Source organism: Mixophyes fleayi, chromosome 9 (assembly GCF_038048845.1).
Source record: "Mixophyes fleayi isolate aMixFle1 chromosome 9, aMixFle1.hap1, whole genome shotgun sequence".
NCBI lineage: Eukaryota > Metazoa > Chordata > Amphibia > Anura > Limnodynastidae > Mixophyes > Mixophyes fleayi.
This window is the reverse complement of record NC_134410.1, coordinates 38,734,736-38,806,824: the sequence shown is the minus strand read 5'-3', so window position 1 is coordinate 38,806,824 and position 72,089 is coordinate 38,734,736. Positions and strand designations below refer to the sequence as shown.

General features: G+C 38.4%; 1 protein-coding gene across 1 annotated transcript; it reads left to right on the top strand.

Annotated features, from left to right (window-relative positions):
• Nucleotides 1-34,071: 34,071 nt before the first annotated feature.
• Nucleotides 34,072-35,700, top strand: SOX3 (SRY-box transcription factor 3). Its single transcript, XM_075186007.1, has one exon. It carries the CDS (start codon nucleotides 34,205-34,207, stop codon nucleotides 35,123-35,125), a length of 921 nt encoding a protein of 306 aa, XP_075042108.1. The 5' UTR covers nucleotides 34,072-34,204; the 3' UTR covers nucleotides 35,126-35,700.
• The last annotated feature ends 36,389 nt before the right edge of the window (nucleotides 35,701-72,089 follow it).

Genomic DNA, 72,089 nt, shown 5'->3' with positions numbered 1-72,089 from the left:
GCTTTGGTGTCTGGGCTTTAAAAGCACTATGACTACATCCCATCAGCAATGAATTAAATTAATGTATTTTCTGCTTTGTCACAGACGCAGTGGAAAGAGAACAATTCTCTTTACATTTAAAGCTTTTTTACTACTGCGTCTACTGCTACTAGTTAGTGCATACTTGCCAACTCTCCCGGAATGTCCGGGAGACTCCCGCATTTCGAGTGCGTCTCCCGGACTCCCGGGAGAGTGTGGCAATCTCCCGCTTCTACCCGCATTAGGGCCAAAACGCAGCGATTCTCCGCGAATTGTCAAATGACGCGTTTTGCGTCATTACGTTGCGGGGGCGGGGCCAAAATGACGCGATTTCGGAGCCCCGCCCCCCCCCCCCACGTGCCCACCTGCAACAGAGAGTCTCCCGGACACCAACTGGAAAAAGTTGGTAAGTATGAGTTAGTGTGTGACTTGGCCTATCTGATTTCCCTCTCACTTTGGTAGTCACTGATTGTAGCCATATTGGTTAGGACTATAGCTATGTGCACAAGATATGAGACAACTGAGTACACGTGAACACATTAAGTTCTATAAGAAAGGGGGTTGCTAAATGTAAAGACCATGACAGCTTTAATTTCTGACCTACTGGTATCACTGGTGACATTTTAGTATCATACTACAACAGAGTATCACAATAGTCTTTAGCTTTTGCATAAAAAATAGTAAATAAAAATGAACTAATACTACTACTACTTCTACTTGTTGAGATTGGAAGAAATATTACATTTAAATATCTGTTTTACTTACTTTAGCAATGTTGTTTTTTTAACTCTTTATTGAATAGTCATTTTTTGCTTTTTTATTAAGACCAAATATGATGACGCTGTATTGCAGGCACTTTGTGTCATCAGCCGTTTGTGGCTTATCTAGAAAAAGATGCGCATTGTGCCATTTTTATGAGCCAGATTTCTAAGGTTAATATATTTTATTCATCAAAAACAAAGGGAATGCACATAAACTTCTAAATAACAATAAAATAGAATTTACATAAAATAACATGACTGCTGTTTAAAACACAGCAATATCCATAACCTGATCATAACACATGCTCACCCACGGTTTAAATAAAAAAAAATATATACTGCAGTACTTCTATACATAATTTATGTAATTTCTGCTTCATATAACAATGGATCATTTACATTATACTGCTAGAAATATTGCATGCCATGCAAATAATGTATGTGCATTTGTGATTAGAGATTTGCTTAAATCTCTTAATATTATGCCTTGTTCAAATATTTCATCAGTGTTTTTCTTTTTAAAATCCAGACTCCAGTTCAGCTTCTATCCTCACCAAGTTTTCCTGCTGGCCTTATTGTCTATTCTGTTGAGCTATTTAAAAAATGTTGAATATCAACAATGGCTTTCACTAGTGTATTGTCAACTTTTGTATGAAGCAATCTTAGCTCAATGAGAAGGTCCCAGAGCTTATGGTTGTATCTACTGTGCAGCACAGGATCCTGCTTGAATGTGTGTGACTGATAATGGGGCAACTTTCTATCTCTCTCATTAGAATACAGCTACAGCATTGACTGGCCAAACCTCCCAGGACATATATTAACCACAACATGACATATAGGTAAGTGCACCTTTAAGAAATTGAACCTGCAGCATTTTATCATCCTAATGATGGTTTGAGGATTCTTCATTTATTTTGACATTAAATGTTGCCTTTGTTGCTGGTACACCTATTACATATATTTTAGTTGCCATAAAATATTGACGTACAAACGTATTTATTTCTATTTCTAAAATCTATTATATGTTTTATTTTATGTCATATAATAAAAGTGACAATATTATTTAATATAAACATTAGATAGAATAATACATCAAGCTGTTAGAGAGTTTCATTAAAATAAACATTACTGTTTATTTTTTATGAACATAAATAAAATAGAAATTGTGACATGTGTATGTTTCTTTAAAAAGAGATACATTTTTTGTTGCCAGTTTTCAGTGCTGTCAGTCTGTTTCCACCTTGTGTATGCTAAATATTGTGACGCACAAACATATTATTCATGGTAAACAAGAGACTTAATTTTCATTTTTAGGAAATTGAAATCATTATACTTCATTTGAACACTTTTATATCAACCTTTCAAACATAGCAATCTAACTTTAAGAAAAACAATTATTTTTATAGGTAAACTAAAATGAAGCAGCTGATTAAAATCTATTTATCACTGATCATATTGAAAATACAATAACACAAAGTGAACGTAATTAACATTTTTACTATTTTCATTTTAATTGCATCCTGATAGAGATTATGAACATTTGGTGATATGACATTCACCATTCAGAAATGTAATTATTTGCAGCACTGTAAAAACCACTTAGATTTGGCTAGTAGAATGTCTAAAGATGTCTCAGTGTCCATACAAACAACATTTTTACTAATATAATTTGATAGTTGGAATAAAGCTAGGGAATGTGAAAGTGAAATGGGCAAAACGTATATATGGGTAAGCAGGAGTCAAGAATGAAGAAGAATTATGTATTCAATAAATTAGATACTATAATGCAAAAATATGAAATTGTATTTTTTTTATTTATTTTTTATTTTTTAATAGAACACATTGACATGTAAGCCAAAGGGTGTGTTATTGAACAATGTAAAAATGTAACCAAGGTTACAGTAGGACTTATATCAATTTTCCTGCCAATGCTCTTATATAGTAACTTTAGTTTTCTTGCTAAAGAGGGGGAAAATGTTTAATTAAATCATTTTTAACGTGAACCTAATTATTTTTGACAGAACTTAATTAATGTTTCATCACTACCTTGTGTAATTAAGGTTCTTTCAGTAAGACCTTTGGTGAAGTGGAAATATATGACCTTTATCTTCCATATCATACCTTCCACGACACAGAGATTTGTCATTGTCAACAAAAGGTATCATTTGATTAACTAGAACAGCCTACTAAATTAATTGAAGAAATTAGACTTGTTTGTTATTTTTTCTTCTTTTACCTAATAAGTTCGTTGGTTTAATTAGGCTACACAGCAATACATACCCACGGCGCTGTTATGCTTTTAATTTGCTAAAAAGGTTTCTTTGTATATTAATTTTGGTGACAGATATAGATAACCACTTCTTTCTATTAATCACGTTGAAGGGCTCCGCCATTTTTTATTGCTAACATAAAAACTGAAAAAGTTGTTTAAAGCAAGTAAAAGTTTCTCAGTGTAAGCAGTTTATTACAATACAACAGACAATAAATATAACTCCAAAGGCATACCAAGCAATACACAGGACCAGGTTGGGCAAGGTGGCACCTAGGGAGTTGTCCAATTGACCCCAGGTGAATCAGGGTTTCAATACTTTTAGCCTGAATTCAGAATACTTTCCACCATGGTTTAGCCAATAGCTGCCGGTGCTATTGTAGAGAGCAGCTGACGACCATATTTGGTTTTATTTATTTGTTCTCTAAAAATATGTTTATATAGCAAGGGTTCACAAATCTGCTGCCCAATATTACTCAGCGACTGAAAAGAGACAACTTTTACATATATGTCCTTTGCATATACATATATATATCTTCTTAAGTTAATTATTGAGTCATTAGTTTCTGCTACAGTGTTACATTGTTGTCAGTTGGACTTTCTTTACTGTTCTGAACAACTGCTTATACACTGTGTATGAAGAGATGAATGGATGGATGGTTAGGATTTCACCGCCTGTGAATCCGTTTGTTGTCGCGCTGAAAAGTGTTTTGGAATTCACACAGAAATTGGCTTTTAAAATGCTGTTTATCAACAACAGATATTCTGAGAAACTAAAGTAAAAGAAACAAACTGAATAAGTTGTATAACCTTAAAACATTATTTTAAATATGTTTTTTTAATGCAAATCTATATAAAAATAGGACTATAGGCCAAATATCGTGAAGATGTCTTGAGTCTGATCTCCGATATTCTTTCAGAAGGTGCAAGTAAGACTAAAGACTAAATGGAGTTTGTGTGTGAGAGTGTTTTCCCTGGTTATGATGAGAGACTGTATACAGTTATAACGTACACAAGCCATGATCTATTCAAATAACGGTGTCATTCATTACAGGCTGTGGATGATAATTGAGTAGATAAGTGTAACCAAATTACATTGAGGCTCCCCATAACCTTAAGAACTAAAGGTTCCCTGGAAATGTAGAGTCCCAACTAATTCAGATTTGGAAATTATATATATGCCCATGTAATTTTGTTAAAGGGTATTTAGAATAGTGCACTATCAATACAAACGTTAAAAGAGCACACTGTGAAAAAGTATGTGTGCTACAGCATATGTCAGAAACTGCACCACTGCCTGACTCTTCTATAGAGCAGTTGTTGTAGAACTACCGGTACCAACAATCCTTGTCAACCATTGGCTGTCAGAACTTGTGATGTGTAGTTCCAAAATGTTTGGAGAGCCACAGGTTCCCTAAGCCTGCTCTAGGGATCAGAGGATTAATCAAACCTTTACCGAACCACACTTAAGAGTTTATATAAAACTTGATTACTTTATATACTAAATTATTATTGTCACTGAATAGTTGGTATATTTATGGCATATACTAATATGTGTTGCTTTTAATTAAAGTTTGAAGTTATGTTTTTCAAATGGCGAATTAAACCTAATTTAAAGTGAATTACATGGTCATGACTCAAGTGCTCCTTACAGGACAAGGTTAAAGAGATTACATTGGGTTCATGTCAGCAGCATCTGCTGGTAAATGCTTTGAATGCTGATTTAATGTGAAATGTTGTGCCTAGTCTGTTGGAAAGACTGCTGTTTTTGGCAAGTGCTAGAGAAATGTTATTAATTTGAATCACAGCGAGGAATGCAGTTAGCAAATTGTTATCAGATACATTTTAAATGGTAATCAATACTGAAATTTGTGGCAAAAAGTTAATAGTGAAATAGAAATTTTACTGATCTAACAGAAAAGGTCTTTTTTTTTGCACACACAAACGTCAACATTATCCAGATTATCTGGCACTAACAAGATAAGTAGTTACACCTGCAGGTGCACAGCAAGAATGCTAATTGCAATGAAACCATATAACATGTGTATTTCATATGCAGCCAGTACTACATTAAGCCAGTACTACCTTAATCACTTAGCAGCTTTATCTGCTACATCCCAAAATTTTGCATTCCACCCAGGGCACATTGCTCTACTCAATTTTTTTAACTAATTTATTTTGTTAACATCATAATTAATACTGCTAAGTAGGAAAATTACACTAAGCTCTTTGTAAATTGGACCAGGTTGACAGATATGTTATTCACATACATATGTGTTCATTTTTTAATTAAGGTAGGTAGTCGGAAACCTGGATAATACAGACGTTCCAGGAGGACTATCAATCATTAAACATTCTAAGGAACTTTTGAGAAATATTTTACATTTGTCACACAAAAGCAGGAAGGTGTTAGATCTGGAATATGTTAGGGCTGTGTTGGGTGTGGGATATTTTATTTTGTCTTATCTGTAAAACCTCAAAAACCCCGAAAAATACTAGCTCATAGGTTAAAACTCTCACTTAAAATTATTATCAAATACAGCAAAAGATTTTCAAGGCCAGTTCAGATTCACAGGGGCCGCAACATTTTTCGCATTGTACTGGGGAACAACCAGCACGGAAAGTTATTGGTGGTGGGTATTTGAAACCCCAGTGACATCAGGAAAATTAAGTGATGACACAATTAGTGCCTGATTCACTAAGTAAATGCAGATACGTGCCTTATGTTGCGTAGAGTCGCTCTGTGCGTGCCCAGAACCAGACCATACGTCAGTGAAGGCAAGAACATCCCAATTCATCTTTGAGCGCAAAGGACCCTTACTAACTCCTCATGGGTGGAACAGGGAGGGAGTGAGCGTATGCTCATAGTCAGTGTACAGTAAGGGTGTGCCAAGCTCGCGCACACCCAGCAAAGTCCGATTCAGGCTTTGGGCATCTCAAAGGTACGTGTTTTTCAGTTGTATCACTTGCACCAGCTACAGGTTGGGTGTAAGTGCCAATTACTAATAACAACAGTCATGTGTGCATGCTAGAACATGTATTTGCAATCACATTTTTTGTCGTTAATGACTATGGGCCTGATTCATTAAGGATCTTAACTTGAGAAACTTCTTATTTCAGTCTCCTGGACAAAACCATGTTACAATGTAAGGGGTGCAAATTAGTATTCTGTTTTGCACATAATTTAAATACTGGCTGTTTTTTCATGTAGCACTAGCATTCTACATATGTATAGATCATATCCTGCAGTGTATAGTCTGTTAGACCAGAATGTAGCTAGACCTGTATTCAACACCAGACTTATCTTCAGACCCACTCCCTGTTAAATATAGACGTTCGTATTCCCGAATTACGTTTCTTTCCCATGCCTTAATGAATAAGGCACATACTGTATATCCAGTCCAAATGTATTTACCTAGAACCCTAATGTAAACTGAGAGGAGAAAGAGGGTTAGATACACTCTGCTAGAGAGACCATGTAACCAAGATTAACACTATGTAGGTTTTTTTTTATATATAAATGGCATCTTTTTTTTTTAATAGAAAAATTAATGTAAATAAAAATAATTAATGTCACTACTACCATGCTTGCGATACCTTCAGACTGCTACTGCTAATGCTGTATTCCCAGAGCTCATGCACTATAGCCTAGGGCTTTCATAAAAAATCTTGGGAGCCATTACAACCAGATAATCAGGACCCTTGGATGCTTCTTTATTCTGGTGACTCTTTGTGGCTGGTTTATAAAGCAAATCCCATTTTGAGGGTAACTCTACAAAACCCAGGCAATTATTTTGGCTAATATACAAAGCAAAGTTAATTTTAGTACTGTTTGCTCTATACAAAGCCCTTTCTTGTGGTTATTATACAAAGCAATCCTCCACTCTGATGGTTTGTGTTTAAAACAGAACTCCAATCTTGTGACTACATTATAATAGTTCTTCCTTCTGGTGCCAGTTGTATAGCAGTCCTTCTCTCTAGTTTTCCCCACCACACTAATGTACCTACCGCCCTTCAAGGACCATGCTCAGTATGGCTGTTTCCAAGAGGAGGAACTGCTGGGGACAGTTAGTTACATCTAGCAGCCGGCTTCCTTTACTCTGACAATAGTGACAGATAGAAAGCTACCTGTAACTGCCCTCTTTTCCTTTCTCTGGCACAAACTATTTCCCAGGTCATAGATAAGTATCTGCAACCCCCCCCCCTCTAGGCCAAAAAGCTGTTTAAAGTATTGATAAAAAAAAGATTAATTGAATAGCAGTTTAAAAGTCATTACAACATAGTAAAATGCCTCCTGAACTCCATGCAGTGAGCCTTTGTATTTTGCAATAAACAGCATTAGCATATTCACAAGTGAATTGTAATATCAACAAGCTCTTATCCCCAAGAGTTATCTTTTGTCATGGTCATACTTGCAATATTGAGTTTAAATGGAGGCCTACAAACCCAAAAACTCCAATTTTAATCTTCCATATTAAAAAGTTTTTAAAAGTATATATGTGGCACTGTACACCAACAAATCCATGACATCATGACAGGTTTTAATTGTGAAGACCCGGGGTATAAGAGCCTAAGTTCACAGGGTGTACCCTGGGACTTCTGGGTCAAGTCACGCAGACAGGATACCGAGAAAAATACAACACTATCTTTATTAGAGATATGACGAATACAAGTTCCATAAATCAGAAAGAGGATAAAAATATTTGACTATAAACCAGACTAAAAGGTCCAAATAAACCAGTTTACCACTAAACTTCCCAGAACTTCCCCACACTGTCCATGATTAATGTCCATCCGATCCAGATGCAATATAACTGAGTAGGACCACAGGAGTCTGATGGAGCTACTGTTTAGCAGAACCATTATGTCTGCAAGTTCAATAAAACCTTGTAATCCAGTTGCCACAATACTCCCAGGCACAATCCCAGCACACTGGCAGAATCCGTGAATCCAACGCCAGTAGCTTTCAGAAGCAATGATACACACTCCTGGAGCTCCCTTGGATCCTCTTGTTATGTTACATCCTGCCTGCTTTCAGTATATTTTGTATCTACAAGATCATCTAGAAGGCATGGGCATAACCACCAAGGTAACAGAGATAACTTCTGCTACAGAGACCGGCTGCTAATGGGCTACTACCTGAGCTACTACCTGAGCTTGGCTCTTCTCCCCTCTGCTCTGAGTGATGCAAATAGCATGGTGTCCGTGGTCAGCAGGAAGTTAAGTAACTATCAAACCATTTGAACCATCAGGATTGATGGAAACTCTGAATTGCCTTTTTCTCTCTGAGCAGGAAGGGCAGAGCGGGGTGTATAAAAGCAGAGGTGGACAGCCAGCCTGGCAAAGTAAGTGAGGGGAGGCCGCTCCCTAGAAATTTTGTGGCCCCTTCAACAATTTGATATGGGACCCATAATTTTACATCCCTGGTAGAAGGACCATAAATCTAGTATGTTTGTATTGTAAAATAGGGTTATATTTATCATTGATTTTGTTTTGTACCATTTTAACAACATGATTAAATAAAATATAATAGTAATCTTTTGTAATAGTAAAATATGGGAGAGATATGAGGGGGGCTACAAGATATATGAGAGAGAGATATGAGGGAGCAATGAGAGAGATATGAGGTGGGTAATGAGAGAGATATGAGGGGATAATAAGAGAGATATGAGAGGGGAAATGAGAGAGATGAGGGAGTAATGAGAGGGAAATAAGGAGGACAATAGGAGAGATATTGGTCAATGAGAGATATGAGTAGGGCAATGAGCAATATGAGGAGGGCAATAAATGATATATGAGGAGGGTATTGAACTATATATGAGGAGGGCAATGAGAGATATTTGGAGGACAATGAGAGAGACATAAGGAGGGCAATGAGAGATGTGGGAAGAGCAATGCAGATGTGGGGCGAGCGAGAGAGATTTGAGGACGGCAATAACAGAGATATGGGGAAGGCAGTGGGAGTAATATGAGGAGAGTAATGAGAGAAGATTTGAGGGGGGAAATGAGAGAGATATTAGGACAACAAAGAGAGAGAGAATAGGGTGACAATGGGAGCAATAGGAGGAGGACATTGAGATGAGAGTGGAAAAGAGAAAGATGTTATGCGGTAAGGAGAGAAATATTATGGTGGAAAAGAGAAATATGGGGATGATAATAGGAAAGATACAAGGGTGGCAATGTGAGAGATAGGAGGAAGGCAATGAGAGATATTAGTGTAACATAGGGAGAGATATTAGTAAAAAAATGGGAAAGATATAAGGGTGTTAATGGGAGAGATATGAGGGTGGCATTGAGAGCGATACAAAGGGGCAATTGGAGAAATAAGAGGAGGGCAATGCTTGTATAGGTGCGTATGTGTAGTAGAGTATAGTGTATATTAGTGCACTTGTAATTCCGTTGGGTTGTACTTGTTAGTACCTGTTTGTGGCTCTTGAAAAATTCCAGTGAGTACCACTGAATTAAGGAAAATAGGTTTATTGCCAGATTTAGTTAAATAGATTATAATTCGATACTTCAGGAATATTATTTAGCTTAGTAACACATTGGTTTTCATATATCAATGTAAAAAAAATCTTTTTACTTGTATATATCTGAAAAGCTGAACATGTCTCCTGGAAAGCCATTCATATAGAATTATGTAAGAATTACTGACACCATATAACTGTTTAAAACAAAGCCTTGTCCATCTGACATCACACAGTTAGGCAGGTGGTTTTTGACAGAGGTCATGATTAAGTCTCCCAACAAAGAAATTGGGACTTCCCGTGATATGCAGTTGCAACCACAGGCAGGTGGGAGCTGTGGTCCTGGATATTACCAGTGCTTTGGTTCCCAGAATTCCAATTATCCCATTTAGAGGGTGGTGCGTACCCTTAATTTGCTTCCTACAGCTCACTAAAGAATTAATTTTCAAGCTTTGAAATGTTGTATGTTATTTTTGACATCTAATTGGCAATGATGAAGCAGCGTAATAAATCCTGTTATTACCATTTCATTCTCTAGACCGTGCTGAAACAGGAAGTGGGATACGGTATGAGAGGATAGATTTTTAACTTGGCAATGAAGACAGAGAAGGAATGTAAGGGATTAGAGTGTTAAATGTACTGGAAAGAAGTATATCAGTAGTGACAAGTCTCACAGTGCTTAATTAAACATTTAGGATGAGAGAAGATTTAGACAAAAATGGTTTTGGGTTTGAACTATTAAAGCAAACAAACTATCTGTCAAGACATGTCTTTTTATGGTAGAGCGATTACATACTTGTAATTTAAATCATTGCTCACTGGTGACAACTCATCTGAAAGGGGTGATTAGCACAAAAAGTACTAGCCTCATATTTATAGTGAACTGGTGAGGTGTCATGGTTTACCTCAGCTGATGAAGAGCTGTAATTCAGTTATATTCAGATTTCTTTATGAACCAGCAATTGCCAAGTGTGTAGATGTGTAGCTGGTTTGTTGAGTGAAATCAGATCTCCAGGCCAAGGAAGTAAATATTTACATTGAAGTAAAACATTTAGATAAGGTTCTTTGTGCAGATCACTCTGCAAATTTTTATTTGATAGGAAGCAGCATCTTGTTCATAGTGAGTCTCAGTTGATAGTACTGAATATTGAGTAGTAAAGCTGGGTACACACTACAGAAATTTGCACCAACTTTTTTGAGTGATTTTACATGCGATCGATGGTGCGATCGCTCGGTCCATGGACTGCATACACACTAGCCTTGTTTAGGACGATAAAGGGAAGAGCGGACGTCCCTTTAGCGACTTTTTACAGCCATCTTGTCGTAAGCAATGATTGCAATTTCATACACACTGAAGCAACATTTGCAGGGCATATAACGAGATACCAAAGACATTAGCATAAAGGGGCAGAGCTTTCGCTATAGTTAACTCCCAAAACAGCATAAAAACAGAAGGCAACACTGTCTCTTCATTCATTCCTATTTGTAAACCTACAATGGCTACAGTAGTACAAGAACAAGCAACTGCACTTTTCCTGCTTGCTGTGGCAAGAAGACTGCAAGTGCTTTATACACGTGTAATGGTCTGCAGCCAGACAGGTGCAATACACATCGGTACAAAACACAAGTCAGTGATGTGCGGTTACCGCACCACGTGGGACTGAGACAGATATCAAAAATTTACATACACACGCCCCCCCAGGTCGAGGAAGTATCGGAGGATTGTCGTGGATCAGTCGGAAGTTTATACACACTACACAACGGAAACGAGATTGGAACGAAAATATTAAACAGTTCGACCAACCAAATGAGGCGACAATCGTCCATTTGGGCAGACTTTCGACCATCGTGTCACTACACACACTGACCCGACTTTTGAACGAGCGGTCGTATGTCGGCTGATTGAGCCGATTATTGGACGAAAAGCGTGTAGTGTGTACCCAGCTTAAGCTCTGTATGTGTACATCCCAAGGTGTAAGATTGAAATCATGTCTGATATCTGTATCTCTTTGGCCAAGCTCTTCATTGAATCACGAGAACCTCACAGCTGTATGTGCCAAGAAAATAAACATGGAATTTTCTTTTCAAAGTTACATTTCTTTAAGGTATTAAATAACTCATATGAGGTACCACAACTGTCTATTTAAAGTATCAATGTATTTTTTAAATATTAAATACATTGTTGTATGAGCTCCTTGCTTTGGATTAGGTGTATATTGTCCATCCCCCTAGGTGCAGTGGAAAATTGATAGAATGTTTGCATTTTCCACCATTTGTAGCTCATTTTAGGGACTTCTGCGCTGGTGTTTTAGGAAAGAGGTAAATATTTGTGACTTAGACATTTATGTATAATGAACAAACCATATATATCCTGGTTTGCCAGGCATCTAGTGCAACACATTGCTTGACAAAATATTCCATTTACAATGTTAATCTCCATGAAGTGGTGTCAAACCAAATGCAAACTCTTATGTGCTAGACCTTCCAGGATACTCACTGGGGTCCAACACACATATCTGGGTCTCCACAGGTGGCTCCCAGTCCTTTGGTGTCCCTGGAGCTTCCTATTTATAAACTTGGTCACAATCGTAGTCGCTGCTGGTTCCCTATCCCCTCATCTTCCCTAGGATGTTTAAACCAGCTGATGTTCCAGTATGGTGCCAGATCTTCATTACTCCTGTTACTCTGAACAGTTGGCTCCTTAGCTGTTCATTCCTGGTATTTCTCCTGTATTAGCTTCAGTGCATTCCTTGTATCAGTATCTATTCAGTGTATTCCTGGTATCATCATCTACTCAGTGTATTCCTAGGGGTAAATGTATGAAACATTCGATGCAGCAAGTCTCTGGAAATCGGCAACTTTGCAAGGCAAGTTTGTCTTTACAAGCCATCGCCGCTTTAAATTTCCCCTGCAAAGTTGCCAATTTCCGGCGGCTTGCAAAAAGCGATATTTCATACATTTACCCCCTGGTATCATCATCTATCCAGTGTATTCCTGGTATCATCATCTATCCAGTGTATTCTTGGTATCATCATCATCTATCCAGTGTATTCTTGGTATCATCATCATTTGTCCAGTGTATTCCTGGTATCATCATCTGTCCAGTGTATTCCTGGTATCATCATCTGTCCAGTGTATTCCTGGTATCATCATCTGTCCAGTGTATTCCTGGTATCATCATCTATCCAGTGTATTCTTGGTATCATCATCATTTGTCCAGTGTATTCCTTGTATCATCATTGGTCCAGTGTATTCCTGGTATCATCATCTATCCAGTGTATTCCTGGTATCATCATCTGTCCAGTGTATTCCTGGTATCGTCATCTATCCAGTGTATTCTTGGTATCATCATCATTTGTCCAGTGTAGTCCTGGTATCATCATCTGTCCAGTGTATTCCTGGTATCATCATCTCTCCAGTGTATTCCTGGTATCATCATCTGTCCAGTGTATTCCTGGTATCATCATCTCTCCAGTGTATTCCTGGTATCATCATCTCTCCAGTGTATTCCTGGTATCATCATCTATCCAGTGTATTCCTGGTATCATCATCTATCCAGTGTATTCCTGGTATTATCATATGTCCAGTGTATTCCTGGTATCATCATCTGTCCAGAGTATTCCTTGTATCATCATCTATCCAGTGTATTCCTGGTATCATCATCTATCCAGTGTATTCCTGGTATCATCATCTATCCAGTGTATTCCTGGTATTATCATATGTCCAGTGTATTCCTGGTATCATCATCTGTCCAGTGTATTCCTGGTATCATCATCTATCCAGTGTATTCCTGGTATCATCATCGCTCCAGTGTATTCCTGGTATCATCATCGCTCCAGTGTATTCCTGGTATCATCATCTCTCCAGTGTATTCCTGGTATCATCATCTATCCAGTGTATTCCTGGTATCATCATCTATCCAGTGTATTCCTGGTATCATCATCTATTCATTATAATCCTCATATCATTCACCCTCCAGTGTATTCCTGGTATCATCATCTATTCAGTATATTCCTGGTATCATCATCTGTCCAGTGTATTCCTTGTATCATCATCTGTCCAGAAGGCCACAACCTGTGTGGTGCTAGCAGCAAAGATCATACCTCCTTGTGGTGGTCCCTGGTGAAAAAGTTATGCCACTTTTGACTCCACGCCTCTGTCGCTGGTAATGTCAAACCAGACTGACTATTTTGAGTTCACATTCCTAGTGTGCCTCTGACACAAACACAGTCAGAGCAGTACTTTACTACAGATATTGATGGGCCATAAGTGGGAGGTGACTAGTTAGAAGACAATGATGCAGCACAGTGACTTACTGGTTAGCACTTCTGCCTCACAGCACTGGGGTTCAATTCCTGACCATGGCCTTATCTGTGTGGAATTTGTATATTCTCCCTGTGCTTGCATGTGTTTCCTCTGGGCCAGAGCCGGACTTAGTGGCGGATCCAGGGGAAGGTGGCGATCGGGGCGCAATCAGAGCAGCCGGGCAGCACACTGTCCCTGCCTGTCACGGCTGGACGGACCTGCCGTACTGTGCAGCCGTTGGCAGCCTAAACTGTTAGAAAGGGGCGGGGCCTAAATCGCCCCCCCCTAAATCGCCCCGGGTACAGTAGTTTTCTAGATCCGCCCCTGTCCGGACTGGCCATCTGGAACCCCATGTCCGCCGAGCAGCAACACTCTGCGCGCTGCTCGGCGGATGAAGAATCAGTGACAGCCGCCTATGCGAGAAATCACATGGGACGGCACCTGTCACGTGGTGCTGTTCCATGTGATTGCTCGCATAGGCGGCTGTCACCGATTCTCCTTCTGCCGGGCAGCGCGCTGAGTGTTGCTGCTGGAAGTAAGTAAGTGTCTGTGTGTGTTTGTGTAATATGTCTGTGTGGCAAATAGTGTGTGTGGGGGCTTAAATGTATAAAATTTTTTATAGGGCTTCAGCATTATTAAATAAAGTAATATATTTTACTGTCAAATAAATATACTAATTACCCATTAGTAAGGAATACTAGTATTTTAATGAATTTCTTTGTATTTATACAACGATTATTTTCAATGATATGTGTGGCTATGTAGCAAATAGTGTTTGTGGCTGTGTGGCTAATAGTGTGTCTGTGTAGCAAATAGTGTTTGAGGCTGTGTGACTATTGTGTGGCAAATAGTGTGTGTGGGGCTATTAGTGTGGCTGTGTGGCAAATATTGTGTGTGGCTAATAGTGTGTCTGTGTGGCAAATTGTGTGTCTGTGTGGTAAACTGTGTGTGGGGCTAATAGATTGTCTGTGTGGCTAATAGCATGGCTGTGTGGCAAATAGTGTGTGTGGCTATTGTGTGGCTAATAGTGTGGCTTGTGGAAAATATTGTGTGTGGCTAATAGTGTGTCTGTGTAGCAAATAGTGTGTGTGGCTAATAGTGTGCCTGTGTGGCTAATAGTGTTTCTGTATTGCCCCATGTTGCTATAGTGTGCATTTGGCCATGTTCATATAGTGTGTGTGTGTGTGTGTGTGTGTGTGTGTGTGTGTGTGTGTGTGTGTGTGTGTGTGTGTGTGTGTGTGTGTGTGTGCGCGCGCGTGCAGTATTTTAATATATTATGTGAGGGAAGGGAAGATCTTAATATAGTGTGGGAGGTATGCTATTTAATGGTGGAGTGTAGGTGGGGGCTAATTATTTAAGGTGAGGTGAAGGAACCTTTAATTTAATGCTGGGGTGGTTTAGGGCTATCAGTTAAATAAGGGGCTGATTTTGGGGAGGAGAGCTATTTATTAAATGTGAATATGAATTATTTATTGTCGGGGATGGTTGTGGAAAATGGCTATATTTATTAAACTTTAATGCTATTTAATTTATTGCTGGGACTGTTTGGAGGGAGGGAAATATATTTTGAGTAAATGGGTATACTGTTAATTTAATGTTGAGGCTGGTTGGAGGGAAATAGGCCTACTTATTAAATGTGAATATTATTATTGTAGGGACTGGAGGGAGGCCTAATTATAAAACATGAGTGCTATTGTTTTAACACCGGGGAGTTTTCTAAATCTCATGTACCCATTTTTTTTTTCAAATAGGGCATCCAATATTCCAGGATCAAGACTGAGCTAAAGAAACCAGCTGCTACAAGTGGTGAAAGTGACCAAGACAGGTAGGAGAGAGCAGGACAGTCTGCCCTCTGTCACGCTGTCCCAGCTCCTCTGCCCTCTGTCAAGCTGTCCCAGCTCCTCTGCCCTCTGTCACGCTGTCACTCTTCTCTGTCCCTCTCCTGTCACGCTGTCACTCTCCTCTGTCCCCCTCCTGTCACGCTGTCACTCTCCTCTGTCCCCCTCCTGTCACGCTTCCCCTCTCTCACTATGCCCCCTCTGCCGCGCGGCAGCCATAAAAAAATAAACAGAAACACTTACCAATCCGCGCGGCGCCGGGACCCAGCATTCTCCTCTCTCACGCAACAGCTGTCACTGATATGACAGCTGCGTGAGAGAGGAGAATGCTGGGTCCCGGCGCCGCGCAGATTGGTAAGTGTTTCTGTTTATTTTTTCTTATGGCTGGCCCGCGGCACCCCTGAGACAGGGGTGCCGCGGCTCACAGTTTGGGAACCGCCGGACTAAAGTGTAATAAATTGGCTGTAAACTGGCTAGCATACCAGCGTACCTCTTGCCGTGATGTCACAGGGAATGGGGATTTGGGCAAGAAGGAAAGTTTAACAGTAATGAAATGGTTTTAGTAATTGCCAGCTTTTGGGTGTCAGTCTGCTACTGAGAAATTGTTCACAGCTGTCCCCAGAGGAGCTGGGACAGCGTGTCAGAGGGCAGAGTAGCTGGGACAGCTTGACAGAGGGCAGAGGAGGGGGACAGCGTGAGAGAGGGCAGAGGAGGGGGACAGAGGGCAGAGGAGCTGGGACAGCGTGACAGAGGGCAGAGGAGCTGGGACAGGGTGACAGAGAGCAGAGAAGGGGGACAGCATGAGAGGGCAGAGGAGAGGGACAGAGGGGAGAGGAGCTGTGACAGAGGGCAGAGGAGGGGACAGCATGGCAGATGAGCTGGGACAGCGTCACAGAGGGCAGTGGAGGGGGACAGCATGAAAGGAGGGGGGGCAGCGTGACAGAGGGCAGAGTGTCTGGATGCAGTGGGGGCAGAGTGTCTGGATGCAGAGCGGGCATTTTTGCATACAACTAAATAAGCATATCTGTCCTGACCTAAATACTTATTACAATTTTTTGACCCAACTACTTCTAAAACAGGACTGCTCGGTAATTATTTTGGAGGGGTGCCTTAAAAAAATTATGGAGACTCTAAGGGTGCCGCGAACTGCAAAAGTTTGGGAACCACTGCTTTAGTCTAAAAACAGACACTTGATGCGTCCATCAAAAAACGATTTGCTGTAACCCATACTACCTAAAGCAACTTCAGATTTTAGGATAAATCGTGATCACATTAACATATTATTTTCCCTTTTATCCTGATTGGACTATAATCAAAACATAAGCTTAATGTAACAGGTAAACTCAATCCCTAAAGCCTACCCCCCCCCCCCCCTCAAGCATGGCATCAGGGCCATCTTTTCCATTGGGCACGATGGGCAGCTGCCCGGGGGCCCCACAGACAAGAGGGCCCCATAGGCACTGCTCTTAATGAGAATAAATAATCCTGCAGAAGAAAAAACCTGCAAAAAAAACCTTCAAGGGTCACTGAGCAAGTACATCTATCTATCTCTATCTCTATATATCTATATATATATCTGTATCTGTATACATCTATATATCTATATCTATATCTAGGGGACCCGGTGCACTGCTTTGCCCGGGGGCCCATAATGTTGTTAAGATGGCCCTGCATGGCATCACTTTACTTTATTACAGAGCTGAAGTGAAACTATGTGGTTTCTAGTTGTACTGAGAAAATCATCATGTAACCTTCCAACATTGTAAAGGAATTAATATATGCAAACCTTGTAATGATCCATGTTAAACAGAAACCCTGTGAACAGCTCTGCCATGACTATACATGTGGCCAAATGTCTGTTCCAGATATTTTGTGTTTGTTGGTTTCATTTGACTACTGAGTAGAGGGGAGAGAAACTGTGGCAAAGCTTATTACTGGAACAGGCCATTCTGTGGAAGTTTGAAGTTCCAATGATATGATCATCATGCTGTGTTTTTGCCTCATCATTCCACAGAATACCATTCCATACTGTATTTGTACATTTGCGTTTTTTCAAGATAAATGGAGATGGAACAACAGGCAATTTATTCTGCTATATGTTTGGGGTAGGAATTACAACATTTAAGGCAAAATTCCTCCAATAAATAATATAAATGCCAGTTTTGAAGATGTTGCTCACCTAAACTTATAGGTAATGCGCTGAATGATGTGTTATAGGATAGCTACTTTGTAGGTGTACTCATTGAACCGTGCACCAGAAATATATCTGTAAATATTGCACCGTTAAGAAAGTCTCCAGTTCTGCTGGCAAAGGAGATATGCTATTCACACCCATTACCTCAGACATCTAATGAAATCTAAACAAATGCACATATACAGGTAGATCCAGCCACTCTGCCTGAGTGCTGAGAAGACAGACCTACATATCACATGCATGGTCAAATTTGACAGATCTTGCCATATAGCTCTCCATCAAAATGAGAATATCCTATAAGGCACAGTTAATGTGGACGGATGACAGTTGCACACATCAGATCATGACAACCGCAACACCACATTTCCTGCTAGCCCTGATCAACACGTGATGGGTGGAGATTGGTGGATCGAGATTATTTGTGCCTGTGTATGCAGGGGCACAAATACCAACAATCCTTGAACATAATTGACAATCAGGGCCGGACTGGCCAACTGTTCTGGCAAATGCCAGAAGGACTGCGGGCTAGATGGACCGGTTCAGATTGGCAAGTACTTTCTTCCGGGACCTGACCTCCATGTCGGGTCCCGGCGAGCTGTAACGATGGTTAATGTGTGTAGATGCCGTGTCACTTACAACTGATTCAGTCTGTATTAAAATAGCCTGTGGGACTGTATGGGGATATTAATTGACTGAAATATGAGATACTTTTAGTCACTAAGAGTGACGAATGCGTTCGGGTATGCGCCTCACACTGGAAGCTGGAAACAGAAACTGCCCATGCGTTCTCCAGACTCCATTCCATCTCAGAAATAAGTGGTAACATCCAGCTCTCGTTTCACATGCCGCCTGTTTGACTTCAAGGAGGACTCTTATGGACAGCAATTTAACAGCAAGTATTTGGGCTATATACCCACCTTTTGTATTAATCTATATAATTTATCAGATGTCCGTCTATTTCACCAAAATATAATAATCAACACTGGTCAGCCTGTCTAATTCTTTTATTGATGGGAAAAAAGTTTACAGCAGCTTCTTAGATTGGAGTCTATTTTAGACACATGATTTTTAACCTTTGAATAGTAAATATATTACGGTTTGTTTTAACTTTATTTGAATGATTAAGTAATGTTTTTTTTAAAGAATAACTTGTACCAATTTGAGCACTACTATTTGGTCACCATTTTATCATCAATTGCAATTTATGTTCTTAGTATTTGCCTCACCTAATTCGTTAACATAAGTGATACACACTACTCCCACTAGCTTGTGGCTACATGTCATCCTTAAGATATACCTATTATAGTGGCACTCATTACACCCATTAGCTATTTGAAGCATCTTTTTTTTGATCAATTAATACCCATAAAAGTAGCTGATGATGATGATCCATATACCCCTGCAGTCCCATGGGCTATTTTAATACAGACTGGATCAGCTGTATGCATCTCTCCAGCCAGTGTAGAGGTGCCGAGAGGCTCAGAAAAAGGAAGATAAGAAGTAGTAAGTAGCGAAGAAGATGAGAAAAGGTAAGGTGTTTTCAGTAATAGAAAGAAAACAGGGGGAGAGGGGGCACCAGAAAAAATGGGGAGACAAAGAGAGAGGGGGCACCAGAACATATGGGGAGACAGAGAGAGAGGGGGCACCAGAAAATATGGGGAGACAGAGAGAGGGGGCACCAGAACATATGGGGAGATAGAGCGAGAGGCGGCACCAGGAAATATGGGGAGACAGAGAGAGAGGGGGCACCAGAACATATGGAGAGACAGAGAGAGGGGAGCACCAGAACATATGGGGAGTCAGATAGAGGGGGCAGCAGAAAATATGGGAAGACAGAGAGAGGGGGGCACCAGAAAATATGGGGAGACAGAGAGAGGGGGGCACCAGAAAATATGGGGCAAACAGAGAGAGAGGGGGCACCAGAAAATATGGAGAAACAGAGAGAGAGGGGGTACCAGAACATCTGGGGAGACAGAGAAAGGGGGCATCAGAAAATATGGGGAGACAGAGAGAGAGGGGGCACCAGAACATATGGGGAGACAGAGAGAGGGGGACACCAGAAAATTTGGGGGAGAGGGGACACCAGAAAGTATGGGGAGACCGAGAGAGTGGGGCACCAGAAAATATGGGGAGACAGAGAGGAGGGCACCAGAAAATGGGGGGAGAGGGGGTTTGGGCAAATGGAGGGAGGAGGGGTTACATTCTGAAATCCCCACAAGTTACATACTATTTATTTAAAGGAACTTACGATTTAAGTCAGAGGTTCCCAAAGAGTATGCCGCGGCTCCCAGGGGTGCCGCGGCACTGTCACGGGGTGCCATGGCGAGGAGGAGAAGAAAAAAAAACTTACCAATCTGGCAGCAACCGGGATCCAGCATCCTCCTCCCTCCTCACTGAATGTCGGGCGTGACGTCATCACGCCCGACATTCAGTGACAAGCGGCAGGAGAGAGGATGCTTGGTCCCAGGCACCGCCGAATTGGTAAGGCAGAAGAAAAGTCAGAGGAAATAGAAGAAAGAAGGACAAGTATGGTAAGTAAAGAAATTGAGGGGAATGGTGATAGGAAACAATTGAGGGGCAAAAGAATGAAGGAGGGGCAGAGTGAGGATGTAGAGGAGCAGAGTGAGGATGCAGAGGGGGCAGAGTGAGTGGATGCAGAGGGGGCAGAGTGAGTGGATGCACAGGGGGCAGAGTGAGTGGATGCACAGGGGGCAGAGTGAGTGGATGCAGAGGGGCACAGAGTGTGTGGATGCATGGGGCACAGAGTTTGTGGAGATGAAGGATGGCACAGAGTGTTTGGATGAAGGGGGCACAGTGTGAGCTAGCTTTAAATTATTCTTTGACAGAAATAGAATTGAAAAAAAAATATCAAAATATTATTTTTCCTTGGATTTATGTGTATTATATTTGCATACAACTAAATAAGTATTTCTGTCCTGACCTAAATACTTATTACGTTCTTTTGACCCAACTACTTATAAAACGGTACTGCTCGGTAATTATTTTGGAGGGGTGCCTTGAAAAAATTATGGAGACTCTAAGGGTGCCGCGAACTGCAAAAGTTTGGGAACCACTGGTTTAAGCAACCATTTATTTTATTAGTATTTTCTCACTATCAGACTCTCCCCTATTGCTATCTATTAGTATAATTAATTTAAATCTGCAGAATACATTAACATATAAACAAAGGTAAAGCTGTTTATTTAAAATTTTGTGGGCAAGAGGACATGTGAGAAAAAAGCTGTTTGGCAGGGGGCATGTTTGAGAAAAGCTGGTGGAATGGAGGTGGCATGTGTGACAAGAGCTGATGGGTATGGGGGGCATGGGTAAGAAAAGCTGGTGGGCAGTGGGAGACATGTCAGTGTGTAACAGGTGAGTGATTTGTTTTGTGTTTTGTTCTGAAATGTAACATTTGGAACCTCCCCTCTAGATATCCTGCGGTTGATCCTGGGCAGCAGTGAATCCTGGATAGCATTCTGCGACAGACATCAGTACATCTGGACATCAGTGCATCTGAACTGCAGCGTTTTCAGCCAGCCAGGAGAAGGTTTGAGTTACTAATTTTATTTTACAAATGTCAAGTGTGTGAGGGGCTAGGAAGTGGGAATTGGGATGAGACAGGCAGTAGACTGAAGCTTTGCCTGGGGCACCGATAAAACCTTGCACTGGCCCTGCAGCCAGGTATGTATAGAAAAAGGTGCTGTAGGGGGAAGGAACATAAAAAATAAAATGCAATATAAATTGAGGTTTGTTTTCTGTTGCATTATTTTCATTATTTAAGATTTATCATTTATAATAAAGTACTGCTAGGTTAAGAAGTACTAAATTCTTTAAAAAAAAAAAAAAACATTATGGTTTTATGCATTTTCCTGGTGCTGCAGGTGCTTTGCACAACAAAGGAAATGATCAGGTGGACAGAAGACCAAACGTGACATAAGTTTGTGCGGATGCTTTATGTTCCACTGCACCAGCGATGCCACATCAGCGTGCAACAATATCGTGCATGTAGCCCACAGCAGGTGGGACTGTGTGCTGTAAATGCCAGGGCTGATTTTTAGTCCCAGTCCAGACGTTTTGGCAATTCATTCCATGAAAACTGCCTTGGGTTACTTTTAGGAATCCAAATGCACTATAAACCGTTGAGAAAAGCAGGCCTGTCTCCAAGCATGCATCATTCAAACCCTTTGCATAATTCACATGGATATAATCACATTGTAACACCCATCCACTGCCACAAAAACTGCAGACCCTCAACCACTTCTGTCAGAGGAGAGAAGCTGCAGTTGGGAGGGCGAAATGCAACTTAAAAAAATGGTCTTGGGAAAGAGATGAAATTGCAAGGAAAGCTAAAACAAAATCTATACCCTCACCGACCATCAGCAATAATTTTCAGAGTTGACATTCTGGCACCAGTTTATAAAAATGTTCAAAACATCATTGGAAGTCCAGTTTTATAGACCATTTTTTTTGAAGAAACCTGATTCCCTTTAATATTAGCAATTTACCTTTGCCAACCTTAATCGCCAAGTTATTACTATATGCAATAAGAAAGATCTCCCATTTCTGCTTCCTTTCCAGATAAAGAACAACTCCACCTTTAAAGCAGTTAATAACCTGTTGCATTATCTTGTGGAGCCAATTTTAAATGTCCTACCATGACCGTCTGTAGGCCCAGACCTTCACTCTCACTGGCAGCCAGAACGACCATTAGTGTGACCAGGAGCCATACAGACTGGCTCCTAGGTCCATGATGAATGCACATGGCTTTTACTTTGAACGATGTATGTTAAATGCTGATTTGTTAAGCGCTTCGCACCCTTTTCTACCAGGAAATCCTGCAACATCTTCTTGTGATGTCACCGGGATTTCCTTACAGAGCGAGAGACTGTGCAAAATGAATCTAATAGGATATGCTGTAATAATCACTATTTACATCTAATTTGTTTTAAATCGATTAGTGGAGGCTCGTGTGACTTCTCAAGATATTCACTCATTTAAAACAAATAAAAACTAAGGGCCTGATTCATTAAGGATCTTAACTTAAGAAACTTCTTATTTCAGTCTCCTGGACAAAATCATGTTACAGTGCAAGGGGTGCAAATTAGTTTTCTATTTCGCACATAAGTTAAATACTGACTGTTTTTTCATGTAGCACACAAATATCAATTTTAAATTTCAGTGTACAAATAAGCTATCAAGTATTTGTGTGCTACATGAAAAACAGTCAGTATTTAACTTATGTGCAAAACAGAATACTAATTTGCACCCCTTGCATTGTAATATGGTTTTGTCCAGGAGACTGAAATAAAAAGTTTCTTAAGTTAAGATCCTTAATGAGTCAGGCCCTAAAATCTTAAAAGTGCTCCTGGCCTTAAACGGACTAAAAAAAAGTTACTAAATGTAGACATATCCTTTTTAATCTCCCTAGTTCTTTCTACAACTCTTCTGCCCCTTCAATGCTTAATTCAAATATGACATTTATCTTTAAACACAGCACTAAAATAATACATTTTTTTCTTCCTCCCCTTATAAAACATCCCCATGGCACACTCATACAATCATGCTTGCATTTCATTTTCATTTTCCTTTATTGGGTAACCAATTAGGGCTTATGTTTAGTTTGATGTTGAAATCAACTTCTACTTTTTCTTAGTCTGTAACTGCTACCAATGGCCTACTGTACAACTGTGTGTCAAATAAAGCTAAACAATTAGTTTTATTGTCTATTCCTACATTGTCTGCTAATCCAGATACATCAGGAGTCTAGGGTAAAATACATTTGAGCCCAGTACTTACAATGGCATTAGCTTAGTCTACCCCCAGGAAAATGAGTACATATGGAAGCTGTACACATAAGGCAGATTTCTACATATGTGCATCCAAGCTAGTCATTGGAGCTTATTGCAACATATAGTGCAGGTGCTGTGATATTCTTTACCATTGCAGAGTTTACTTTTGTGTATATTTTTATTTGTAGAGCTACAAAGAACTTTACACAATAGAATCAGAATAGGGGATTGTTTAGGTTGGATTTTAACTTTGCAGGTGAAAGAGCCCATACTAGCTACTTTAACTATTTTGTTATAATGAAATCTATATACCATTACACAAAAATAAACTATCATAATAAATATATTAGGTTTTTTTCTCTAAAACCATTAAAAGTATACTGTACAGTTTCTTTGGTGAGCCTGTTTTTCTTTATATGTTTGTTTGTTTTAAAAATATCATTTTAGGCATTTCCTTTATAGAGTCTTTACACCTGTTATACTTACCGATAAACTTGACCTGGTGTACAAACCTGCTGTTACCAGAAGAAAATTCAGCATCACAGAATACACAGCACCTAGCTCAGCGGTCTTTGGGAGACGATTAAACACACCTTAAAATAGATTGCTAATTTCAAATGAAACTTAATATAATACAAGGAAACCCTATCAGATAACAAATAATTGAGTAACTGAGTCTGTTCACAGTGTGGAACCTTTTATTACAGTTTGATGGCTGCTGACGGTGTCATGCAAAGGTGTCATGTGACATTTTAATGACCTGACGACCATCATGTCATTCAGTATTTCAGAAATATGAACATAGTCTATGCCCACAGGTGTCAACCCTGTGAATTTTAAACGCATCTTTCCAAGATATTTTGGTTACATTTTAATATTAGTCTGTTCTTGGATCTCAGTCTTACATTGTATGTGGAAATCTGTTACAGTTTCATTAACTATAAAGCAACGAATTTCTTCTGTCTTGATGGAGAACATAAAAGGTCATTTTATATTGTAACTAGCTTGTCCCTCCCAATACCATCTGCCTTTTGAGGTTGTCAATTCCCAGGGCTTGTTGAGCATTGGTGGGGCTTTAAATTAGGTAGTGTGCTCTTACTTTTATATGTGTGTTTACGGTTTCATATAATAACCAACTAGATATTCTAGGGAAGCCATAATGGGGACGTGAGACGGAAAACCAGGTGGATTTTCATTGCTGCAGAGGAAATACAAGATTAGGATGAACAAACTTATTTTGGTATTGAGGAGGGTTCTTATCCCAAGAATAATGAATTTGGGACCAAGCAATATCAATATAATAAAACATATAACAAAGGATGGTGTATTCTATTTATTTTTCTACAAGGACTGTAGTATTATTAATAGCATAAAGCCTTCTAAATTATACTATATCAACCAAGTTAATTCTGTAACTATACAGTTTATTTCATATCCACAGTTCTATAAATTGGTATTCATATTGTATGACTTCTGGCATACAGCAACACATTGTTGTATTGGATAGTTTTATAAAGATCTGGACAACCAATTTATAATGTATGGGATATAACAGCATCCTAAATATTGTTGTGATTTTAACCATAGTGATCAGGAAAACAAATTAAATGTGAAATATGTAGGGATAATATAGACTAGAGTATAATACAGTATATATTATATAGAATCTGTCCTCTATACATACACCATCATACTGTGTTTCTCTTTGTAACATATTTCTCATTATTTTTCTTACCTGTAACTATAAATATTTGGTAATAGCATAATGAATGTTAAATCACATTGTCCTTGTTTTTAAAAGCACCTTCATTATTGCATCCTAAAGCATCCAGGCAGCATAGTGTACCATATAGTTAACGAGTGTACCCATAAAAATACATTATATTTTATAGAGAATTAATGCTTCTGAACGCTATAAGCAATATCAAAATCCAGACACAGCAAACTATGTAATAATTTTGCATACTTAATAGTCATGGAGAGTGTGCACTAAAGGCTTATAATTAATGCCTGTGTATATGAGGCCTTATATACTCCTGTAGTAGGGCAATGTGTTATCTGGAGATTTCAGTACACTTCAGAATATTTTGCTGTCAATGACGCTTTGAATTGAAAAATTGTCAAAAGATATAGTATTTATATATATATAGTGTGTGTGTGTGTGTGTGTGTGTGTGTGTGTATATATATATATATATATATATATATATATTATTGTGTGTGTAAAATATATATATATATATATATATATATATACACAAACTATAATATAGTATATAAAATACATCCCCTTAGATGGTCTGTGCAGTGCTTAAGATGCAGTACAGCCTAGTTCACATCAGTCACGTGTTCTCTAAGCGCTCTCCAAGTGAACAGCTGTAATTGAAAAGCAGGGCACTCTATAGCTTATAGACATAGGTGCAAAGTAAGCCTGGCTGTCTAATTTTCTCCCTATTGCAGGGCAGGCTTGTATTGTCTGTTCTGTGGAGCTAATTTCTTTCTGATCAAAAGACCCACATCATTGAAGGTAGTAATGACTATTCATTTCCCCGAAACCTCTTTTCTGAGGCTCGCATGCTTTATTTAGAAACGGTTATGCCTTTGCAAAGAAAAAAGCTCATTTGTGCTTTTATAATGTCAATTAACATAGAATATAATTTCATTATTTTCCTTATAAAGCCCTTTAGAAAGCTAAATGAGAGCCTCAGATATTATGATTAACTCTATAAGAGCCTGTAATGTGAAATTAGATTTCCGATGGTATGGTCAATGTGTTGCTTATTATTATTTAATACTAATGAAGGTGTTATTCTAAACTAATTAGAGGCCTGGATGCGACAATTCTGAAGCGAGTTCAATACATATTAAATAGGAGAGAAAAACAGCTAATTTTGGTAATCAGTCAAAAGAAATGTTTATTGTAAATGACATACAATATACAGTGTTTGTGCTAAAATTTATTATAGTAAAATATCAGAAAAACATTTTAAATTAAAAAAGTTTGTATCAAATAACATCAAACATGTATTTATTGAAGAAATAATACAGTTCATCTGATTGCTTTTATATTATAAAATGCAAACACATAAATTGTCCATTCATTAAAATGAAAATTAGACAAAATACAAAGAATGTATTTTATTATTGTCCCATAAATGTATCCTTTATTCCTTGTTTGAAACCCAGTTTGTAGAAACATAACACACTGATATATTTGCACTTAGAATACTAAAGAAAACTTCAATATGTTTTCTATTTTACTTAATAAACCTAACAATATCTTACATTACACATTGATGCTATAAAATTCATGGAATGTTTTGATTTTATTATTTTCATGGCACATGTCTGTGTATATTCTATAAGTCCTCAAGTTTATTATTTTGATTTTATCTGAATAAAGAACATTCCTATTTATCATACAAAATTTAGATTTTTCATAAACATTGTACAAAGTGCAACTTTGTTATGAAAATGTTTACTTCAAGTAAATGTAACATTAAATGCAGCTCTGCAGCTGGGTTATAAAGTATGTGGTTGTTTAACTATTGTGGACCTACAAATTCCTGCATTTCCAGCAAGTTATAGACTGGTCGGCAAACTGGGATGTAGTTCACAAACAGCTGGAGTCACCTCTTTCTCTTGTGTGTTCACTCATTTTCTATCCCTTGTGATTATCAATAAAACTATTTATTTACATCATGTGATATACATCCCATATTATGCTCTATGTAGGACGCTACTGCTCAACAAGTGACAGGCAGTGGAATAAATGTAATATCGGATACAACTATATCACATTTATAACAATTACATAAAAATTCCCAAAAATGCAGCCGAAATGAATAGTCAGAGAAGTATAGTGTATAAAGTTGTGTTGTTCACTTTCCCATTGACAACGCTGCTGAATATGTGAGCACTACATAAGTGTAAGATCATTATTAGTCACAATAATAACCTAACATGTATCTACAGTACAATAGTGCACAAAGGCAACCTAGAGTTTTAAAATATTATTTTGCACAGTAAGCAGAATAAATCAGTTATTGAGCAGCTTAAATCTAATATAAACCGTTTAGCTCATTGGCGCCCAATGTTACAATCCTTAATGGGGTATGGCGATGGGGGTCAAAATAGAACGGTTGTGATTGTGTGCCCTCTGTAATGGCTCTCAGAGAATGCAGTTTGGACAATTATTTTGCTCCCCTACTTGCTAATTATTGTAGGATGTGTCATTCATAATAACCTTGAGAACTTTTCTCTCCAACTCTAATTGCTGATGCTTCGTCTGACATTGCCTAGAACATCCTCAGCGTGTTTCCCAGCACCGTGTCTCGGTAGGTTGTTCAGTACTGGTGGTCTCCTTTACAACACTGATAATTAGTAGCTTGTTTAAGAAAAAAAAAAAATCCTTATTAGCGAGCAGCCATGTCCGAGCAATACCTCCCCTACTGCTGCCCCTATTAGTGAAAGGGGATTACCAGAGGATCAGTTTGTCGGAACCTAATAAACATATTCCTGGAGAACACCTGAATGGGCAGCGTTAAGGAACTTCCTAATTAAGAAATGTGGCCACTAGTGCTGGTTGTTTTTTTTTCAGAATGAGAACAATCTTTGCTTTGTAAAACTCAATTGAGGAAAGCACTAAAAGGTCTGGTGAGCATGAGAGACTGTGTTCAACTGCCAGAAAACTCTCACTCTAAATTTTGGTTAAAAAAAAAAAAAACTACCAAAGGGGATGTGTTACTTCTCGCATCGATTTATTTATCATCCAAACAGTAGCTGTCTGCTTGTTATCAAATCTGACATATACATCGACTATATAATAAATAATCATTATTCGCCAAGATACTTTAGGTAGCATATAGCATAATCATTATTTTTTTTTTTCATGAGGTTAAAATAATAGAACGGAATAATTATCCAATTACGATTAATTCAGAAATGAGCAATTATTAATTTGGTTGTCAGTGAGATTGTTATTTTTCCTTCTACTGAATTGAAATATTTGCAATTCATATAGTACCAATCCGGTGCTATATGAATTGCAGGTTCATAAAGTACTATATAAAAATACATAAGTTTTCAAATAAATGTATTTACAGTTGTATTTAGAAAAAGAGGCGTTTCAAATGTACTGAATAGTCATGTTCATTGAATTCCCTTCTGTAACATTTAAGAGAATAGATATTCCTAATATTTATAATGGTGGGAATAAGCATAGTAATTTATAAGGAACTGCGTGGAAATTGTGTTAACCTGTTCCTTACCAGCTCTTATGAAACTCGCAGCATCTCTGGTAGTGCATTCTGGTATCTGTGGTCCAACATCAGCTTTACGACCAAAGGTCGCTTAAGTTTGTCAGGTCATGCTGGGTCTTGTAGTTCCACAGTATCTCAAGAGCCACAGGTTGCTTGCTTCTCTTGCAGTGAATTAAAGCCGCATATGCAGTAGAATCAAAAGCAGAGGAGTAACAAGTGGATTTCATATAAACCAATTAACATGATAAATTTTGGTGTTTGCCTGTAATATCCTGATTTTCTTAAATATGTATAAATTTGTTTATTAATTGTGCAGTGGTTCCCTGAGTCGCGGTCAATGAATTCGGCACTGTACATATGTGAAGTGACTTTAAGTGCACTTCGCTTTGTATTCGATAGAGGGCGATATTGCAACACATTCTATACCAATGCTGTTCTAACCAACTATGTTTTCGCTTCTTATTGCAGTTGTTAATATTCGCTTTTTTGTCAAAATACTTACCTGTTTGCAAAGGCACACGTTTATCTAATAAGCAGTGTGTATATAGTAACCAAGTATGCCAATGTAAATATAATTTAATTACAACTTTTGAAAATGGGGCTAAGAGCTTGCATTTAATTAATCAATATTAAATAAAATATATTTACTGTTTGCACTCTATATTATGATGTTGCTGCAATGGATGGCGAAGATATTCCGCGTTACTGTTTGTAATTTACTAACACCTGTAATCTGCACCCAGACGCTTATTATATGTTCGGCATTATTTGTTTGCTTTTTTCCGTTTTTATTTAGTATTTAGCGCATACATCTGTCTAAAAAAGCCCTGGAGAAATTATCTCGCGGATTTCATACATAATTGAATAATGTCTGTTTTGAAAACCCCTACCCTCCCTGAAAACGTCTTGATCAATTAATGTGTTTAATTTGCAGATAAATGGATAAAGAGTATATTTTCAAATTGGACATTTCTAATTAATTACAATAATTATACCATATCCCAGGTTTTTTAAGAAACGAATCTCATCAGTGATAATCAATTTAATTTAACCACGCGTGTTTTGGTACTCTATTATATCGTGTTAGCTATGTAATAAGAGAACATCGCATTTGTAGCTATGAGTAAAGCCTCTATTATAGATTCCGCATAAAGTTAAATCATGCTGAATAGACTGGACTGCGGAATTGGTTTTAATATGTTATTGGTTTAATTGTGACTTGTATGTATTATTGTAGCTTTATATTACAAAATGTCAATATATTTTCCAGGATAGGTCCCGCAAAATAAAATCCAAAGCTTTAAATTATTTATTGGAGGCAGATTTGAAGATTAAAGAAGGCACATCTTTATTTTATTTTCCCTTAAGTGTTGCTACCAGGCACTTGTCAGTGATTGACATGGGCTGTATTATTGTGGTAATCTTGTCCCAGCGCCCTGTTCAATGTGCACAGGATCTGGTTAGGTCCATGATAAGGCAGACTCATAGCTATATGGCTGACTGGGTCCCCCTCGGGATCCGGATGTTTGGAGAAACCTTTAAAAAGAACCGCTTAGAGGGTGTTACCTCTGCATAGTATTCACAGTCGATGGGACAATACTCTCAGTACACTTTAAATTCAGTCGTATAAAACAGCAAAAATAAACGTGATGTTTAAGGCACACTTCTTTTATCTTACACAACAGTTGTGTTTAAGTGTGAGCTGGTTCGTTATCAGGCTGACAAAGTACCATGCTACAATCAATGTAGTTTAAATGTATGTTAGGAAGTGAATATTTCATATAATCTTCACCTCTATATAGTCTATAGTATCTCCCTATAATTTAACTTTAGTTATCTCCGTGTTTTGTTTTGTTTGTTCCATTTTAATGAATGAGTTTTCGTTTTGGTTACACTACTCGACAAGATACAGGAATTACAGAAAATCTAATTACCATTCAAATTGCTCCAGCAATCACTACATTTGTGGTTATGAAAATGTTCATCCGCTTTTGTGCGTGCCATCGATTTTCTCCAATTACAACGTGTATTATTACATGATTAGCTAATTTTATTATTGGGAGCGTGTTAATTTGTGTTTTCTGAAGTGTAAACCCCTGAGGGGGATTTACATTTGTCCCTATGCACCTGTAATTTCCAGCATTTTGTGCTTGTGAAATGACTGAAACTGAGCTGTAATGTGCGGTTTAAAAAGTAGGTTACATCATTTCTGGATTTAAAACGCATAGAAGCCATTTGTAAGTATTTTATGAGGCGTATAGAAGAAGTGCTTACACAATTTTCTTAAAATCACGCCTGCTATTTATCGGCATTTACGCCTAGGTCAAAAAAGCGCAACTTTATAACAAAATAGATTAAGAAATGTGTACACAAAAAGTTGCTATTGAATTGTTACTGTTACATATTAATTTATGTGGTTTTCTATATAGCACATAACTAATTTCATCATCTCCACATTTGCAAGATTGTGATTGTCAACCAATTAAAGAACTATATCTATATATCCGATTTCATTTTGTAATAACTGTGCTGTTTTAGCTATGTATATTTGTCTGTGAACTGGGAATAACCGATGTACACACTCATATTAAAGATGCAAAACACTTACTAAACGTTAATCTTTAAAAAACAGTCGTGTGGATTAGTGCTGATGGTTTCACGGGATTAGCACCCCACCCTGTATCTCGGGGAGCACAGCTGTCCTATTCAGGTGAGCTACTTTGGGGTAATCTCCCTGTTTTCCACAGTGAGGCCAGGTTGTGACATTTGGTCCTCTTGCTTTATTATACATTATAACAGACGGCTAATCAGAGACAAGCAACCTGTAGCTCTTCATAACTCCATTCATATCTCTATATGGCCTGCAGGACCTTGTAGTTCCCCAAGTCAGATGTTGCCGAAACTAGCCCTGGATAAATGCTTCTAATATGTTAATGGGAAAATGAAGCTGCGTGGACTCAGTTACTTACAATCAGCTACCAAACTAACGGAAACAAACTGCACCTGACTTTAGAATCTGCTCTGTTAAATTAGGGCAACAGTTGTGTTTAGTTTAATTTATGTTGGTGATGGCTAAAATATTACTTTGTTTATTTTTTGGTCATTTTTTTTTCCTTAACAATAATCCATTTTACAAAAGCTTCGCAGTTTGTGCATATTACAAAAACAAGGACAAGCTTTATACTCTGAACGTGACTTGTTACTTGTTTTTTTTAAAGAAAATCAAGGAACAGTAATATAAGTGGTTTGTTTAATTTCTAGTTTAAAAAAATAAATACTTGTCCAGCAAACAGAACTTTTGTGATGTATTGGTAAATATATGTCCCTTTCAAAGGTTCCCCAGTCCCTCTGCGGGCTGCCTGGCGGGTGGTTGGGGGAGGGTCGGATCGGCCGGGGATGAGGAGGAGTGAATAGGTCCATGTGATTGACAGTTCTGGCCTCCCCCAAACTTTCTTTTCACTGGCAAAGGCTTAAATGTTACCATGGTAAACGGATTCTCCCGCCAGCCCTTCCCCCCACCTGCAGCCAGCTGTAAAAAAAAAAAAATCCCAAACTGGCAAAGAGATGGGAGGAGGGCTCAATATCCCAAATTATAGGGAAATTCAAACTTTACAAATGAATGGGGGGAAAAGGACACAGCTGAGGTTCCCATAAAATGGATAATTGCACAAACAGTAAACAGTTCTCATCTTGCTTACAGAAGTTTTGTTATATTTAAACTAGTGTATACATTTACTAGAAATAAATTCACCTATCAAGTAAGATCAGTGGGTACCTGATAGGTGTTTAACACAATAGCAACCACATAAAGTGCCATCTTATTATAAAATATAGTACGATTGGGGATTTAATGGTCTGGATGCACCTGTGTCAGTAGGAGCCCTGCTCTGGAACAAGTGCATCTATCATCGAAACCACGGTTTGCTGTGAAACTTTTCTGATGATCTTCAAGCTCTCGATGTGGGTACTTTCAGCTCCTCTTACAATTGTATCACCCCAACAACTTCAAGCTGAAAATAAAAGAGTAAACAAAAGTCCATTAACCCTGACACCTGTCCTCCTTAAGAAAAATCTGCAGTTTACTAAAAGGTTTCTGTCAACATATACAAAGGGCAGCCGGTGTTGCATTAAGCACCTTACTACTTCAAGATACCTGAACCTGATTTAAGTACATAAATGCAACTATTTTCCTTTTTTAATGCCTTTAGTGCTAATGGCCTACAGAGAGAAACGTAACCTCTATGTATCTATAGCTAATATATATATATATATATATATATATATATATATATATATATATAATCGGATAAAGCTGGTGGTTTGCAGCATACTTAGTGCAAAAATCTCTTTATTCCGACATTGTAATGACTGACTATTTTTTTCACTGATACAGGACCTACAATATATACAGCCAGCAGGGAATTGCTTTAAAATCAACTATGCTACACATAATTGTAGAGAGTCATATAAACTTGCCTTAGTACATTTACAAATCACATATCGGGGATTTAAAGTTTATATTCCCAATGCAAAACCTTAATTTGCCGTATATTTTATCTAGCAAACGCTAGAATCTCCAAAACAATCATAGTCCAACATTTTCTATTACACCAGCAAGGTAAATAATATAATATACAGAAACAAGCCTGAATTTAGTTACCTTACCGGGTTTTGTTTTAAAACCACTAGTCATTTTTAGTTACGACTATATAATGCTGACAAAATGTTTTTTTAATTTATTTCGCGTGTAGTCCAAAGGCTTTGATACACCTTTTTATAAACACAAAAACAATCACAAAGAAAACAATTATATAATATCTAAAAAAAACAAAAACAAATAACAGAAGTGCTAGCATCATATTGCATAGGATTGGTGCAAATTATTCATCTTACCCTTGTTTCAAAGAAGCAACTGAGTGAATGTGATATATTTTGATAAGTGTGACAGTAATAATTTCATAATTTGGTTTGGAATAATTTGGAATTAACTCTTTCTAGTGTTAGGAGGAGCTATCATTGTTTGGAGAAGCTATGTCTAACGTTGCAAACTTGACCCGCCCTGGAAAGAGTTAAAGTGCTATTGAAATGCGAGAGGGGGCTGGGCTGTGAGTCGTCCCTGTGATTGGCCGATGGAATGTGATTAATATGCAGTCACTCAGAAGTCCAGCCACAGGCACTGCTTAACAAGAGGGAGCTAGAGAAGTTTGTGTACAGTTGAAAGACCGTCCCGTACAGAGACACATCAGCAGCGATCCTCTCTTCTCTCCGAACTGGATTCTTGTAATCCCAACTTCCAACTACAAATGTATAGTATGCTGGAGACTGACATCAAGAGCCCTGTGCAGCAATCCAATGCGCAAAGTGGGGGAGTCGTGAACCAAGGGGGCAAAAGCAACGCCTCTACCCCGGACCAGGACCGGGTCAAGCGGCCGATGAACGCCTTCATGGTCTGGTCCAGAGGACAGAGGAGAAAGATGGCTCAAGAAAACCCTAAAATGCACAACTCTGAGATCAGCAAGCGGCTGGGAGCAGACTGGAAACTGCTCAGCGACGCAGAAAAGCGGCCCTTCATAGACGAGGCGAAAAGGCTGAGAGCTGTGCACATGAAGGAATACCCGGATTACAAGTACAGACCCAGGAGAAAGACAAAGACCCTCCTAAAGAAGGACAAATATTCTTTGCCTGGCAATCTTTTGGCTCCCGGTGTAAGTCCAGTATCCAGCTCAGTTGGAGTTGGACAGAGGATAGACACTTATGCCCACATGAATGGCTGGACTAATGGGGCTTATTCTCTGATGCAGGACCAGCTTGGGTACTCGCAACATCCCGGGATGAACAGCCCCCAGATCCAGCAGATGCACAGGTATGACATGACCGGCCTGCAGTATAGCCCCATGATGTCTTCTGCTCAGACCTACATGAACGCAGCTTCTACCTACAGCATGTCACCTGCCTACAATCAGCAGACCTCTACCGTCATGAGTCTCGGGTCCATGGGGTCGGTGGTCAAATCGGAGCCCAGTTCCCCTCCTCCTGCAATCACCTCTCACACTCAAAGAGCTTGCTTAGGAGACCTGAGAGATATGATCAGCATGTACCTGCCTCCAGGTGGAGATGGAAGCGATCCATCTTCCCTCCAGAACAGCAGATTACATAGTGTCCATCAACATTACCAAAGCGCAGGGACTGGGGTTAATGGCACTGTACCACTAACGCACATTTAAGACTTTTTATTATTCTCACTTTAAAGGACGCTTTGCTTGCTTGACAAGCATATCAGAATGCATAGAACCTGAGGACAAGGAATGAAAAGGGTTGTTGTTTATTTTTTTTTTGTACAAAGTTTGCGCAAACTTCCTTTATAGAGCACAACATTTTGTGTACTTTGGGGTTCTCTATGAGATTTTAAACAAAATGACTCCTAGATGAGCTTTCTTTTTAATAAGGCTCTTGTATCTTCAGCTTTAGAAGTAAATTGGGGACTATTAACCATAATCCAATGTTTACAAGTTTTATTGATACGCTCAAGATTTCCTTGAGATTTATCCAAAATGTAGATTTTATCATTAACTTTTAGAATTTTGACTTTACAAAGAGCTGTGCGGGTCGCAAACGCAAGATATTTTTTTTTTTCCCTTTTAATTTATAGCAAGTTGTGTTTTTTGTTTTCATCACCTGTAAACTTCTGTAATTTTTTGTTTTGAGTTTGTGTCTTGTTTTCATGAGAAATTTTACTGTGAATTGTTTAACGTATCCCCAACAGAAAAAAATATTTTGTTTTACTTTGGTTTTTACAGACTTTTGAGTTGAAAGTAAACCACAAAATCAATAAATTTTCTAAGAGGAATATAAGACTCTTCGTTTTCTCTTTGCTTTGTTTTTTCTTTTGCATGAACTGTTGTGTGTTTCAAAGCCTGGAATATCTATATTGTAAAGCTTATAAAAGTGTACAACGCTTGTTTTTTTTTTTTTTTTGCCCCACCCCCCTCCAAGTTGTGTTTGGGTGTGACTTATTTATTTTTGCATTCTAAAATATGGTAATACATTAAAATAGGATCACCTCTACTACAAAGAGGGACCAGGAATTTTAAAATATAGTATTTTAATCTATTCAGACTGGACTGTAAATTTTGCAGTATAAAAAATGCTGCTTACCTTAGAGTAATTGCTTCTGTTTTGAGGTTATTATAAGTTTAATACTTACAACAAATAACTGTCCTATGTTGCTTAGGGAAACTTGATAATTTTTATGCTCTATACTAAATATAATTTTTATTTAAGTAAAGGTTGCTTGTATCTGTGTTTTGAGGATTAGTCTGATAGCAGCACACTAGACTGATCTTGGAAGATACTGGTATAACCTGTTAAACTTGGTCTTGAGATTTCACTGTGAGAAGGTTTTTGTGTTTCTTTTACCCCCAGGAGAATTCGGCTTATGGTTTCATGTTAAACTCTTTAATATAAAATAGATTTCAACTTTTAACTCTGGGGCTCCTAAAGTTTATGGCTTTGCTATAAGCCTAGCATTTTAGACTAAACAGGAGTTTATTTTAAATCCATCAAGTACAGCTTAAGTAGTTATTGTTTAAAAGTGTGTGTGTGTATGTGTGTGTGTATATATGTGTGTATGTGTGTATGTATGTATGTATGTATGTATGTATATATATATATATATATATATATATATATATATATATATATAATATTCCATTGCGTATCATTTATTTATATAGCGCCAGCAAATTTAGTAGCCCTTTACAATCATTGGCTTATTTAAAAGCAAAACAAAGACTCTCACTGTTATCTATCAGTTTGTATTGTAATATAAAGGTGTCTTGACACTGTGATAATCGGTGTATTGACCAGCTATGGCAGTGGTGATAAATCTGGTCTACCTGAGGTTTTTTCTCACAGCTGGTCTGTCTAGTGTACACCTGCCATCTGTTGCTGTAGGGACTGTTGTAGGCTATTCCTACAGCAGTACCTCAACTGTCTAGCTTGGTTTTTTAAAAACTATGTATTCTATGATTATATTCTAGGGCCAAAAGTGTTGCATCACACTAATGATATATTTTGCAAATATGCATTAAGCTCAATGGTAACTCGCTTATAAGCATTGCTTTTGGTATACCAACTTTAAACAAAATAGAAATCACAACTTAATACTACCTTTTTAGGTGGAGACAGGGGAGTACTGCATATATCTAGTGACACATTGTAATGTTGTGACTGTCTGTCTAGTAAACTTAAAAGGATATTTCCTGGATGGTATTTGGTGGGTGTGTTTTACATGTAATATTCTAAGTTCTGAGGGTAAGTAAACTTGCACTATGGAGACATAGGGAGTGTCTGTCCAAAGATGACATATATGACTAGTTTATAAAGTTACTATAAGTATTCCTTCATATAGTAAATCTCCAAAAATGTATCTATTATACCTAGATGTGGACGAAAGCTGAGGCAGTGCTCCTTCTTTAATGTACTGATCTTCTAACTTAAGATGTTGAGGGTTATTATTTTGCATATGCAGTCTGCGGTCAGGGTGTTTAAATAGGTCATATATGGAGCTCATAATATTTGCTTTGACTTCTCAAGTCTACAGATTGCTTATGCCAAATGACAGAATGTAGAGAAAATGTTCTACAGTGAGTGGGTTTAAAAGTGCTGCTTGTTTTTTTTTGGGGGGGGGGGGGGGGGGGTAAAGTAATCTTACTGAGTGCACTAAAGAGGTGCCAGGCAAGACATTCATACAACATACAGTTTACCTGTAATCTCTAAAGAATCTGAAACTGGGGCCAATCTCTACACCTTTACAATATATTATAACAGCACTAAGGGGATTTGTGGATTGTTTTTTTTTTGTTTTTCTTCTTAATATAGCAAAATGTTCTGTAGATAAAATAAATATACATATTTTAATTAAGCAACACCTGCTTCCAAAGTATAAGATAAGAAAAACACTTTTATATACAGCCTATAGGAGGAAAACTATAACATGTTAGCATGTGCATCAGTAGAACTAATAGTTACTATTTATATAATGGGAATATATTTTGCAGTACTGTACAAGCTTAATAAGCAGTATAAAGATATTTTCTATTAGTCTGTACCCTTAAATTTTTTTGGGTGTTCATATAATCCATATGTTTAATATCATGGTAATGGTAACATTATACTATTTGCTTACACAAGAAGGCTATATTCATGCTATTTTCTACCCTTGTCATGTATGACAAAATATATATATAAATATAATTTGCAGTCACTCTTCACATACATTTATTCCAGTAAAACTTTAAAGAGTTTCCTATTTTATTAAATTTCTTTATTGTGAGAGTAGGAAAATATAATTAAGCGTTAATATTGCATTGGCTATATGTCTGACAACCTGTTTTTGGAAATATGTTCATTACATACTGCACAATAGGATCACCCTTTATAAATAAATGGTAAAAATGTTTCTACAACACTCAGATAGAAATTGCAAAATCGAAGCAACCCTTGGACCTTTGCTTATGAAAAGGTTACAATCTGCAGATGTATCTTTGTATAAGATTTTGAATTAAAGCCTTTTGGTCTAAGTCGATGAATATAGGATTTTTATTTTAACTTAGTTGAAAGGTTCTAAAAAGGGAATTATCACATCCTATGCACTAAGAGAAGACAGCAGACACTCGGTGTGTCAGAAGGGATTTTCATCTGCAGCTGGATTTCTAAATATGTAGTTCTTGTTTTCGTAATTATAAGTGGAAGGGTGTTTCTGTAACATAAGGGGCACACCTTTAAAGCTGAAATACATGTAGCAATGTTTGGGACCTGCCCTATCTGATAAAGGGACACCCAGGTACTGCAGAACTGTTCATTGGTCTCTACAACTAAATGAGAATAATTTTTTTTATACTTTACGGATTCCTGCATACCAGTTAGCTAAATACATCAAAGTAATAAACGTTTTAATGCTGGTTTCTTATATTTCTACTAGTTATGTGCTATGCATTATATTTTATATAATTACATTCCTGAAAAAATTATTACATGTACAAAACATATACAATTGGGAAGAAAATTTGGGAATAACATTGCCACTGCAAGGAGAAAATCAGTGTAAGTCTATGTTGCCCATATGTCAGTTTGATCAGAGTCTGTAGATACAATCACTTTATCAATTCGATCAGCTAGAGCGGGTTTCTATATCTACAGGATGGAGCGCATGTTACCAGCTTGTGTGTGGATATGGGACATTGTGAATATTAAGTGGTTTATCAGTGGGCACTATGCTGTTTTAAAGTACGTTTTTTTATGAGAGCATCATTTCAAGCATTTCGTTAATGTTTATTTGTTTTATCTCTTGAACACCTATTAAAAATAATGGATCAGTGTTTTCTACTAAGATACATTTCATTCACTTTTTATTTTAAGGAGGCTCTATTAGGACTTTACCAATTACTACCACCACCAGGACTTGCTGAGTATGGAAGACACTTTTTTCTTTTGTAACAGACCATTTTGGCTCCAACCTCTGTCCTCAAAAAGGGAGTTTGCAGTAAATAACTATTAGTGGCTCTGTAAATGTAATCCACCTGCTACACACTAAAGACACAAACAAATGACAATGTGTGACAACGATGATAAATAAAAGAGGAAAGAAGGTGAGTTGGCTAAGCAACGTGTATGGATCCCCATAGCTTTTTAGGGGTGCAAGCAGGCCAACGTTTACTGCCTTGTCTGCAGTATCAGAATGTCAGTGAGAAGCAGACTGCGCACACAGTGTAAATCACTACAAGATGTAGCAATTGTGGTGTCACACAAGCACTTTATCAGTGTATAACTGCCCCAAGGACCTGGCATTGTATCCTCTCCTTATGCTGCTACATTGTAGCTGGTGCAAATGTCAAGTATATAAGGTAGTTATTAGAGGGACCTGGTTGTTTACAGGTTGTGTTAAGCTCTTTTTACTTAACATTTTCTTGTTTTTATAAGTTTACCTAACACCAGCAACTGCCTAGTACAATTCTAAAGCCATTTATGCTGTACATTAATTTATGGCAATGGTTATGTTTTTCTATTTGTGATCATAGCTAATAACCAATCAAAGAAAAGCACAGTGGTGCTTTTATTTGAACCGAAGTGCAGAGTAGAATTAAAAATTATTTATACATCATAATATGAGTTGTTAATCTATCTGAATATCATTTGTAAAAAAGCAAGGCGAGTGCTGATTTGCAAATAAAAGGACATTTCTGAGTATTGGTGGCTAATTAACAGCCGAAGTTCTGTTTCCCTATAGCAACCAATCAGACGTTGGCTGTCATTAACTAAACTTTTACAATAACAAATTTGTATGAACTTTGTTTCACATACAGACTTTTGACACAACCATCTTTCTCCATCAGTTAAGAGAAGCCTCACATTACTAGTCTGCATTTCCCACTTGCCTCTATTCCTCTCTTCACATCATAATATTATTAATTATCTGCAATACGTTGCACTGCTGTGGACATACTGATGACCTGATTGGTTATTCTATCCCAGCCCACTTCAAAACTGTGGCCATCTCTGAGGTGCAAGAGATAATTGAATACAAAAAAGTTCTCAGTCATTAGTTAAAAGCACCTTTAAAATGACAGCTACATTATGGTTACTATGGAATACTGCATTGTTTACACAGATGTGTCAGTTTCCATAAATGACTCAGAATAGGTATTGAAGAAATATGTGTTAAAATAACCTATATAATACAATGTTGATTGCACATGCGACTGAAAGAAATATACATATGGAAATAAAAAAATAAGTCCATACTGTATATTAGAACTTACAACACATCTCAGCATTAAATCAGTTGCTTGATTTGACAGCAATCACTCAAGGACATACTTGGAAGGAGCTGGGTGTTTTGGCCATAGAAGGTGACACAGGATTTGATTTGAGTTGTGGCCAATAACATGAGTTGATCTCTTTATTATGTCTAATCCTTGCCTGATCGATCTTAAATGCAACAATCTTGTTTAATGTCAGCAGTGAATCCAGCCTATTTAAATATGCATTTTTGAAATGTATCCTGTTTAATTACTTGGTAATTAATAAAGGAACATTTTGTAAAGAGGGTAGACAAAGATTAATTAGCATGTATATATTATTATAAAGGAGTAATGATAGTTGACATGAACAGGCAGGAACTGTGGTCCTGCAAGAAATAACTTGCAGGAATAGATTTTTTTGTTAAAAACGGCACACATTCATAATTTTATAGGAGGAAAAATAAATAGAGTTGGACTGAAATAGAGTTTGACGTAAGCACATCTGCATGATCTAAAGATACTTTGTGTAGCAACAACTTGCATCCTTATTTAGAATTTCTTGAATTGTGTACTTGCAACTTTTCACGGTTAAAGAGGTCGAACAGGGGCATTAATATGCATGTGCCCTACAGTAAGGATATACCGATTCAAGTTAAGCCTATTGAGATGGTTCTTATTCTTAGCTACACCGATCTTGATGCACTATGAGATTAAAGTAAAGTTTTTTACGTGTATTAAGCAGGTGCAAGTTTTGGAGTTAATGCTGATGATTGTAGCACCATTTCTCCTGAAGCCTCTATGTACTAGAGTTAAGGTTGCTCGTTTATTTAGATGCGTGCAACTCAGAATTCAGTCATGGAAATGCCAGTATGTAGATGCTCATACATAACTAGGGGTGTGCACTGGCCACTTTTCGTGTTTTGGGTTTTGGGTTCTGATTAGCTTGAGGTTTTGGGTTCTGATTGGTTTTGCCAAAACACCCCACTAAAGGTTTTGGTTCTGATTTTGGGTTTTGGGTTCTGATTTTTTTTTAAAAAAAAGCATAAAAAGTGCTAAAATCCATATTTTTGTTTTTTTTTCACTCCTACACTATTATTAACCTCAATACCATTCATTTCCACTAATTTCCAGTCTATTCTGAACACCTCACACCTCACAATATTGTTTTTAGGCCAAAAGGTTGCACAGAGGTAGCTGGATGCCTAAGCTAACCGACACAAGTGGGCGGCACAAACACGTGGTCCATCTAGTAGTGGCACTGCAGTGGCAGACAGGATGGCAGTTTGAAAAACTAGGCCCCAAAGAGCACATAATGCCAAAAATTTCTGGACTGCAGGAATAGTGAACGTAGTTAGATATTGCAGTAGAAATTTTTTTATACTTTTTTTTAAAAAATGTTATAATTTTTTTTATTATTTTTGTATAATTTTTTTATAATTTTTTTATTATTTTTTTATTATTTTTTTTATAACAATGGACTTAACAGGACAGAGCACAGGACACAGCACCACTGGACTCAGCAGGACAGAGCACAGGACAAAGCACCACTGGACTCAGCAGGACAGAGAAGGACACAGCACCACTAAAAACCCAACCTCACGCTACCCTGATCAATGCCCGACTGAAGATGGCGGCGGCAAGCAGGGAATTTATAGAATCCGAGTATTGCGAGATCCGACGGCGGTATTTGGAGTCAGAGCCTCGTTTTCATTTTTTCTCTCCGCCGGAAATACCCGAACAGTGCTCGGATCGCCCTCGGATCCGCACTGTTCGGGTGGGCTCGGATTGCGATAATCCGAGCCCGCTCATCGTTATACATAACAGGGTTTCTTTACATTGAACGCTACAGTTGGCCTAATGTTGGGCTATTTCTGGTATGAGCGGTATAAAATATACCCGTGTCTGATCTGTGTTATCATGTCTTGTCTTATCCTATCTATAGTTGGTGACTTGGAACAGAGTAATATACTGACTCTTTGGAGAGGTTGGTAAATCATTGCACTTTCTTACGCTGTCCACATGGAATGACTCTTACTCTCAGCCAGAGCTCCAAGAGACAGGACCAGAGTCCAATTTGACCATGCATGTATATTGCCAAAGCGGGCAAAACTCTTGACGCTCATGTTGTACCACCAGATTTCTCCTGGCATTACTTGGGCCCCAAGGTGGAACTAGCGAGCTGTGGGCCCCGATGCAGGAGGCGAGATGAGGCAAATGGGGCCCCTGACTCTCTGCATCTGCCTTGCAGCAGACCCCACTATCTCCATGGGCCCCGGTGCACAACACCTGCCGCACCAATGGTAGTTCCGCCACTGCTTGGGCCTATAAGTCCAGTCAGATGATGACAGCACACGCAGGTCAATAGCTGCCACCTGAGCTCATCTTCCAATGGCATTTACCAACATGTCCGATAATGATCCAATCAATTTACATATATTTAGGATTATTAGAGAGCATGGAGATTGTTACAAACACTATGCTATTGGGCCAGTTGCCTGATTCCACTGTCAGATATTGCAGCATGTGTAACCAGAATCTGTATATAAAATGTGTTTGCAATTGTGATAAACACAGTAAGTTTACTTTCAAAGATATAAAATACATTTATTTTGTGATTGTGTTTTTAGTATAAACCATAATCCCAGTAGTAGCAGCCTAAAGTTTTTAGAAACAATTATTGCCACAGAACGCATTGAGGAGCTGTCATATATATATATATATATATATATATATATATATATATATATATATATATATATATGTGCAACTGGTAAAGTGACTCTTTTTACTCCTGGACATATATATATATAAATCATCATCATCATCATCCTCATCATTTATTTATATAGCGCCAACATATTCCGTAGCGCTTTACAATTGGGGACAAACATAGTAAACTAATAAACAAAATGGGTAAAACAGACAAAGAGGTGAGAATAATAAATATATATATATATATATATATATATATATATATATATGTAATGGTTTAGAATAGGTTAAAGCACCTGTTACATTTTGAAATGAGATCCTATCTTTCACAGGATGCAGGAGTGCGACTGGGTTAAGCACTCTAGTACGTTGGTAGCAAAAGGGTTAAATCTGCATTCAGTTTGTCAAAGTGCAACTTTAAATTTATCGCAGAAGCTTGAATTGCTTTGTTGAGCTAGAACACTGAGCACAGGCTTTTTTTTAAAGTCACAGTGCCTTCATGCGTAACCCTGGACAGGCGTAGACAATCTGTGGCTCTCCAGCTGTTGTTAAACTTAAATTCTCTTTGTGTTTTGCCAGCTAGTCGTAGTTCACCAGAAACTGACCCACCAGGTGTTGATTACATTTAGCCTGCAGAGGATGCTGGAAGTTGTAGTTCATAGTTCAAAAGGCAGAGATGTTTAAAGTGTTATTTTTCAATGTCACTTTCCAGTTTATTATTAACATGCTTGCAGGGATGCTAAGATTCTGTTATAACAAAATATTGTACGGTTATTGTATGGTCAGAGAATACAATGGAGGCCTTTACTCTGACCCAAAAATGTTCATCTCTTAGCAGAATTTGTTCATATGTCCACTTTAAACTCCGCTTATTATAGGGGTAGTGGGTACAGTAAGGTTTGGGGAATTTTTCTGTACATTTTTTTTTTTTTTAGAGAGTTTCTAAGTTACTCTTACAGTTAAGTTCACTCTAAGCTCATTCAGTACAAAGTGGCATCTTGTGAAATGCAATAATATGTTTAAACAAATACACATATATAAGTCACCATAAAGAATACATTTTTTGTACAATACCTCATTACAAGCAGGGCTGCCAAGAGGAATTCAGGGCCCCGGTACAACAAATTCATGGGGGCCCCCTCATAGTCGAGTAAGCCCAAAAATGTTTGCGCCGCCTAGCGGCGGCGCAAGCAATTACGGGGGTGTGGTCATACATTTGGGGGCATGTCAATGTGTCGTGGGGGCGTAGCTAGCCTAAACGGCGCCGCAAAATAAATTCGGGGGTGTGGTCATACATTGGGGGGCGTTGTCCACTTTCAAGATCACAGACCAAGCTTTCCCATAGGTCCCCACTGTCCCTGATATTCAAGGATTTTCAAAGATTTATCTATTTTTATTGTATTGATCAATTGCACAATAAAAATTTTTTTATGTTACATGTAGTTCTTAACATCTATCCCTACTCATATTTTTAGGCTTTAGAAGTTATTATTTGTTGAAAAAGAGTATTTAAGAGGCAAATTAACATTTTTGCAACTACTATGTCCTGCTGATTTGGATACCTAATTGCACTACATAAATATACTGGATCACATATAAAGAACTGTGATTATGTATTTAACTAAAATGAAGCTTGCTTAAGACCAAGCGGATATAATTGTTCCCATAGGTGTCTCATGTGTTTTTATAAGCACACAGCTTTCTACCTCTGGATTAAGGGCCTATACAGTTATTATTTATATATATATAATCCCCCAGATTATTATTTTCAGTCTATCTTTACTTACCTTTTCTTAGCTTCTTTCTTTTCTTTTCTTTTATTCTGTCTTCTTTTCTTTCTTCATGCTGCTTGCTTGGTCCTGTCCTGTGTCTGGCTGCGGCGCTCCTCACTGACTGTTGGGCGTGACTTGATGATGTCACGCCCGACAGTCAGTGTGACTAGAGAAGACAGGAGAGGAGGGACGCGGCGCCGCGATCACGTGGTGAGTATATATTTTCTTTTTTTTTTCTCAGCTCCCCCCACCAACGAACGAAACAGACCCCCTCCCCCCCCCCCCCCGGAGAAAAAATAAAAATAGAAGAAATGAAAAATGAAAAAAAAAAAAACACAAGAAAAAAATGTTTAAAAAAAAATAAAAAAATAGTAGTGAAGGACCGGCCCGGGCCCCCCGGCGAGCCCGGGCCCGGGTAAAATGTACCCGCTCCCCCCCCCTCTCGGCGGCCCTGATTACAAGTTAGTTTCAGTTATCAGCCCATTTAGGATCAGAATAGGACAATGCAGTGTCCTTTAAAGGCCTTCTCGGAGATGTCTGAGAGACATAGGAAATCTGCTCACAATCAGTCTTAAATAATAACAAAAACAAATAGTCACTAAAATAAAACAACATAAAATTAACAGCATTTTATTTTTTTTATACTTAAGTCAATTTTCCCCTTTATATTGTATATGATAATAAAAAGACCAAGATAAGTAATATTGTGCAATTTATCTTTACACAAACAGAACAGATAATGAGAATTAAATCTAGCATATAGAAAAAGAGAAGTGGTCCTTTGGGATTTTTCTTATGCATTAAGAATAGATGTGAGGACTATTACCAGCATACAGAACAAGAGGTGGTACTGTGCATTCTTTCAGTATTAAGCATATAAGTTTCACAGTCAGTCAGGTAGTGAAAACTTCCAGTAACGACCCAAACAAGTAATAACAATAATAATAATAATAATTGGGTGACCTTACTAGTTCGGAACATTCGGCAGATATGTGATAAGTGTTTTGTTTCAGTCTTGAACCTTGTTGTGTTATATTTCAACTATTTATCTTATTGTGTAAATGACTAAATATGTGTTTTTAAAGCTAGCATTAATGTTCTTTCAATTTATTTTAAAATAGGACCTTAATTGAACAGCTCTTCATACTGCTCTCCAAACAACTGTACAAGCAGGATAATGACCTGTATTTACCCATCGTATTTAAGTCTGCACATTCAGTTATAAAGAAGAGACATTCATTATGTCACTTTTAAGCTGGGATTCGGGGCAGTGTATTTGTGTGCTCTGGCTTTACTGGGAGGCCCCATCCAGGGAAGAGTGAGGGTGTTCCATGGGAGAAAAGGCTATTGTTGTTGTTGTTTTGTTTTTTGCTTTTTTTGCTCAATTATATTTGAATTTGATTCGGAACAGTCATTCCAAGTGATCTTGTCTGTTGATAGCGAAGGCAGGAATAGAGCCGGTGACCTTGGGCAACCAACTAAATGGAAGAGAAAACTGTTTTTATATTAGATCTGGTTATTGTTACTTATATATATGGATACTGTTTAATGTGAAGAACACAATCTAATTGATAAGCAAAAATTCAATAATTAATGTGTTCACAGATAAAGTTACATATTTAATTATAATGAGTGCTTATGATGACTTAATTAATGTTTGATGTTTTTAGATAGGTATATTCAGTAAACCTCAGCTTGTACATGAAAATTTTTTTGTTTTTTGGAGAAAACATATGCATTTCTGTACAATCACGTCAAAATACAACTGAAGCATACATAGTATAATCCAATCATCTGTAACTAAACTTTAACCTTAATCAGATCATTACTTTATAAAGAAGTGATTGTTTCACACACAACACGTTCTATCCAATAGTTTAGAAAAAGATTTTTATTGTATGTGCAATATAGGACATTTGTAGGATTTCTATACTTTTACCATACTTTTACAATCCACATTTTTCATTCCAGTCCTTTTGGATGAAGCATCTCCATTGTAATTTAAATAGATTTGCCCACCTTTATTCTACTATAATGGATAAATCGACACTCACATAAAAGTTAATTGTTGAACAATTCAAATTGGATTGAATGATCAGATTGTAACGTGTGTGGCCAGCATTAGAAGCAAAAGTCTGATGACGGATAAGAACCAACAAGTCCATCTAGTATGCTCCTTAAAGTTGTATGGTGGAAAACTGAGATCAATGGGGTGTAAATATGCTGCTTATAAACTGTTGGTGATATTTCATGCATTGTTGAGAGTTGTAGCCTTAGCATTAAACATGTAGTATTCTGAGCAGAATATCTTTATATATAGATTTCTTACTAAACATTTCTACAATGCAATAAAATAATTTTGCTATTTTTCCATATTGGCCATCTCTCCGTCTTCTGATGATACTGTCCCAATTATTGAATCCATATCGCTATCCCTCTTTTCTTTTAAATTGTTCTAATTTTGGGTCACTCTGGGTAGATTAACCAATTAATTTTCACCCAACAGCATCTGTCTAGTTACTAAATGTATACAAGCATGTATGCTTTATACTTTTATATGGTTTGTTTTAGTGATTTGTTGTGTAAAGTAAGGTGAGTTCGATAATTAAATGTAATAGCCCCTTAAATGTCAGTCTTTGGTCATTTCAAATGCTGAGAGGTACGATTTTCTCTTTTAAATTGTCATAAATGAGTATTATATTATTAGTATTCATATGTTAATGTTTCAGTATGGCTTTGTGTACACATCTGTGTTGATATGCATTATATTTATAACTATAAAATTTTGATTGGTTCTTCATGTTTGAAAGAAGTCATTCGGCTTAGAAAATGATAATAAGTGTTGTCCCTGGATTGTACTGTAAACACTAGGAGTAGGCTGATTAACTTTTAATTATAAGACTGCTTTATAAGCCAAACTTCCATCCTTTCACTTACATTTGACTAATCTATGCTTCCTGGTTCAGTTTAACCAATGCATCTTATCCCGTAACTGCAGAAATTCGTTCTCTGTTCCTCCCTCAGAAGAGAGGCAAAAAGGGAATCTAGTTTGCTGTATTTTTCAGTAAATGATTTGAAGGACCAGTGGTGGGCAGTTTACTGCAGCTGTGTGAGGACATAGCCAAAGCTTTGTGTTTCTCTATGAAGTGAAGCCCTGTACAACAGGAAGAGCAGGGTCACATGACCTATTGCATACATTTCTCATAATTGGGTACACACAGACATTCAGGGAATGAAGTGATTGGCTACAGGTTGTTCTAGCCCCAATCAGCTGCACAAGTTATTTCAGTCCATCCAAAACCTGCCTGACCATATGTAAGCAGACTTGAAGAGGGAGACACTGGACCAACATATAGCCAATTCAATCATGGGTAGGGATGTGAGTCCTTGTGGAACTTGATGAGTACGTTCAACAATACTTTGTTTATTGGTCCTTTAAAGGTGCAATTATAAGGCAGCAGGAGGCAAAGATTTCATATGGTTTATCCAACAAAGGAGTCCTGCACAGCCTGCTAAACCCCTGCCTCTAAAGTAGGAACAATGGAGACCAGTTCCTTGTGAAAATGCACACCTGTTTCATTACTGTGGTATTTATGTCCTTTGCTATACAGACACAGTGTAACATATAAATTATGGAGGTATCAGCCTTATACATGGCTCTGCTTTGCATTATGCCGCTAAAAGAATAAAACTGTTTACCGTGATAATGCCTATAATGGTATATACTATTGTTTTGCCTATTTCTTTGGATCACAGCTGGTGAAGGTCCCTTTTGACACTGTGAAGCCTACTTGTAATGCTCCTAATCTTCCCCCGTACAATAGGTAGATAGTAAATTGGTGCAGCTTCTCAGCAGAGATGAGCAGCACTGCTCCACAAAATATTCACCTCTTGTTACATTTGGCTGCAAAATTCTGTAAGTTTCACCAGCAGAATTTGGCTTTCAGTGTTCTCAGCCCTACCCTAACCACACTAAACAGCAACATGAACGGACCATCATCATCTCATTACTATTGTATACACTATGGGCCTGATTCCTCCTGGAATGCAGTGTGTGCGCAATTTGCGTTTATTTTAAAAATCGGATGGAAATTGTACGCACGTATGCCCTTATACAAGCGGATCTCGAGAAAAGTTTCCATTTGAATACATCTATCAGGATGTTGTTAATACCTACTGTACATAAAATAAATTTTTATAGTTTCTCTTACTTGCAAAGACATGTTCAGGCATGCATATGTCTCAGTCATTGCTATCAATCAGCACCTACACCTGCCGTATAGTTGGTGCAAGTGACACGGCTAACAATATGCACCTGAGAGATGCTCAGAGCTTGAATCGGACTAGTTTGTGTGCGCTCGACCTCTGCCAACCTTAGTGTACACTGCCTATGTGCATACGTCCCTTCCTTCCCTCGTTCCACTCTTCAAATAATGGGCAGTCGGAAGTGTCACTTGTGTTCACAGATGAATTAAATGCACTTGCGTTCACTGGCATTAAGTCTGTCTTCATTTCAATTTCAAGCAAGATACGGCACACATCGGGACTTACATGTGAAGAGAAATCAGGCCCTGTAAGTTCAGAAAGTGCAAGTTTACAAATACAGTGTGAAATGGGGACACAAAACCAGAAACTGGAAGATTGTATCACCATAACTTCGCACCCTGGCAAAGTGACTTAGTCCACCATAAAATTTCATATTGGTGAAATTGTGCTGCAACATTGCCCATCTTTATTGCTGGGGAACAGTACTGTAAAGTTACAAGCACTTAAAGGGTGCTTTTTAAGTACTAATGCATTTTGTGATTTCAATTAATATTTACAACTAACCCAATCAAAAATAATAAAGGAACAATTATTTTTTCCTTTATTTTCTTTTGGATACAGTGTAATCGGAACTCAGAATCTAGTGTTGGTGCTGCTGTAATTATTAAGATGCATTTTCCCAAGTTACAAAAACGAAGCATTTTTTTCTTTGCTTTTTACTGACACAGCTTTACTGACACAGCTGGAAACCTCTGCGTCAACGTCTCCCAACTACAAGAAATATTTACCTTAAGCTTGTTGCCTTTTCCCACACATAGTGCTTCAGGCAAGTCATTATGACAGTAATGTATATCCTACCCCTTCCCTGCCTTGATAAATTACTGCTGCTGCCATTTTAAGCCGCGGATGTTTTTCACGTGTTTTCTAATCCATTTTTAGCTGATGTCTGCATGTCTCTATAAGCCTCACCCAGACAGACCTTCAACAATTCACTGAAGCACATTTACCAGATATGCAGAGTTCACTCTATGCTGTTACACTGAATACATTCATTATGGGGAAATTTAGTATGCAAGCGTAAAAAATTCTTATGGTTTGTATCACTATTTTATAAAAAATAATAATAATAATAATAATAATAATAATAATAATAATAATTAATTCAGCACTTTCATCACAAAGTAATTTAGTTGTTGTTATGATTTTTTTTTTTTTTACAACTTTATTGAAATAAAAATAAGAATGTTACAAAAGCATTGTTCACCCTTTTTTCGCTTCTGTTTAGCAACTGGGTGGTGCTGTGGCCAAGCATTTATATGGAGGCTTTGACATGATTACTAATATGCTGAAAATATAGTTCTTTGTGTAATATAACTGAAGTCCAAATGTTTTTTCTATTTCTAAAAACGTAGTAAAGCCCGGATTTGATAAAAGAGATCATTTGTATAAAGGGGTGACCATCTTCAGCTGGTCAACTGAGTGTTCAAATGTATTGTCTGCCCCTCTTCCGATTTTTTAAACAAAATGGAGGCAGCCGGGAGATTGACTGTGGAGCTGCAGATGAGCTGTTTGTCAATCGCTAATTGTGTCTACATAACCAGGCATAAATCTGTACTTAATAAAGTTGTTGATGTTCAAATTAATTTGGTAATAAAAATGACTCCAGATCCACAAATCCATTTTTGTTGCTGTTGTAAAATAGATTATTATACAAGATTCGTTTTTTTGTTTTAAATTTGATTTTGTGGCAAAACTCCATATTGTGTGCACCCAATTAACACCATTTATTTATAAGCGTTCTCTGTCACTACCGCTGGTTCCTCTTTGCTGGGCAGTGTGAAATAGATATTTTCAAGAGAAGGACTATATATATATTTAATACATATAGTGCATTTGTAGTGTATACATGCACGTAGAATATTATTTTTTTTATTAAAGAAACTGGTTGAACCAGAGCTGATATAGAGTTAATGCAATTTTTTAGATAATTCTGTAACTTAATTAAATTTAAGAAAATTAACTCCAATCCACTATCCTAGCAAAAATCTTACTGCTTTAGTAAATCATACCCTAGTAACAAAATAAGAAAATTTAAACCACTCTAGATTGTATACAACCGATGCCACCTAGTATGGTGCACATTCCGAACTTGTCACAGCGAGAAACGCAGAGATTAGTGTAGATGAGGTTCTCAATGATTAGGCACCCTCAGGTGGAATAAGCATCAGAGTGGGTGTGGGGTGGAGTCCTTTCCATGTTCTGTCCTGTACTGCTTCCTCCATAAATGATTAGTCTTTATTTGAAGGGTGCTGTAGTTTTTTTGGTGTAAAAACTAATGTTGAACGTCCCCAAAAAAAATATATAAGGAGATGGCGCTGTTCTTACGCAAACAGGTTCCGTCAAGAGTTCGTTTAACTTTGCTTCAATTCATCATTGTATCATTCATGGGCATTATTGCTTAGTCCAGGGTTTCCCAAACCCAGTCCTCAGGGCTCTCTAACAGTGCAGGTTTTCCATATCTCCTTGCTGGAGCACAGGTGTATTCATTACTGACTGACACATTGTAACAGATCCACAGGTGGTCCTAATTATGTCACATGTGATCCAGAAAACCTGCACTGTTAGGGAGCCCTGAGGACTGGGTTTGGGAAACCCTGGCTTAGTACAATATAATGTAGCACTATGAGAGCACTCATTCGGTACAAAGTACACTATGCTGCAGGGAGTCTTTGAGGGCATGCTTTAAATGTTCTGATAGAAGCAAGAAAAAGTACAAGGCTTTATTTTCACAGTTAACAGGCATTTTTTTAACGTTGTGTGCACAAGACCTAAAGGTCCCATAGCCTCAAATCCTACTTGCCAGCAATGTTTTTTTCTATCTGCAAGTGTACCATCATGTCGGTCACAAGGTTTCAAGGTCCAGGCAGAAACGTGCATTGCAGACATGTTAAATTTGCAGTTGCTAAGTGAACGTTAGGTTTTGTATACTTGATGTAAAAAAAAAATGCCTGTTAAATGTGCAGATTAAACCTTGTACTTTTTATTGCTTTTAACATTACATTCAAAGTGTTTTCTGTCAATCGTTTTGCTCTGCTGGCTGGCTGGAGAGAGACAATGCTAATATCACAATAAAGTCAAATCTATTACCACTTTAGGACCACCCCTTTAGTCATTTAAGCATTTCAATTTTTCATTTAAAATACTATTTGGCCTAGCCTGACTTATGACCTAACATCAGGACTGCCCCTATTAAATATGACACTTTTGTATATTTGAAGACATTTTATTACCTGGGTCGAAATGTGCCTACAAATTGCTCTTTCTCACAGAGCTGCAAATAATAGGTGCATCCAATTATGATTATAACGATGAGACCAGGTCAACAGCACCACTGAGGTGGAGGAGAATTCAAGGTCTTTTGCAGTGACAAAATAATTTGTGCATTCACCTACAAAGCAGGGATTGTCCTTGTTAATGTGATTATTCAACAGTTCATCTCATTGTAAATAGTCTCCAGCAAAATTAAATTACATTTGGGCACTTCTGTGCTAAGGGAGGTGCGCTCCAATACCTAATCTGCACTTGGCAGGGAACCACCCAATTCTTCCCACAACTTCTTCACACCCCACAATGTCACCATTTTAGCCTGAAGATGTATGTGTTTCCAGGGACAATAAGGGGTAATCATGCAAGAGGTTACAAAAGAGCATCTGTGACGTGGATTGTAAATGACTTACAGTGTCCACATCATTCAATTATCAAAGCAAAAACATAGACTTCCTGCCTGGCTAATAACTAGCTATGTATTTTCAACCAAGATGGAGCAGGTCTTGCTTTCTTTAAATGGAATAAACATACAAAATGCTTTCTCTTCAAATGACTTAATTTGATGGGAAGAACTGGACAGATTAGGCTGTTCCCCGGTGAATTCGTGAAATGAAAACATCCAACACTCAAATTAGACATGTGACAGTCCCAATGTCCTTTACTGTCATCATTCATTTAAGAAATGAATGAAACTTGAACAAGTTGTATTTTAGGTGGTCTTAAATTGATGGTAGTTTGGATGTGAAGTGACGTTTTCTCCATCCTAATTTCTATGTGGACATGGAATTCTGACACATGCAGCATTGTATAAGGCAGTGGTTCCCAAACTGTGTGCCTCGGCGATCTAACAAGGGTGCCTCGGCCAGGGCCAGTGGTAAGCAAGACAGGGGACTACTTGGTAATTATTTTGGCTTAGGGGTGCCTTGAAAAAAATTATGGAGGCCCTAAGGGTGCCTTGAACTGAAAAAGTTTGGAATCCAGTGGTATAAGGGCAGTTTCATCATCATCATCATCATCATCATCATCATCATTTATTTATATAGCTGATTTCCGCAGCGCTGTACAGAGAACTCATTCACATCAGTCCCTGCCCCATTGAAGCTTACAGGAGAATAGTAAATAACCCTTCCTAAACCATTAAATATACTGAGATTTAATAAAAAACGTGGTCTGCTGTTGTGGGACAGTTGTTTCATGGCGCCCTTGTTCTTGCTGAAGTGCCAATTTGTTTTAACAACATATAAATGGACTATGATTTAAAGTCAATATTATTCTTAGTACAACCTGGTCAAAAAAAGAAGAACTGTTCTCTGTTTCTCCTGACCTGTAGGTTTGTCATTGCTTTTAACACCTTGTGAAAGACCCACAGCAGAGTTGTTTATGTGTGAAATTATAGTGCCCATTTGTAAAGAGAGTCCTGTGAAAAGAGAACTGTTTTCACCCCTTATTATGAAGAACAACACATGTCATTGTGTAGTCACTGGTTTTATTATCCACAAACACACTGCTGTCTATCTTTACTGCCTGTGATTTCCTTTTTTCACCCGCAGCCACAATGACTGATCTCCTGATAAAGCTGCTACTGGTTTTAGTAGAGGGTTCCTATGGAGTTATCCGAAATATTCCTCACCCAACTGATATTTTAATGGGGGACATAGCATAATAGATTTTGGGGAAAAAAATAATGAACTGTTTATTTTGTTCAGTTTTTATTGCGTTTATTATTGAACTAAACCATAGTCTCTAACTTGTAAGAATATCCAAAACAATTCAGTAAGGTCCGGGATTCTACAGATTTTGATTGATTAGGAAATTGCATATTAACCTAAGCACCAAATTTCAGAAAGTGTGCTAATAGGGAAATATTTGTATAGTGAAAATGCTAAGAAAATTTGTTTTAAAATAGACATTTTTGAACAATTGAACACATTTATATTGCAAAAAACTTTTCATAATGACTTAACATCATACAAGGCATTATTGGTCACATATCAGTTACGTCATCATATTTAATATCTCATGGCAATAATATGTGGTTTCGGTTTTTGGACAGTTTGCGTCTTTATCAATTATATGAGAGTATTTTTAAACAAATCCTTTTCATCATTGCACTGGTTTAAATGTTGGCTCACATCTCATACAGACAGCCTAAGTGTGCTTGTTTTCTGCAGGGAAAAGGACCAGAAATACTAGCAGCCCTTCTCTCAGAATAGGGGGAGAAGGGATGGGGAGGAACATGCATACAGGTTAACATTAAGAAGACCACTTTTAGACTAAACTTTTCAATTATTTGCATTTTATTATAAAGATGCGTGAAACATTTTGGCCCATTATAGCATACTGTGATTATCTGTACATATATACTTATTGAGTAATTAAATAAGTTATATTTTTTTTAGGTTTACCTGTAAACATCTTGTTTGGTGTTTGTATTGTGGCATTGGCTACGTTATTTACACCAATAATCAAAATATGTTAACAGCCTTTTGCAAAGTTAAAGAAAACAAACCCTGTATATGCTTTGCTTCCAGTGCACCTGTGGGAGACATGAGGTGTGTTTTTGTTTTTGTTTCCTGGGCTTTTAATAACCTCTTTTGTAGCATACCATTGTTTCTTTTCAGCCACCTCTGTGTTGTAAAACATGTAAATTCTATTGACATGCTAATAAAGTGCTATAGACTTGTACATTTTGAGCACCAAGACGCAGGGTGTGCTATAATTGCAAATGGAAATAGAGGTTGCACATGAAGGAAAAACTCTTGTTTTTAATGTTTTGGTTTCAAGGCAGAAAAACCTACATGAGTGCCACAAATAGTGCCCTGTTGTTACCGTTTTAACATTTTTATGAGGCTTTGTCATGACTTTGCAAATAACAAAAAATATTGTATACAATTAAATGACTGCATAATGTTCAAACATGCCATTTAAACTCCAATATTACAATAATAATGCATATTTTCTATTTATTTAGAACCAATACGGTACCAAACATTAATTATGAAACAAGCTTGGTTATTCATATGTGAAGTTGCTTAACGGATTATTCATGATTTATTATGAATTAACGAGTACTTCATCCCATGTTCATTTATTTCTTTGTTTGTGGTTTAATTTCATCTTCTGTGATTGCGAAGTACATACATTTGTTTAAAATTCTCAGTTAGCACCAAAATATATTTCTATGAATGCATTTCAACAGTATAGAAGAAAGGCCTCTGCTTTTTTTTTCTCACAATGTAATGATAGAGAACAGCAACAATATATCTATAGTAAAACATAGTAACCATTTTCGAGAAATATAATAAACCTTGCGCACAACATGTATTAAAAGCAGGACAAGGTGAAGAAAAATACAGTTGTCTTAGAAACTGTACAAGGACACTGCAAGAACAACTTCTGTTATATAGACACATTATTCTTCTAAGTGATAAACCTCTCCAGTAGAACTTATTTTCCACTCTTTTTGAATGACTTAAACTTAATGTGAACGCACATTAAATTGCTATATTGTTACATTAAAGTCTGCAAACATTTTAAACTCGTCCGTAATTACCTTCAAGAAACAATCATAGAGAATCTACTACGACTGTAATTATCCACTTATTGAATAAGGCATCTAAATGAAAGCTATAGAACACATAAGCCTTGCTTTTTAGAATCCTTGTTGTTCCTCATTGGTCACATTCACACTCTTGTGGAAGAATTTTCAGCACAGCATGATAAAACAAAGCACTCTGTCCATTGACACCTCAAGTACAGGGGCATTTACAATCATTAGCATAAGACAGTACATGGTGTATATGCTACTGTTAAAATGGGTTCATTTATGTGGTAACAATACAATGCAAATGAAATCACATTGTGCAACCTTGTCTTGCTTTGTCTAATATCTCCCTATGTTGCACTATGAATTATCTATAATAAATGAGTATATAGTCATTTTCTTTTTGTTCAAAATTACTAGTAGTCAAAATATTATCATGCAAAGTGAAAGTATGTCCACATCTCCAGTATTGTATAAGTAAATATAGAGTATGCAAAGCTATACATAGAACAAGCAGGGGTGTGTGACCATAGTGTAATAAGTGGTCCATCATCAGAATGAAGGGAAAGGGTGTGGAATCAGTGCTGGAACTACCATTGGTGCAGTAGGTGCCTTGCCATGGGGCCCATGGAGATAATGGGGCCCGCTGCATGGCAGGGCCATCTTAACAACATTATGGGCCCCTGGGCAAAGCAGTGCACCGGGGCCCCTACATATATATATATATATATATATATATATATATATATATATATATATCTATATATATATATATATATATATATATATATATATATAGATATATATATATATATATATATATATAGATATATATATAGATATAGATGTATAGAGATAGATATATAGATATAGATATATAGAGATAGAGATAGATAGATGTACTTGCTCAGTGACCCTTGAAGGTTTTCTCTTTTGCAGGATTATTTATTCCAATTAAGAGCCCTGAATATGGGGCCCCCTTGCCTGTGGGGCCCCCGGGCACCTGCCCATCTTGCCCAATGGAAAAGATGGCCCTGGTCAGGGGCCCCAGGTCCCTCCTCTCCGCCTCCCTGCACTGGGGCCTACAGCTCACTAGTTCCAGCTCTCTGTGGCATGCTTGCAAAGAGGTGCTAAATCCGTTGGCACAGTGGTTGGCATTGCTACCTCACAGTAATGTGTACAATTCCTAGCATGGCCCTATTTGCGTGCAGTTTGTATATCCTCATTGTGTTTGCATGGGTTTCCTCTGGGTACACCGGTTTCCTCCCACACAGTCCAAAAGCAAACTCATAGGTACCCTAGTGTGCATGGTTGTCTGTGTGTTTGTGTGTGTGTGTGCATGGTAGGATTTTGATTATTACCTCTAATAGGGCAGAGACTAATGTGGACGGTTGCCTCTCCCTCTGGACCAATGTAAAGTGCTTTGAGTCCTTTTAGGAGAAAGATACTAAATGAACAATAATAATAATAGCATTATTATTATTATTATTATTATTATTATTATTATTATTAATAATAATAATAATAATAATAATTAATAATTATTATTTAATATATATGCTTCCAACTCATTTGCAGGACATATAACCTGTTCCTTGTAGTCCCTACACTCCCCAGTCTAAATATGATTGCAGCAGATAACTAAGAAAAGGAGATAGTGCTACTTTGTCCATTGTTCATTCTCAGCTTCTTTGTATGAAGCCCCAGCAGCATCATATTCTTCCATGCAGCCCAGTATCCATGCCCACGGCATATCCGGCAACTGTCCATAAGTTACATGGAAATTCTCAATTTTTTTCTGCAAACTGGATGCAATTCCCCAAATCTGTTACTGTCCTTTATACTGTTTCAAGTGAAGACTTATTGAAGCAGAGTATTTTAAATACAATACAATTTTATTTATTTATTCAGTGTACCTATGTTGTGATATATATATACAGGTGCATTTGAATTTGTTACTGGTCTAATGATGGACCAAGTTGTTTATTCACATACTTATGTCATTGTAAAAAGTGAAAGTAATGTAGAAGGGGGCCAAGGAGAAAAAACAGGGGACCTATGACTCTATTCAGCCCCAATCCACTTGGTGATGTGAAAGATATATACCGTATATACCCGTGTATAAGCCGAGTTTTTCAGCACATTTTTGTATGCTGAAAAAGGCCCCCTCGGCTTATACACGGGTGAACTTACCTGGTGTCCCGTCCCTCAGTTGTTAAGTTCCGCAGTGGAACGCATGTGCGTTTCACCGACAGGAAGTTTGGCATTTGGAACGCAAACTTGCGTTCCAAATGCCGAACTTCCTGTTGGTGGAACGCACATGCGTTCCACTGCGGGGGAAGGAAAAGGCTGTAGCCAGAAACTCGGCTGTGGAGCTTTGCTCCCTAGAGACTCTAGGGAGCAGCGCAGTGCCTGCTTGAGATTTACTGTAGCTGTTCCCATTGCTGCCTTCCTTTTTCGTGGAACTCTTGAGCATGGAAGGCAGGCAACACCCCCAAGTCCCACGGAACCCAGACTGAACCATAAGGATAGAGGATTTCCGTGGCACACCACATACTGGAGCGATGGCCTAACGCCACTCAATGCACCCTGAACCCCCTTACACCACCAAGGTAATTGTAACATCTTTCAACCATTTAAACATGTTAAAGCCTTTTCACCACAGTATATAGGTGCGCTAAATACATTTTGGAAAGTCATAAATTGTTTAACAATCCATTACTTAGACGACAAGCAAACAACACACATGATATAAAAATGCATATAGAGATGTAAATTAAAAACATAATAATGAATAAATCTAAAAAAATTACCAGTAGCTGCTGCATTTCCCACCCTAGGCTTATACTCGAGTCAATAAGTTTTACCATTTTTTTGTGGTAAAATTAGGTACCTCGGCTTATATTCGGGTCGACTTATACTCGAGTATATACGGTATATATATATATATATATATATATATATATATAAAATGCATGTATATATTTTACTGCTATCAGTGTCATATTTTATTGCTGATCTTTATTTTGCTCTCTGACAGGCAAACTTTTGCTTCATTTTCACTGCTTTAAATTTAATGACAGTTGACAACCATTCCCCGAACTAGCTGCTAATTATCCTTGGGGTTTAGAGATGTTGGTATTTGTGCCCTGGAAATTAATCGGTTTTGTTATCTTCATTTAATTCCCGAGGTGCAAGAATTGCTTAAATTTACTTTTGTCATAACTGTTGTTCTTTACCTTATACTGAACCATTGTTTTCTAGGTTAAATTAAAATGTTAGTGTAGCCCCTGTGCAATTTGTTCATATAATTCAAATTGATCTCTGCATCCATTATCTTTCTTAGACGTTGTCCGTGTTATCAGAAGTAGGTAATCAATGGGATTCATAAAAGGCTGTATGAAGCATTACCTTGTCTGATGGACTAAAAAAAAAAAGTCCAAACTGGAATATAATGCTTTTATGTCCGGGCTTTTGTTAATGAGTTATGTTAATAAGAAAAAATAAAGTGCAAGATGAATGCTTGCATTCACAGCATAAGTGGCATGAAAATTCACGCGTTGTCATGGAAAGTACAACTTTTATTGAATCAATGAGGAGAGCTGAGAGTGGCGCCTGCCTGTCAGCTGAAGTACCTGGCAAATCATGTGTAGTGTGATTCCTCTAATTGTGTGAACAAATTGTATAGCCCGCTTTCCAGATGGGAGCCCTCCTTCAGCTAACTAATTGTCTGCTCCTCAGGTGCATCTGCATCAAAGCTTTAGCAAAAGGTGTTGATGATCACAACATTCGCTGGTGAGATGAACAATCTGGTATTGTCATCTTTTCTCTGTCAGCTGTATTCACTGTGGCACTCCCAAGGACACCCTGGATAATGGAGTACATACAACCCCTCCAAAAAAAATCTAATAATACGTCAGGCAAGGCTCAAACAACTGTTCTCTGTTTGATCAAAATCATTAATTGCCATTCATGTCAATAGCTGATGTACAAAGACATCGCCCCCACAAGTAAGTCTGAAGGAAGTAGCTTTACTGTGATAAGTGGTAGCAATAGTGTATAGGCTTTTGCTCCCAAAAAAAACCTGTATTAATGTTAAATAATGTACTGGGCCTAATTCATCTTCGAACGCAATGAGAACACAATTTGCATTTAAAAAAACCTGCATGTAACTTGTCTGCATGTACGCCGTATTCAAATACAAGGGGATCTGTGTATAAGTACGCTTTGGCTAAACATTACTTGCCATATTTAGACAGACAGAATAGACTGCAGGAAACGTACGTATATATGTGCAACATAAAGTCCCATTAGAGAGCATGCAAAAAAAGTAATCAAATTTTTTTTAGAACTCTTAATATTATAATCATTAAGAAAAAGTTGTTTTGTTATTTTGTTTTTTTTAAAAAACAATAACTTTTTTGTTGTTGCAGGAAATACATAAATCAGGAACTTCTTAATGCGCATTGTACATAAAATGTATTTTCTCTTACTTGCAGACACGTTTTGGTACACATACGTGTAGTCATCATTATCAGTCTGCATTTACAACTATCCTGTAGCTGGTTCAAATGATAAGTCTAAAAAACACGTATTTATAAGAGGCCCTGGTCCTCCCTTCAAGTCGTAAAGCAGTTGTGTCAGTTGCATTGTGACATAAATTGCGTGCATTTACGTGCACTGGGTTTAGTCCTGTTCTGGCGCATGTGCAGAGCTTTTAAACGGCATGCAAATGGACTTATGTTTGAAAATTAATCAGGCCTACTATATCTAGATAGTTCTCTGTGTAATTGCACAGGTTAAATCTGTCAAGGTCCACTATGGGTGAAATGTTTCCTATACTAAAAGACATACAGATATAAAAACAATCAATAGCCATCTGTAAAAAAGTATAATTACATATTGCAGTGTAATAAAGTTGTAATTTTTCAAGCAAGAAGCTATTATTATGCATAAAAAACTGATACGTCTGTATGTATGGTTTGCAATAAAGATTCTGTGATGCGATCACTGTGGTTCCAAAACACAAAGGTTTTATTTGCAAAATATTACAAGGCAAAGTATCGCATGCATACGCTTGCTCTGTTAGCACCAACAACAAGCTTCTATTAAAACACTTTGTTTTCCAAAGCCAGAGGTGAACAATTTATACACTCTACAGTTGTAAAAAGCAGTGACATGACAAAGATACACAGTTTCAGTATTAAGGTCCACATTTATAGGTCGATGGGTCATGACCTCCCAAGAACTTGATGTGTCATTGGTTGATTCTTCTGGTCATTGTTCCTTGAGGTGGCCAGGTGTCCTTCCTGCCTCTAGACCTGTTTAAACTGGTTCTTTTATGACATCTCTGGACTTTGATGTATGAAAAGTGACAATATTTGTAACTACTGTTCGAAATGTGCGAATGCTACATAAATAATACCGAAAATGATCTCATGCAGTTGCGAACAAAATTAGACCTAACTCGATGTAATTTAAATGTTGGAAACATTAATTAGCCTCTTCACCACTTTATATTTTAAATTAAATTCTAGAAATATGTTAAAATTATATAAATGTTGCTACAATAATAATTACGCTGCATATTAAACGCGTTGTAACCGATTGTAGTGTTAAAAATTTGATTACCACCTTTGTCCAATTATTCAACTTCAACAGAACTAATAACATATATTAGGGACTATGCTTAGCTTGTGGTGCTCTTTTTATCCACATAAGTGATTATTACTGTCAGTCTCTGCCTAAGTTTACACGCTACATTGGTACATTGGTACATTATCACTGGCCTTGCCTGACAAGTGACAGGTACATATCAAATATATTAGATCTCATCTACCGAGAGCCAACATCTCAATGAAAAGGTCCTTTTCACAATACAAGAAAATAGCTAAAACATAAACATGGAATACAGAGCTAAAGGATGAGGTGGTCTGGGTGGCAACTTACCTACTTCACCCTTTCCGGAGACGTTATGGAATTTTACCCACATTTACCAGATCCAGTGATATTTTTGTATTCCGTTCCTGCTGGTGTAAACTGTTCATGCCCCATAGTATCATTAACCAGAGCCAACCACTTATGAAAACTGAGTTTCTGTTTCTACCCAGGTTCTGGCTATAATAGCCGACAAATAACAGCAAATTAAACACCCACCAAGACACTTATTTATTTAGGCAGAGCAAGGGAACAGTTAAACCCATTCTACAAATAATCTCCATAATGGCACACCAGAAGCTTTGAACATTGGTGCACTCCCACAACAGGTTCCAAATCCATCCCATCTCACAGCACATTTGGGCTAAGCTGGGCCTTCGACTCTCCCAAATTGATGTGATCTGAGAGCTGTGAGTCATTCTCTGTGTAATATATATACTTGTACTTGTTGCAATCTAAGGTGGTAGATCCTCAATCATTTCTCAATGTATGCTCTTCCAGTTCTGCCAAGTGACAGCTGAGGCCACATGTGGGCATATAGGGTTGTGATTAATTTCCATGATTCCGTTTTCAGTATACCATTATTAAACATACTTACCTCTCTCCGCCCCCACCTGTTTGTGTTCCCAGGGCATGTCACAACTGTAAGAAGTGATAATACATCATTATTGGAAGCTCAAATTTTTCACATAATTTCTAAAAGAATTTCAGATAGTTGTCCAGGTAAAGTTGGTCAACTAATGCTGTCCTATATCAACTGCAAATAGTGCCCCTCTCCATTTGGCTAGCTGTAGGAGTCTATCCTGTCCTCTCCATTTTTGTGTGGCGCATTACGCACATAGATGGCCGACCTAATCAGTTGTACAGTGCTCCACAACAACCCCCCCCCCCCCTCCGAGAGGGTTTATAGAAGTGTATGTGAGGATTCCATCTGCGTAGCTGGGAAAAAATGTAGAACGCGTCCAAGGTGCTCCCACATCCATTTTTTCAGGTGTGCTGTTTGTGCCACCAGGTAATACAGCTTCAGGTTGGGAAGGGTAAGACCTCCAGATGCATTAGATCAGCATAGCAGTTTGATTGTGACCTTTTTTTCCCACCCAGATCTGAGGGGAAATAAATTGATATATTTTTTGAAATACATGTCTGGGAATATATATTAGAGAACCCTGTTATGGATATAAAAACTTAGATTGTACATTTATATTAATCAAGTTAATACCAGTCATTGTAAGGGATAGATTCTTCCAAGTCTAAAGTCAAAAGTTCTGGTGGCATCAAGATCATGTATACAAGCGTATAAAGTTAGAAGCTGTAGGTTTGTCCCACATAAATACAGTCCTGTATAGGTTGAATATTTGGGTTATAAATTTATTTTGGCAGATAGCCAAAACCTTTCTCCAAATATTAACCTCTCTTGGCACCATAAACATTAGCCTATTGGGTTCAGGATAGGGTAAATGTTTTCCAGGTTTTAAGATAAGATTAATTGCTGCCTCTGACATGGAGGATGGGGAGGGGAGGGTGTGATTGCTGCCTCTTGTCTCCTCCAACCATAGTAGGAAAATCAAGATATAGGCTGAAGTCAGAGGATATGTTGGTAATTCATTTGGCACCATGTGAACATACATCTGATTTATGAAATAGTCCAAGAGCTTATAATATTTATTAAAGCCCCCCTACAATATTGTTACATAGAAACTGCTTCTAAATCTGATCGTCAACAACTGCAGGGGTAAATCTGTTTAAAGGCTCCACTCTTGCTGAATAAGTCATAAAGTTACATACATTATCTGCATGGGCATATTGGATTTGATATCTTTGCTCCAATTGGCTCTCCTGAAATTGTTTTAACTCTAGTAATAAGAGTGCCCCTCAAAAAGGTTGGAAATTTGTCCCGCAGTATAGACGTTCCCACTCTCTGCACATTCATAGCAAAATACCCCTCCCATTGTGCTAATAGCTCTGCACCTACACCCATTAATGTAAGCCAAAAGGTATTTAGCTTCAATAATCTATCTCCTTTATACGGGACCAATTCAACTGTTAGTGACAGAGGAGGGTGATCAGATATCCCTCTAAATTTATATTCCACCTCTGTGATCAAGGGATCTAATATCTGATAAATAAGTATGATGCCTATTTTGTGAACATCTAATTTGACACATATCAGCTAATCGCAATATTAATCATGCAAATGCTGAGACTCTCTCCCCAGAAATTACTGAATTTTCTCTACACCTATCCAGGTCTGTCCAAAATATCATTAAAATCTCCCAAGTACAGGTATATATATATGCCATGAAGCCCCCACATTTCGAAAGGAATTTGTTAAAATAGGGGAGATCTATAGATGGCCAACAAAGTAAGTGGTGAGGAATTAATTGATGCCCAAGAAATCACCCAAGGGGTCAATTTGCACTTGTTCCATGACAAAAGTAAGCTGCTTTCTAATTAAGAATGACAACCCCTTGAAATGGATGAATGTATAGAATGGTAAAACCAACCAGGGTCTTTCCAAGGACAAAAACTTACAACTCACTAGATGAGTTTCAGACAGACTTGCCATGGAGTGTACTTCCCAATCTGGCCCAGTACCAATGTTTTTTTTTATCCTATCACTTACATTCCAAGTGAGCAGATGGAGCTGTACATGTATTCCCGGAGTGTTGGCCCAGGATTGTGCAATTCCATTCTGTAGCATGAACCCCCTCCCCAAGCTCCCAGACCTGTACAAACACAACTGATAATAAGCAGCATTACCATGCCGATATCGCCTTAGATACCGCTCGTGCTCATGAAACATTAGCAAGCTGAACTGTCTTAATCACTGAGGCTTCTGCCAAATGCCACCAACAATCACTGCTCTTTAAAAGGGTTGTCATTCTCCAGCCATGCCAGTCATATTTATAGGCATCCAGGACAGACCAGCAATTTTATACATGGCCTTGACCATGTTATCTGTTTAATAAAACCATGAGTCACACCCCTGTGGAAGCCCCTTGCTATCAATATGCTTGGTGTCCAGGGCTGAGCTGGGGGGTAGGGGGGCATCTGCCCCCCAGGCCGGTCCCATAGTGGGCTACCTTGGGCTGGGTCACTGGGTCACCTGCATTTTTTTTTCTTTTAAAATGTTCCTAATAGGCTGCTGAGTTGAGTCTTGTACCCCCCCCCCCCTCCCCGGGCTAAAATTTGGGCGCCCTCCCCTGTTGGTGTCCCTCATTTCCAGTTTTTTGGTTCAAATCCTGAGAAGAAGGCCCGGAGACAGCATAGTCCTCTACATACGCTTGAATAAATGGATAATGCTGCATTATCCAATTATTATGTTTCTCCCTGAGCTCTGTATTGATTAGTTGTCAGTCTACGTTTTCTGTATTTAGTCACGTCTCTTTTCCTATAGTGCTGCCTAGGATAAATATGTCAATTAAATATGCTGTGGTTTGAAAATATCAGCAAAGGAACTGTGCTTTTATACCAAGTCGCATGTAATAAGATGTTAATTTTTAAAATGTTGATATAGGTCAGACAATGATGAAACCACATCTCCCAACTAGAGATTAGTGAACATTTCAAAATGGCTCAAAAATTTGTGAATTTTGTCCTGTAGTGTTGTCTTATTCAAGTGTAGACTCAAACTGCAGAAAGTTCACTCATAGGGGATTGTATAAGTCGTATTGCATCAAATTCTCCACACAAAAGAATTACAAATTTTAATAAATCTACATTAAAAACAACTTATTTTTAATATATTTTTTAATACATTTTAATTGTATCATTGTAGATTTTTGGAGGGGAAGTAGAGGGAGGGATACAAAAACGAAAAGAGTGGAATACATAGGGGGCCTGAGTGGTTAAGGAGAGCAAAGCAAAAAAAGGAGTAACTTTGCACCTTGGCAAAACCAATTTTGCATTGGAGGGAGAGGTAAATTTAAATATGTGGGGACAGATTTATAGTTGGGATAGGGCATGTCCTAGATCAGTGTTGGCTAACCTGTGACACTCCAGGTGTTTGTGAAACTATAAGTCCCAGCATCCTTTGCAAATATATAGCAGCTTATTGCTGGAAGGGTATGCTGGGACTTCTAGTTTCACAACACCTGAAGTGTCACAGGTTAGCCAACACTGTCCTTGATCAACTTTAAATTTATTGTGTAAAAATAAATTTATCACTTATTTGTGTGTTACATGAAAGATCAGACAGTATTTAACTTATGTTCAAAATAATAAATGAATTTTCATCCTTTGCATTGTAACATGTTTTGTCCAGGATCAAATTTACTCATTTTTTTGCTGAATGACTCAGGCCCAGGGTGGGGTTAGTGAGCAGCAGAATGTTAAATTGACACCATCACCTTACAATGTGGAGGCATGATTACGGAGCATATTTTATAACCTTTATTTGAAAACAGGCAGCTACCATGAGGGTCTAAGCTAACTGTCTTAACCAATCGCCATGTAAGATGAAATATATGTACTCAAGCATTCACAAACTCTACAGTTCCCTATCCACTACAAAGGTGCCACTACACCCATATCCAGCAGAAAATCCCAATAATTTTTACATGCTGACATCCTCGACTGATTCTGGTAGGAGTTTGCTTGCTGCACCATGAACAGGACAATTTATACAAACGCTGTGTGATTTTATGAGATTTTTAAACGTGAGTGTATTGTATATGATTTTAATAAAAGTTGTGCAAAAGTTAGTACACTAGGAGGAGCTATTTTTCTCTTATGTCCCTTAATATGTTGGATTGAGCTGTACTGTTGCCATCTCTCATGATATGTGGAGTAACGTGTCAAAATCAGATACATTGAAGGATTGAAGTCATTACTGTGGATCAATGATGAAGACCATTTCACACTTGGTGGTAACGCATGGCAGTGATACACAGTTGGTGACGATAAAGAACTATTGTCACAGTTATAGTCTGTAGTAGAGTGGTGAAAGGTGAATACGATCTGTGCCACAACTATTACACCTTATTTCACTAATTGTGTATTTATGTCTTCTCATGGATTGGTGTGACTTCTAATTTCTTGAATTTTAAAAAAAACTGTTGATTTCACTATTACATTATCGGTGTATCAGTGTATTCTCTAACTTATCGCCTGAGAGGGACAAGTGAGTGTGTGTGATCAAAAAATTGCTAGAGTCCCCATTGAATATTTATAGTGATGTATCTCTCTTTAGATTACTTTAATTGTTTTGTGTGATGATTTGCACCAGTATCCCTTTCAGGGGCTGGTTGGCAAATTTTAGCCCAGAGGGTGAGACTCAGCTCAGCAGCCTATTAATAACATTTTAAAGGAAAAAGTACACAGGTAGGCCAGCAACCCAGTCTAAGGTAGCCACTATGGGACTGGCCCAGGGGACTAATGCCCACGTGCCCCCCCGCCCAGTTCGCCTCTGTTGTAAAGTAAATAGTCATGGTTAGGTTAAGTTGTATTTTACCCGGTTTTTTTTTGACTAGGAGAGTGAAAATGAGCTTAGGTTTCAGGCAATCACACCCAAGCTGGCACTTTCTGAGGCTGAGAGTAGTAATTTTGAACATTTCAATATGATATTTTGGACACTAAAGAGGGAGCATGAGTAAAGGTATATAATAGGGATGAGCGCACTCGGATTTATGAAATCCGAGCCCACCCGAACGTTGCGGATCCGAGTCGGATCCGAGACAGATCCGGGTATTGGCGCCAAATTCAAAAGTGAAACTGAGGCTCTGACTCATAATCCCGTTGTCGGATCTCGCGATACTCGGATCCTATAAATTCCCCGCTAGTCGCCGCCATCTTCACTCGGGCATTGATCAGGGTAGAGGGAGGGTGTGTTAGGTGGTCCTCTGTGCTGTTTAGTTCTGTGCTGTTTAGTTCTGTGCTGTTTAGTTCTGTGCTGTTTAGTTCTGTGCTGTTTAGTGCTGTGCTGTTTAGTGCTGTTTAGTGCTGTTTAGTGCTGTGCTGTGCTGTGCTGTGCTGTGTTCTGCAGTATCAGTCCAGTGGTGCTGTGTGCTGTGCTCTGTCCTTCTGAGGTCAGTGGTGCTGCTGGGTCCTGTGCTGTGTCCTGTTCAGTCCAGTGGTGCTGTGTCCTGTGCTCTGTGCTTCTAAGGGCATAGTTATTTCCCCAATATTCCCCTGTGTTTAAAAAAATAAAAAAAAGTTTTTTAAAAAAATACCAAAAACTACTTTAATTTTTTTTAATTACCACAAAATTTGCACAACCAATCCTGCAGTATAAGCCCATTGGTACTGCAATATTACCAAGTTCACACATTCAGCAGTAAAAGTCCAGTGGTACTGCAATATTACAAAGTTTACACATTCTGCAGTATCAGTCCAGTGGTGCTGTGTCCTGTGCTCTGTCCTGCTGAGTTCCGTAGTGCTGCTGGGTCCTGTGCCGTGTCCTGTTCAGTCCAGTGGTGCTGTGTTCTGTGCTCTGTGCTTCTAAGGGCATAGTTATTTCCCCACTATTCCCAAGTTTTTTAAAAATAAAAAAAAAGTAAAAAAAAAATATATATAATAATTATAACCAAATTTGCAAAACCAATCCAGCAGTATAAGTCCATTGGTACTGCAATATTACCAAGTTCACACATTCTGCAGTATCTTGTGCTACATATAATGGAGACCAAAAATTTGGAGGATAAAGTAGGGAAAGATCAAGACCCACTTCCTCCTAATGCTGAAGCTGCTGCCACTAGTCATGACATAGACGATGAAATGCCATCAACGTCGTCTTCCAAGCCCGATGCCCAATCTCGTAGTACCGGGCATGTAAAATCCAAAAAGCCCAAGTTAAGAAAAAGTAGCAAAAAGAGAAACTTTAAATCATCTGAGGAGAAACGTAAAGTTGCCAATATGCCATTTACGACACGGAGTGGCAAGGAACGGCTTAGGCCCTGGCCCGTGTTCATGACTAGTGGTTCAGCTTCACCCACGGATCTTAGCCCTCCTCCTCCTCCCCCCCTACAAAAAATTGAAGAGAGTTATGCTGTCAGCAACAAAACAGCAAACAACTCTGCCTTCTAAAGAGAAATTATCACAAATCCCCAAGGCGAGTCCAAGGGTGTTGGTGGTTGTCAAGCCTGACCTTCCCATCACTGTACGGGAAGAGGTGGCTCGGGAGGAGGCTATTGATGATGTAGCTGGCGCTGTGGAGGAACTTGATGATGAGGATGGTGATGTGGTTATTGTAAATGAGGCACCAGGGGGGGAAACAGCTGATGTCCATGGGATGAAAAAGCCCATCGTCATGCCTGGTCAGAAGACCAAAAAATGCACCTCTTCGGTCTGGAGTTATTTTTATCCAAATCCAGACAACCAATGTATGGCCATATGTAGCTTATGTAAAGCTCAAATAAGCAGGGGTAAGGATCTTGCCCACCTAGGAACATCCTCCCTTATACGTCACCTGAATAACCTTCATAGTTCAGTGGTTAGTTCAGGAACTGGGGCTAGGACCCTCATCGGTACAGGGACACCTAAATCCCGTGGTCCAGTTGGATACACACCAGTAACACCCTCCTCGTCAACTTCCTCCACAATCTCCATCAGATTCAGTCCTGCAGCCCAAGTCAGCAGCCAGACTGAGTCCTCCTCAATACGGGATTCATCCGAGGAATCCTGCAGCGGTACGCCTACTACTGCCACTGCTGCTGTTGCTGCTGTTAGTCGGTCATCTTCCCAGAGGGGAAGTCGTAAGATCGCTAAGTCTTTCACAAAACAATTGACCGTCCAACAGTCGTTTGCCATGACCACAAAATACGATAGTAGTCACCCTATTGCAAAGCGTATAACTGCGGCTGTATCTGCAATGTTGGTGTTAGACGTGCGCCCGGTGTCCGCCATCAGTGGAGTGGGATTTAGAGGGTTGATGGAGGTATTGTGTCCCCAGTACCAAATCCCCTCGAGATTCCACTTCACTAGGCAGGCGATACCAAAAATGTACAGAGAAGTACGATCAAGTGTCCTCAGTGCTCTTAAAAATGCGGTTGTACCCACTGTCCACTTAACCACGGACATGTGGACAAGTGGTTCTGGGCAAACGAAGGACTATATGACTGTGACAGCCCACTGGGTAGATGCATCCCCTTCCGCAGCAACAGCAACAGCTGCATCAGTAGCAGCATCTACAAAATGGCTGCTCATGCAAAGGCAGGCAACATTGTGCATTACAGGCTTTAATAAGAGGCACAACGCTGACAACATATTAGAGAAAATGAGGGAAATTATCTCCCAGTGGCTTACCCCACTTAGACTCTCATGGGGATTTGTGGTGTCAGACAATGCCAGTAACATTGTGCGGGCATTAAATATGGGCAATTTCCAGCACGTCCCATGTTTTGCCCACACCATTAATTTGGTGGTGCAGCATTACCTCAAGAGTGACAGGGGTGTGCAGGAGATGCTTGCGGTGGCACGCAAAATTGCTGGACACTTTCGGCATTCAGCCAGTGCCTACCGCAGACTAGAGGCACATCAAAAAAGCATGAACCTGCCCTGCCATCACCTCAAACAAGAGGTTGTGACGCGCTGGAACTCCACCCTCTATATGCTGCAGAGGATGGAGGAGCAGCAAAAGGCCATTCAGGCCTACACAGCCACCTACGACATAGGCAAAGGAGTGGGGATGCGCCTCAGTCAAGCGCAGTGGAGACTGATTTCCGTGTTGTGCAAGGTTCTGCAGCCATTTGAACTTGCCACACGAGAAGTCAGTTCCGACACTGCCAGCTTGAGTCAGGTCATTCCCCTGATCAGGCTGTTGCAGAAGCAGCTGGAGAAAGTGAGGGAGGAGCTGGTAAGCCATTGCGATTACACCAAGCATGTAGCTCTTGTGGATGTAGCCCTTCGTACGCTTTGCCAGGATCCGAGGGTGGTCACTCTTTTAAAGCCAGAGGAATACATTCTGGCCACCGTGCTCGATCCTCGGTTTAAAGCGTATGTTGTGTCTCTGTTTCCGGCGGACACAAGTCTACAGCGGTGCAAAGACCTGCTGGTCAGGAGATTGTCCTCTGAAGAGGACCGTGACATGCCAACAGCTCCACCCTCATTTTCTTCCACATCTATGGCTGCGAGGAAAAAGCTCAGTTTTCCCAAAAGAGGCACTGGCGGGGATGCTGATAACATCTGGTCCGGACTGAAGGACCTGCCAACCATTGCAGACATGTCTACTCTCGCTGCATTGGATGCTGTCACAATAGAAAAAATTGTGGATGATAACTTTGCTGACACCATCCAAGTAGACATGTCAGACAGTCCATATTGTTACTGGCAGGAAAAAAAGGCAGTTTGGAAGCCCCTGTACAAACTGGCTCTATTTTACCTGAGTTGTCCCCCCTCCAGTGTGTACTCGGAAAGAGTTTTTAGTGCAGCGGGGAACCTGGTCAGTGAGCGGCGAAGGAGGTTGCTTCCTCACAACGTTGAAAAAATGATGTTTATAAAAATGAATAATCAATTCCTCAATGAAGTACAGCACTGCCCTCCAGATACTACAGAGGGACCTGTGGTTGTGGAGTCCAGCGGGGACGAATTGATAATGTGTGATGAGGAGGAAGTACACACTGTAGGGGGAGAGGAATCAGAGGTTGAGGATGAGGACGACATCTTGCCTCAGTAGAGCCTGTTTAGTCTGTACAGGGAGAGATGAATAGCTTTTTTGGTGTGGGGGCCCAAACAAACCAATCATTTCAGCCAAAGTTGTTTGGTAGGCCCTGTCGCTGAAATGATTGGTTTGTTAAAGTGTGCATGTCCTATTTCAACAACATAAGGGTGGGTGTGAGGGCCCAAGGACAATTCCATCTTGGACCTTTTTTTTTTGCATTATATGACCAATCAA

Coding starts and splice junctions, on each gene's coding strand:
- SOX3 (XM_075186007.1), top strand. CDS start 34,205: ATGTATAGTATGCTGGAGACTGACATCAAGAGCCCTGTGCAGCAATCC.